This window comes from Littorina saxatilis, linkage group LG2, assembly GCF_037325665.1.
Source record: "Littorina saxatilis isolate snail1 linkage group LG2, US_GU_Lsax_2.0, whole genome shotgun sequence".
Taxonomy (NCBI): Eukaryota; Metazoa; Mollusca; class Gastropoda; order Littorinimorpha; family Littorinidae; genus Littorina; species Littorina saxatilis.
This window is the reverse complement of record NC_090246.1, coordinates 64,313,970-64,376,407: the sequence shown is the minus strand read 5'-3', so window position 1 is coordinate 64,376,407 and position 62,438 is coordinate 64,313,970. Positions and strand designations below refer to the sequence as shown.

General features: G+C 40.2%; 2 protein-coding genes and 2 long non-coding RNA genes across 5 annotated transcripts; 2 read left to right on the top strand and 2 right to left on the bottom strand.

Moving 5' to 3' along the window:
- The first annotated feature begins 1,717 nt into the window (after nt 1-1,717).
- On the top strand, nt 1,718-18,979 carry LOC138959531 (N-acetylglutamate synthase, mitochondrial-like). Its single transcript, XM_070331052.1, has 15 exons — nt 1,718-1,911; nt 2,975-3,367; nt 3,585-3,714; nt 5,423-5,539; nt 6,126-6,236; nt 6,915-7,036; nt 7,272-7,488; nt 8,491-8,571; nt 9,330-9,429; nt 10,398-10,491; nt 12,072-12,149; nt 14,591-14,675; nt 14,913-15,007; nt 16,318-16,371; nt 17,296-18,979. Exons 2-15 carry the CDS (start codon nt 3,129-3,131, stop codon nt 17,414-17,416), a joined length of 1,644 nt encoding a protein of 547 aa, XP_070187153.1. The 5' UTR covers nt 1,718-1,911; nt 2,975-3,128; the 3' UTR covers nt 17,417-18,979.
- Nucleotides 18,980-24,364: 5,385 nt separating this feature from the next.
- LOC138959530 (uncharacterized) lies at nt 24,365-41,207 on the bottom strand. 2 transcript variants are annotated; one of them, XM_070331051.1, is made up of 4 exons: nt 41,133-41,207; nt 30,428-30,485; nt 29,044-29,960; nt 24,365-28,663 (listed from the first exon to the last, which is right to left on the bottom strand). In XM_070331051.1, exons 2-4 carry the CDS (start codon nt 30,448-30,450, stop codon nt 28,482-28,484), a joined length of 1,122 nt encoding a protein of 373 aa, XP_070187152.1. In that variant the 5' UTR covers nt 30,451-30,485; nt 41,133-41,207; the 3' UTR covers nt 24,365-28,481. The 2 variants fall into 2 exon arrangements, with proteins under 2 accessions (XP_070187152.1, XP_070187151.1); XM_070331050.1 differs by lacking the exon at nt 41,133-41,207 and adding an exon at nt 32,000-32,192.
- A 524-nt stretch (nt 41,208-41,731) lies between these two features.
- On the top strand, nt 41,732-44,898 carry LOC138959529 (uncharacterized). Its single transcript, XR_011453736.1, has 2 exons — nt 41,732-41,997; nt 43,161-44,898. It is a non-coding gene; the product is annotated as an uncharacterized lncRNA (long non-coding RNA).
- A 5,027-nt stretch (nt 44,899-49,925) lies between these two features.
- On the bottom strand, nt 49,926-61,098 carry LOC138959528 (uncharacterized). Its single transcript, XR_011453735.1, has 6 exons — nt 61,021-61,098; nt 60,484-60,588; nt 57,033-57,099; nt 56,678-56,744; nt 55,413-55,580; nt 49,926-50,244 (listed from the first exon to the last, which is right to left on the bottom strand). It is a non-coding gene; the product is annotated as an uncharacterized lncRNA (long non-coding RNA).
- Between the last annotated feature and the right edge of the window lie 1,340 nt (nt 61,099-62,438).

Sequence of the window (62,438 nt, the reverse complement as noted above, 5' to 3'; positions counted from 1 at the left end):
GTTAGTATTTTCAATAATAATAAAATTAAAAAAAGCAAAATTAAGCAGCATACAGACACACGCATCATTATTCTACAACTTTGCTTTTTTTTAATTAACATGATTATAAGGTTTAAACAAGGTGGTATTGAGATTGTAGCTCTCAAAAAACAAAGACCGGACAGAGCGAAAGCAGGGTGTGCCAGCGAAAGAATGGGCACACCGCGATGGCCGGCGCGCGGGTCTCGGTTGCTGCACGTGTTGCGGCGCTCGGTGGCTCTATTATGGGGGCGAGGACGCCCCCATTCTATACGGATAGTTTAGAGGTTGACCATGGGCAGCGCCATTTTGTTGTGAAATACGTCATCAGTTTGTGGGAGGGGTGGGGCAACATTGTTCATCTGTAGAAAGTTGTGAAATCCGTCACCCTATGGGAGGGGTGACGTCAAAATTGGTCATCACAGAGTTTGTGTAACACAGGAAGTTGTGAAATACGTCACCCTATGGGAGGGGTGACGTCAAAATTGTTCAACAAAAACATGATATGTCGCATTGTGCAGGGTCAACTGCAACAAACTCAAACCGAGCCATTCATACCTAGCTGTATTTGAGTGACTTATATACCCGACATTTTTATTTCTTATTTTTAGCACAGGTGTAGGAAAAATCATGAACCAAAATGTTATTTATTTTCTAATTTAACATTTTTTTTACAAATATGACCATGGTCTTTTAAACATACAGTGACATTAAACATTGTTATGTTAAAAAAAAGAAAAAAGAAAAAAAGCTTTTGTGCACAAATCAGAAAATACATTGTACATTTTACCTACAGGCCAAACAGTGTCTGTTGGCGGCAAAGGGCCCAGCAAGTTGCTATTTTTAGATCGATTAAAAGTTGTCAAGAACAGGCGCTTACATTTGGATGTGTCCACTGATAGTAGGTTTGGTTGTGATCAATCAGAATGATGTAGGAATAAAAATGTATGACAGTTTGGTATGATGACATGTAATTCAAATATGCTGAAATGTAATATTATACATGATATAATATTATTATGGCTGTTGCCATGACCATGAACCCCAAGAAAGGTTTAATGTTATGTAAAATCAAAATACCAAACTCAAGCACCTACTAATCTGGTCTACGGTGCGGCTTGGACCTAATAAATATGGATGGACACGCAACTCGCTCAGCCAGCCAGCGCTGCGAGACTTACAGCTGCCAACTTCGCCGCGGCGCGCTCATTGGCTTAGTATTGAACTTGCGTCAAGGCCGATGCGCGTAGATTCCCAGAATGTTTACTTTCGGTTAGATTCTTCGACAGCATTCGCAGAGGTGACTGCCGTATTGTGTACCGCAGTCAGAAGTAATTTATTACTTTTGGGAGTTTAGTAACGTGATATCAGTTTTCAATTGTTCGTTCACTTATATTGCTTTCAGATTTAACACACAAGAAACAGTAGCACGGTTTTCGTTGCGAAAATGTGCATTGGCAGTGCTACGCGATCGAATTGTGTATTATGTACACGCGGTGTTCTTCTGGAAAAGACGTCAGTCGTTCAGCCCGCGAGCGGTGGGATGGGGGGGGGGTTCACATGGTTTGTTTGTTTCAGAACCACACCCATATACACACATTTCACATGTAAACCATTTGTCCGCCCCCTGTCGATATTTATCGACTAAGCTCCTTGTTCTATATATATATATATATATCTCTCTCTCTCTGTGGCTCCGCCCCATGTCAGCAACTAGACAGTCAACGGGGAACAACTCCTGTAGGCTTGAGCCTTAATCGTGAGAATTGCCCCCCCTCGCTGATCGGTGTTGAACAGAGTGGTTACAAGCAGCAGCTGCATGCTACTTGCGTGCACATTTAATCGTACTTCTGTGTATGGAAGATTCAGAGTTTAGAGCGCTGGAATTCAGCAGTAAGTACATACATTGTCCTAGATAACTCACAGGAAAGGATGGTAAAACACAGCCTTATGCTATGGCATGGCCACAAGTGAGATCTCTTCGCACTGTTTTGTGCGTATGGGTTTTTTTTTTTTTTTTTTCCCCTTATCACGATCACTGACTTGACATAGATTCGCGAACCTCAGCGTGCAGCTGTTTACCAGACAAACAAGAGTGCAGATTAGAAGAAGAAGAAAAATTCAGATTTCAGTTAAAAATCGTAGCTTTGACATCATTTTAGTCACATCATATTTCGTCATTCAGCTTCTAGTTCTACAGCAAGTGGTTTGTTTTGTGGGCAAGGTATGTTACGGTATTGTCAAGCAGTATACTTATTTTCTCCACCTCTTTCTGTTTGTTTGGTTGGTTGGCACACAAACACACATACTCTCTCTCTCTCTCTCTGGAACGCTCTTCCGAATGCCTTACGGGAAGCTACCAGCACAGATTCTTTCAAAAACAAATATATATCCCATTTAATGAATATAGTATATTCTTGATTGTTAATGTTATGTCCTTTGGGACACAGTCACTCACTTTTGATTTATTGTTTTGTTCACGAAATTATGATGTTCTGCATAATATCCATTGTCTTGCAGAGTTGATGTACTATTGCATAGTATTCTGACTCTAATTGACTTGCAAATTTTTGCTTTGCACCTAGTCATTAACATTTATAAACTACAATGTTTCATATAATGCGCTTATGTACATAAACTTATACTGTTTCACTAATTATGTATGTATGTAGTAGTAGTTATTATAGTAGATTTAGTCCCTCTTTAGGGCGAGGGCCAGATGCAAAAAAGTATACCAATGCTTATTCTGTAATTACCCTCGTAAAATAAAGAATTATCATTGTCATTGTCATTGTCATTGTCTCTCTGACACACACACACACACACACATATATAGTTCTTTAATTTTGTTGTATGATGACATTCATTACGAACATTGATGGTAATACATGTAGTACTCTAAATTCTTGTGTAAATTTGTTCATCTGTTTTTCAGTTGTGTTTTTTTCTTCTTCAGTGTTGCACAGAAATGCTGAGTTATGACACACAGCAGCTGTCATTTTAGCATCAGATACAACACTCCATGACATTATCCTTTATAACTACTGCCGCACTTACTACTTAGTAAATAAACTGGCTATGCGTACAGTTTACAGTGGCAATCAGCAGATATGTACTCCAAGAGACTTTTTGCTACAGCAGCAGCAGCTAACATCAGTAACAGGCTTCCTTCGGTACCAGCCAGGCTGTTGGTAAAATATACAACAGGGAGTAATGTACTCATGACCAACAGCCGCGTGGATGCTCCACTACTTGGGATTTTAAGAAATTCCAGAAACTTTTCAGCTGTGACATCACAAAACAGTCAGTGGAACCAGGGCAAGAGAAATCTCTTCAGCAGATCAAGGGGGTATGCATTCTTGGCTTTGTGTCTCACTCATGTACTACTTTGAGGATAAAAGTTGCTTGTAAATTTCAATGCTTGTTATTCTCTTAGGTGCAAAGAGATTGGTTGCGATCAAAATAACTCACCTACTCTGATTGTTACAAATGTGTGAATTTAGAGCGCTTACATTCTTTTGTTTCTCAGATCCTGATCTTTAATGTGTATCTATACTGTTTGGCAGGGATTCCAGATGCTCTGCAGCAGCAATTCACGTGAAAGATTCGTGCACTCCATTCCGTCTCCTGCACAAGAGTCACATGCCATGTAAAATGAGAGACTCCATACCTGATCTGCAACGTTTCTTGAGTGAAGTATGCTTTTAGAAGTTTCACAGTGGAATCCCCCAATTTAAGGCTTCCTATGTTTAAGACCTTGCTTGTTCGGATTTTCTTTTCATATCCTCTTAAAATTGACCTCCATTTAAACTTAAAGATTCTTATTTTTTTACTTTTGGAGGTCAAAAAAGAAGGAATCCCCTGTATGCCAGTTGCTATAGCTTTATTTGGGAGGTGCATGTTAGCGACACATTTCAAGAGTCAACGTAGAGCAAACTCTGCCATGTGTCCGAACACCCCCTATGTGCACAAATACAACTAATGGACACAGACTGCCGTTGCTATGGAAACAGCCGCCATATTGGATTTCTTGAAAACGGTTTTACAGCAACATCATACATCAGACATGTATGCATAATATTTGGCACAAGAATACACATGACTTAATGTATCTGCAATCATATAGAACGAGTCAACTTTGAGCAAACTCTGCCATGTGTCCAAACACCCCTATGTGCACTGAATACAAATAAATGGAACAATTTTAAATACTAATGGACACAGACTGCCGTTGCTATGGAAACAGCCGCCATAGTCAACTTTGAGAAAACTCTGCCATGTGTCCGAACACCCCTATGTGCACGAATAAACGTGCACACATACACATAATAAAGATCCTAGAAGCTCACTGCAAAAGTCTCGGGGCTTGGAATACAGGCAGTTATGATGGAGAACAAAAATGGTCGCGTGATTCTGTCGCTGCATGCTCTACCCAGGGATAGCAGGCCAAAAGTCCTTGAGGGAATTGCCCAAGGACAATAAGACATACCAAATACAGTATGGCACTACTACACAATTTGTTTTCTTTTTTTTCCTGCAGGCATGCATGCATTGATGTTTCTAAGCCGCGAGACTTTCGCTTTGAGCTTGTGTTCTTCATCGTGCGCATGTGTGCACAAGGGAGTGTTCGGACACAGAGAAGAGTCTGCACAAAGTTCTCTCTGGGGAAAAGATCCCTCGCCGAACATTGGGGTCGAACCCACACCTAGAGCGACAAACTAGTTTCAAGCCAGTGCTGGTATGGACTGAGCTATCTCCCCGCCCCTGACTATATACAGGAGTACATGGTACCTGTACTGTAAGGTCACCCTTGTTACCAGAGAAAAGCGTTCGCACATTGCAGGTGGCCTGTCATAACAGGTAAATTTGTATACAGAAGCTGTTCAAAGGGACAGCAGAAGCTCGATGTCCTTTCATGGGTGATGTCCAGCTGTTATCAGTGGGGCCTCACATCTTCTTCTTCTTCTTCTGCGTTCGTGGGCTGAAACTCCCACGTACACTCGTGTTTTTTGCGCGAGTGGAATTTTACGTGTATGACCTTTTTTTACCCCGCCATTTAGGCAGCCATACGCCGTTTTCGGAGGAAGCATGCTGGGTATTTTCGTGTTTTTATAACCCACCGAACTCTGACATGGATTACAGGATCTTTTTCATGCACACTTAGTCTTGTGCTTGCGTGTACACACGGGGGTGTTCGGACACCGAGGAGAGTCTGCACACAAAGTTGACTCTGAGAAACAAATCTCTCGCCGAACGTGGGGACGAACGCCTCACATCATGGTCACCACTGTGCATCAAGAATAAAGACAATATTATTTTGAATCTGTAATTTCTTTTTTGGCTCTGATATTCATTTGCTCGGACAGCTTGTGCAATGTTACAGTGAAATTCTTCTTTAAAATAGATTGGGACAGATCCCAAAGAAGCTCGGTACTGGTTGAAACAGTTCTTGAACGTCAACCAGAAGAAGCCATTTGCTGTGGTGGAAGTGGATCCACAGATTTTTGAACAGTCTGAACAGGTAAGACAGAAAACAGTTAGCTTCTTCCTTAACTTATACAGTGATTAACCCCCCCCCCCCCCCCCTTTCCCCCTCCCCTCTCCTTTTTAAGACCCTTCCCACCCCAACCCAAATTTCAAAGTTCTCTCCTTTTCAGATTTTTGGTTCAAACCTCTTTTAAGATCCCTTGTTTTATAACTATAAGAGCTGCTTTTTTTGTGTCTCAAAATAAAGGTTCCACTGTATGGAACAAATTTAATGTTGTCTCTGTATTTGGCCTAGAATAGTACAAATTAGTTAACATGTATGTCAGGAAAGATGACCTAACATGCTGAATACATTTCAGAGGAATACATGAGATACTGTGTGTGAGTTAGGGCATGTGAGTGCATGCACGAATGCGTGTGCATGTCTGTGTGTGAATGCGTACCACATGACAGTGTGTTACTACAGTGTGTGTTTGTGTGTATAACTGTGCACATGCGTCTGCGCATAGATTAGAATTCAGATCTATAAGTAGTTTACGTCAAGCTACAATAAAGACCAAAATGTTCATATTGCTCACTGCATAATGTGTTTACTTAACTCTGCATCACACTGTGTGCAGTTGGAACATCTGGCTTCCTCAGTCTCATTCTTGCAGAGGAATGCTCTTCGCCCAGTGCTAGTCATCGGTGAAACACCAAACCATCCATTGAACCCACAGAGATCTCTGCAGGTATCACAAGTGACTTTGTATTGTTTCTTTATCTGCTTGTTGCGTTTTCTACATTTGACTTTTTCAGCTTTAATTTGTGCATTATAAGACTTTTTCGAGGAATAACACTGTGAGGATTTTAAAGCAGTGGACGTGGCAGAGTAAGCGCCCCAGACTGTGAAACGTAATAGGCATGCCCAGCTGACCAGCTTTTACCCGCCAAAGCGACTCAACTGTGTGTGCACTTGATATGACGCCCTTTGTTTTTGAAAATGTGCACAGTGTTTTACTCAAGCCTCTCTCTTCGGTCTCTGACGCATACTTTTTCCCGATATAGTGTTGACATGCATAAATATATGACCAGACCGTTACGACACGTCTGACCACGCTTAATTCAAGACGGAAAAGGAAGTTGGGAGATTTACCTCCCTTGACTTATCCTCGATGAGATTTCTACAGAAAAGTGACCAAATGATCATTTCCGACTGTCTTACTAGTTACAGCATGTCTTACGGAGGTGTCAGCCGAACCAGGTCATAACCAAATTTAAGTAAAGACTTAAATTGTTATATATAGGCAGTCTGACAGAACAATTTTTGACATCTGGACCTAAGCATATTTTTAATCCAGGTCTAACTGACCTATTAATGTCCTTGGGTGTGCACAGCAGTGTTGTTGATTTGTGGCTGTGTACTTCAGGAGCTGAAAGCTGCTTCCACTGCAAGAAGTTGTATGCTGAGCGACGCATTACATGAACAAGGCTTGGAGTCATGCATTCTTTTCCCTGGAAGCCAAGTCATTGACGTTGACTCTGACAGCAAGTAAGAAGTGCATATATGGTTTGAGTGGGTGTAGGCGCATGTGCTTTATGCAATGTGCTTGTGTATGCGTGTGTGTGTGTCTGTGATGTGTGTTAATTATGTTTTGAAGCTCTTTTGAAAATTCACATTATGCAGGTTGATATATAATTTCTAATGTCACTGATTTGTTGGTCCTGATCTGATTCTATTTGTGTGTATATTCATGATTATAACTTATCAAAACGTTCTCTTCAAGGTGCAATGCCAAAGTCAAGCAGGTGAATCCTGACCTGATTCAGTGGTGCATGATGCGACAAGCAGTCCCCATCATTCCCTCCTTCGGTGAGACCTCACTAGGGCAGACTGTGCCCCTTACCTTGTGGGATGTCACCTCAATGGTTACCAAGCAACTGCAGCCACTCAAGGTCATTAGGGTCAACTGCCACGGAGGCTTCAAAGATGATAAGAAACAGGTGTGACGATTGGAAGATATGCATTTGCTAATGGAATCAATGTTTTTATGAGTATATGACTGAACAAATTTGGTAAAATTCTAGTAGAAGAATGAACACTTATTAATCACCCCTTCTTGCAAGAGCTCACAGCATGGACAACAACACACACACACACACACACACACACACACACACACACACACACACACACACACACACACACACACACACACACACACAAACACACACACACACACACTTAGAAACATGCATGGTTAACAGTACTTCTTTGGCCTTGCACAGGTGGCAGACATTTTTTGTTGAATACTGAGTCAGAGGCTAAGATGCTTGTTAGAGCTTTTTTCCTTTTGATGTGTGTGAGGATGTTTGAAAAGAGCATCGTAGTATATTTTTATAGACCCACATACTGTATCTCATTGCCTGTTTTTGAGTCACTTGAGAAAAAGTGACTCTATGTAATCGGTCAGTGTTAGTCTGTCCGGCCGGCCGGCCGTCCGGCCGGCCGTCCGTAGACACCACCTTAACGTTGGACTTTTCTCGGAAACTATCAAAGCGATCGGGCTCATATTTTGTTTAGTCGTGACCTCCAATGACCTCTACACTTTAACGATGGTTTCGTTGACCTTTGACCTTTTTCAAGGTCACAGGTCAGCGTCAAAGGAAAAATTAGACATTTTATATCTTTGACAAAGTTCATCGGATGTGATTGAAACTTTGTAGGATTATTCTTTACATCAAAGTATTTACATCTGTAGCCTTTTACGAACGTTATCAGAAAAACAAGGGAGATAACTAGCCTTTTCTGTTCGGCAACACACAACTTAACGTTGGGCTTTTCTCGGAAACTATAAAAGTGACCGGGCTCAAATTTTATGTGAACGTGACTCATTGTGTTGTGAATAGCAATTTCTTCCTGTCCATCTGATGCCTCATATAATATTCAGAACTGCGAAAGTGACTCGATCGAGCGTTTGCTCTTCTTGTTTTCCATGCTTTCAGGTCATTGCAAACATCAGCCTCCCTTTTGATAGCCAAGCTGCCCAAGATAAAGCATGGTGCACAAACGCTGTTCTTACAACGGTAAGTTAATTATACCCATGCTAGCAGCTGGGCAGCATGTCATGACTACAAAGCTTTTGGCTTGATGGATGAGACTTGGCCAAAAGTATCATGTCAGTGCACTGTTGTGTTTTAAACATCAGGAGCCCCTTAGGTATCAGACTGACAATGAACAGAAGTCTTGAATATTGTGGGGGTCTCATTTCAGAGCTAGGGACTTTATTTAACGGTTACAGTGGAAGTTTATTTGAAAATGTCGTCATCAGAGCAGCCTCATGCTACAGCTATGTACCACTCAGGGTTGGTGTTTGGCGTTGGCTATTTCAATTAGGCCAACCTTGGTGGAAATAGACAGGTTTTTGTTATTGAAAGGTGAATTATATAGGAATAAAACCTTATCCGGGATCCTTTAGGGGTGGTTGTAATGGAGAGGTGGTCACAGGGTAGTTTTGACTATTTTATCGATTTGATAAACCAAGGGAAGTAAGCACTCTAAATGCATACTACATGTGTAATAGAGTAAATTGTGCGAATTATTCGGAACCAGTCTCCTGGCAATGGTTCTGAATAACTCTCACTTTATTACACATGACATGTCGTATGCATTTATATTGCTTTCTTTCTTTCTTTATTTGGTGTTTAACGTCGTTTTCAACCACGAAGGTTATATCGCGACGGGATTTATATTGCTTACATCCTTTTGTTTATCAGATCTCTAAAAATAGCACTCTGCCGCATTTGCTTAAGATTTCCTACTATTTTAATCTGTTGTGCAACAGATCAGTGAAGTGAGCAGTCTGCTGTGCCAGGTCCCTGAGAGCACCTCTGTGGTCATTACTGCTGCCGACACCGTTCTGCAGGAACTTTTCACCCATCATGGTAACGTGACATAGTGCAGTACAGTGGAACTCCCCTACCTGTATTAAGACTCCTTAATTTAAGACTCCCTCCCTTAAAAGACCTTTTCTTCTTAGACTTTCTGTTTGTTTGTTTGTTCGCTCATGGGCTGAAACTCCCACGGCTTTTACGTGTATGACCGTTTTTTACCCCGCCATTTAGGCAGCCATACGCCGCTTTCGGAGGAAGCATGCTGGGTATTTTCGTGTTTCTATAACCCACCGAACTCTGACATGGATTACAGGATCTTTTTCGTGCGTACTTGGTCTTGTGCTTGCGTGTACACACGGGGGTGTTCGGACACCGAGGAGAGTCTGCACACAAAGTTGACTCTGAGAAATAAATCTCTCGCCGAACGTGGGGACGAACTCACGCTGACAGCGGCCAACTGGATACAAATCCAGCGCGCTACCGACTGAGCTACATCCCCCGCCAGACTTTCTGTTGATAACCTGTGTAAATTTACCCCGTGTTAAGACCCCTTCCTTTTTAAGACCTGAATTTCTCAGATTTGTTGAGGTCTTAAAAGGGGGGTTCCACTGTAGTACTCTCCTTTTAAGACCTCAACAAATCTGAGAAATTCAGGTCTTAAAAAGGAAGGGGTCTTAACACGGGGTAAATTTACACAGGTTATCAACAGAAAGTCTGGCGGGGGATGTAGCTCAGTCGGTAGCGCGCTGGATTTGTATGTTCAGCTTGTGTTTCAGTATTTCCATTTGAGACGTTTTAAAGAATACTGAAGACGTTTGTGGACAATTGTTTAAAGAACAGCTTTAGAAAATTCTTTGGAAATTTGAACCTCGATAATGCATTTATCAGTTTCACTGGAGAGTACCCATCCATTGGTATTAGCAATTGCTTGTGATGTATTTGAAATTACTGTTTGTTCATGTATTTGGTTGTTCAAGGTTGCGAGCTAAACATTTAACTGTTGGTGTTTTTTTTTGCAGGTTCTGGGACATTTTTGAAAATCACAGAGCCAATACTGAAGCACCAGAGCTTTGAAGAGGTGGATGTTGATCGGTTGAAGACACTTCTTTCGAAGTACGTATGTGAACAGAAAATTCATCAACCCAATCGATTTCCTGAATTTTTGTGAATAAAACTGGGAGTTAGCAATACTGAAATCGCATTCCTTTAATTTTATTTGATAGCAATTCAAATTGATTTGTGCTCCATCTATTAATTTGATTGTATGCAGCATTGTTATCTGTAATTTTCTGAATAAAATTGTTTAAACTAAATTGATTTGGGTAAGTGTTAGTACTGTTACAGTCAATCAGTAACGTTAGTTGTTTGACGTATCATCATGTTGTTCAATACACTGAATTATGAGATTACTCTCTTGTGGGGCATTTGACATTACAGGGATCGCGTTTACCGGTAATTTCCGGTATTTTACCGGTTAAGATTCGCCAATACCGGAAAAAAAAGTGGATGTCGGTCAGACGTACCGATTGTTATTTGGTTTGACCGGTAAAAAAAAAAGTAGTAATTACAAAAATCGTTTGTCAGTACGAGGGGGAGAGAGAGAGACAGAGAGAGAGAGACAGACAGAGAGAGAGAGAGAGAGAGAGAGAGAGAGAGAGAGAGAGAGAGAGAGAGAGACTCAGACTCTGAACTTTATTACTAAAGGAGAGAGAGAGAGAGAGAGAGAGAGAGAGAGAGAGAGAGAGAGAGAGAGAGATTAGGATGGCTTGTTGTGACAGCGCTACAATGTTGCGATTATGTCTCCATTGATGACACTTGATGTCAAGGTGTCAAACATGACGTCAAAAATAACAAGGAGGCGAGCTCCGAAATGTCTTTCAGTACGATTGTGCCAGATCTAAAGTATTTGCTAGCAGATTATTTGAGCAATGTAGGTGATCAGGGAGCGGAGAAATCTTTCTTGTCACCGAGAAAAAGATCTACAGACATCAGACATCATACTTTTCGCGCCATTTCTTTCGGTTCCCGGTCCATCGTAAAATCGAGAAACTGAAAGACAATAAGGGACGGCGTCTAACTATAGCCGACATAGCATCATACCGGGAAATCACGTACTCACACCAGCTTAGATCTTTGTCTACATACAGTTGATTATTGTGAGGCGAAAGTGAAACTGTAACAGTAAGTAACTAGTGAGTAAGTCTTCCAGTTGCGTGATTACTATTTGCTTTCCTATTTTATTTCGGAAGTCTCTCTCTCTCTCTCTCTCTCTCTCTCTCTCTCTCTCTCTCTCTCTCTCTCTCTCTCTCTCTCTCTCTCTCTCTCTCTCTCTCTCTCTCTCTCTCTCTCTCTCTCTCTCTCACAGCGGCTGCTGATGTGTCACTGTCAAGTTTTGCGACAGTTGCTTTGAGGGGGGGGGGGGGGGGGGAAACGTCCGCATATCACTAACATTGATTTAATGTATTGTAAGTCATTGTTTGTCTTTTACTGGTTGCCTTGGCAAGCTTACCGATTTTCGTGAGAGCCTTGTAGCCAGCTCATGACGTCATACCGGTTTGAAAAATACCTAGCGCGATCACTGCATTAGCCGTCAATAGCTTTCAAGAAATACCAGCTGTTTTGTACAGTTTTCTTTGCAATTTTTATTTGACTGATGACAGATTTTGAGTCTTTTGTTTTGTTTTTTCACCAAGGTCATTCAAGAAATCGTTATCAGACACTTACTTTGATGATGTCAGGCATCAGATACATACAATTTATTTGTCTGAACGGTAAGCGTGCTGTGTTTTTGTTTTTTTAAAGTTTTTCTTTTTGTTTGCTGTTGTTGTGTGTGTGGTTGTACGTTTCCTTCTCCTTTTCTTTGGTATTTTCTGTGTGTTGTCATATATTGCCCATTTCTTCTTGTGTTACATTTATTATTCTCAATGCTTCTTAAGGGCAGGTGGGCCAGTGCAAAATTGACCAAATCGTTCAAAACACTGTTTTGGGTATTTTAGCAGATTATGTTTCCATAACATACCTATCATCCATGTGTGTCGGTGTTTTTGTCAAAAGTGTCCTATTTATCTGTCAATAAAGACAAAATGTGAACATGTGTGGCATTGATTGTCTTCTGTAGTCGATATTCCCCCGCCAAAAAATGTCTCATTTCAAAGGCTAGTTACGGCTTTGTCCTCAGCAAAACAGTGCATTCACGACATACGAAACTGCGCAGCAGCTCTTGACCTATAACATGACATCAGTGTTTTGATGAATGTTCCATTCACTCAGCCACTTGTCCGTTGCAAAGGCAGCAATCGTAATCGAACGGAAATGTCCTTATTTGGAAGGTACTCGACATCCATTGGTTCGTTTCATAAACCGAAATCGGGAACCAGTTTACTTTGTGAGTGCGCATGCTCAGCTTATGAATTTTGCACACGGAAACTACCGAAGAGACTCTCGGCCATGACGGGAACACCCGAAGTTCACTCGGTTTTACAACATCCTGGTTACACATCAAACGATCGGTGACAACCGAAAGCGAATTTTTCCTTGAGAAACAACCTTTGATACGATAACAATGGCTCGAAATAAGAAAGAGGACAATGTCTTTATTAGTTCGGTTAGCAACAACAAGTAGTTCCGCTGGTACTAGGCCAAAGTTTGGATTCTGTCGGTGTTTCCGATACAGAGGAAAGCTTTGATCTCCACGCAGATCCACAGGTCGCCATTTCCGAACACGCCATGCAGCACACTTTTTACGTCTCGGCACTGGCTTGCTTTGCGCTGAATTTGAGTCAGTTTCTATGCAGTATCTCCTCGACAAGCAAGTTGAGCATTTGCTACGCAAAAAAACAAAAACAGTAGAAAGTATCCAACATCAGTCATATTATCGGTAATGTTTGCTGGGCCTGCCATTTCCCGAACGAAACTGGATCAGCAACTGTTTGTATCAATCTGCACTTTCGTAAATTCCGTCACTGTCTTGACGAACTGTGTCATTTCACATCTATGGTCATTTTCTTCACCGCGATACACAGTTCATTGCGAAGAGCTTCCTCAGTAAATCGTTCAGATTCCACGTACGATTTGTTGTCAAAAAACAACTCAAACGAAAGTTTCAAACTCATCATCCTCCATCTTGCTTGTCGAAGCACCCAAGTACTGTATCGATGTAAAAACAAAAGCAGAAAACTTCGAGGAAACCAACAAATCGACGAGATAACGGAAGGAAATAAGTCTCGTTCTGGCTCAAGTAAGTTACAGTTAAGAATACCGTTATTCTCGCATGCAAATACAAACGAGAATCGGGTCATTGATACACGTTTAGCGCTGGGGCAGTATCCCCATGCTGGTTGACAGAGGGAAAGAAGGGATGGACGCATAAATTCTCTGCTGGCGTGCTAAAGGCTAAGTAGTTTGCAATTCAAATAAACTAAGCTGTTCATTCATAACACAGTTTTGTCCTTGTGTGTCTGTTTCAATAGTGTTTCTGTGGTGTTCAATCTTCAATGTCGTTTTTCTCAGTTCAGCCATTTTGCCTACGGTTACGTCTTGGGTTACGCGATTTCTCGGGCTGTAATTTAGCTAGAGCAATATTTTTTTTTGTAGTTTGTGCAGAAAATAACATTCTGGGGGATTACGAAGGGATTTTGCTGAAATTTTATTATAGTCATATCCAGATTATTTCAAAAAATAATTTCGCAAGCGTTACCCTAAAGTTTGACAGTTGTAACAAAGAAGTGTTCCTAACTCCAAATATAAATATAATAAACAAGATCTGCTTCGTAATCCCCTAGAGCATACCCAGAAGGATACAATAAAACAATAATTAGAAGTGTGACAATCACATCTGATGAAAATCCGTGTATCTCCTGTACTCCACTTTTGTCTGTATTTTGACTGTTTTTGTCGCGTAAAACAAAAACCAGCAACCGAAAATACAAAAAGTGACTATTCTTTGTCATCATTTGTTCATTTCTTTCATAAAATAACATTCAGACACAATAAAACATTCAAAATTAAAAAAAAGGAAGTGCACTGGCCCACCTCCCCTTAAATAGATTAATCAAGTGTCAGCTAACCCTTAATAAATTATGCCCTCTTTCTCAGTCTTTATTTATTTACTGCAAGTGAATAAGTACAGAATTGATAATCTATTCATTTATATGCTTATTTATCTGTTCAATTCTTGTATGTTATTTTAATGTATATTCTTTTTCTTTTTCAGTTTCACAGCAGCAGCAGTGATACTTTGCACAGCAGACTGTGATGTGCCTTACCTTTGTAAATTTGCAGTTTCGGCTCAGGCCCAGGTACATGTAACGTAAAGATTTAAGTATGTATCTCAAATAATGTAGAACTGATGGGAAGGGGCCGGTTTCAGGCAGTAAAAGCAACATGCAGCACTGGCAAACACACACACACACACACACACATGCACGCACACACGCACGCACGCACGCACGCACACACAATCACTCACACACAATCACACACACAGAAACACACGTGCAAACAAATAAATAAACAAATTGTTCAATATTGTGCAGGGTGAAGGAGTAGGTGACATTCTGTGGGAAGCCATTCGCCGTGACTACAAGCAGTTGTTCTGGAGGTCCAGGGAAAATAACCCCATCAATCCTTGGTAAGAAGCTGGGATCAGCAGACCTGTTTACCAGTACGATTTGGGCGTATTTTGTACGCCAAATTATTATCGGTACGCAAATACGCGACACACGCACAAAATACGCCTAAGAAAAAGTCTAGAATACGTTTTCCGGTGTTGGTGTGCTGATTACGGAATGGTACAACTGATACCGGTTTCGGTCGAAGGGAGATAACCATGACAGCGAGTCTTTAGCTGTGGAAACCTTGTTCAGTTGTTGGCACGTGCGATCGTCTGGACAATCGTGGCAAAATGAAGCGGAAAAATGTGCCCGTTTCGGATGACTGTACCAAGTCTAAACAGCAGAAGCAGCAGATTTTCTGGGAGAAATATAAGAAAGAGCCAGAAATTGTGGAGTCTACTATGGGAAAAAGTCATGCACACTGCAAGTATTGTAAATCAGATTTCTCCGTTGCCCATGCTGGGAAATATGACATCGAACGACACTGCAGTTCCAAAACTCACCTGGACAAGATTGCTGCAAAGAAATCCGCTGAAAGCTGCCAAGGAATTATGAAGTTCATTCCCGCAAAGCAAATCCTGCCAGAAGAAAAGGCTTTAGTCCGCGCTGAAGCAATGTCAATCACAGATGTTATTTCACGAACTTCATCTTTTCATTATCAATCTGTTTGGAAGATAGTGGTTATAATGCTATAAGCTGACAGGTAAATAAAATTGTTTTATCCCTGTTGTATTGGAAGGAGTTAAATTCTGAAGGTGTTCACAAGACATGCTATTCTTACACAAACACGTTTGCACCCACGCGTACATTTTCCCTAGCCCATATTGCTTTGCTTGCAAAGTACACCAACTTTTTGAAAAATACACTCAACTTTTTTGGAAAGTACTCTTGCCTCGGGTTTAGGGTAAACAGGTCTGGATCAGGTAAAATGACTTGCAGCAATCCTTGGTAAGAAGCTGGGATCAGGTAAAATGACTTGCAGCAATCAGATTTGTGTTTTTTCTCTGCTTTGTTTTTGCTGTATTGGAATTGCATGAGGAATAAGATTACTTCACCACATTGTTTTTTTCAAAAAAACTGAGAATATCAGTAATCATCATTCTTATGGAAAAAATACTGTATATATACATTCTCTGTTTTCTTTCACAGATGCATTCTTTAGAATGCACCATGCCGTGACCAGTATTAGACATTTCTGATTTTTTTCTGTGCCGTTTCTTTGTCCGTCCTACGTGGTCGGTTTCCTAAATTGTTAATGCAACCTACTGTTAATTTGTATGAAAGATTTAATGCTATTTCAACTGGAATCAGCAATCTGTGCTTTCAGGTACTTCAAGAAAAGTGAAGGGAGCTGGAGCAATGGAAAATGGACTGTTTTCTGGTAAGTAAATAAAATGTCCTTCATTTCTACATTATTAGGTGTTGCTTTTCTGTTAAAAGATATATTCTGTATACGTGTGTGTGTGTGTGTGTGTGTGTGTGTGTCAGGGATCGCGTTTACCGGTAATTTCCGGTATTTTACCGGTTAAGATTCGCCAATACCGGAAAAAAAAGTGGATGTCGGTCAGACGTACCGATTGTTATTTGGTTTGACCGGTAAAAAAAAAAGTAGTAATTACAAAAATCGTTTGTCAGTACGAGAGAGAGAGAGAGAGAGAGAGAGAGACAGAGAGAGAGACAGAGACACAGAGACAGAGACAGAGACAGAGAGAGATTTGGATGGCTTGTTGTGACAGCGCTACAATGTTGCGATTATGTCTCCATTGATGACACTTGATGTCAAGGTGTCAAACATGACGTCAAAAATCTTTGGCAAGCTTACCGATTTTCGTGAGAGCCTTGTAGCCAGCTCATGACGTCATACCGGTTTGACAAATACCTAGCGCGATCACTGTGTGTGTGTGGTGTGTGTGTGTGTGTGTGTGTGTGACGGAGTGATTGAGTTTGTGTTACTGTTTGTCGATTTCTTACGTGAGCCTTGAAGGCTTCGCCTCTTGTTCTGTTAAATGATATATTCTGTATACGTGTGTGTCTGTGTGTGTTTATGTTTGTGTGTATGTGTGTGTGCGTGTGCCGATGTCTGCATGTTCAGAGGTGAGAAAAAATGTGATCAATAAAATTAAAAATTAGTTTTTTTGTGTGTTTGTTGTAAGGGCTGGTGATTTTGTATGAGGAGAATGTAGGTGGACATAGGGGATAAGACAAGTGTGCGTGTTGACTTCATGAATAAATTGTTACATCCTTGATGATCACCCTGCCATTATATATTTTTTTTAAATAACTTGCAAGAGAAAATCTGTTGCAGGTATGGAATTCCAGAGCCAGTCCTGTCAACAGCGCTTATCAACAAAGCAATCTCAGCGCCAGAATCCTTCTGCCTTCCAGAAGCCAGTACCAGGCAGCCTGAAACAGCCTCGTCAGTTTGATAGCAGTGTTTTTTCCAGCATCTTTCATCTGCAACAGATTTGTTCAGCACTACACTGTTTTTCAACTTCAATGACTGATAGAGATCACATGTCTTTTTCTTTGTTCTTTAAATGTCTGAGGGAACTGAAATGTTTTTCTTTGTTCTCTCTGAATATTTGTAATTGTATCGGGAGTCCTGCTCAATCATTGCAAAGTGTAGCGTTTTTCAGGCATTACACCCATTTTGTCCATAATTATTGCTGCACACAATAGGTCTTGTTTTGTGTCAACATATGCAAATCACACACGGTTAGCTTGAGCCCTGCCTTATCTTTATCAGTAATTGCTGGATTGTATTTTGGAACGTACATTTCATCACTGTTATTTCTGTGTGTTTTTTTGTTTGTTGTTACAACTAGCTAGAAAATAATTTTTTTGCTGGTGTTTTTTGGTGTGTAATGTTTTTGAAATAAGCTCAGCTTTGAAAAAAAAACTTCAATGGTTTATCTTGTTTGTTATTATGTATCTCGTTTACAGGATATTGGTTCCGCATTACTCATGATCCACATGTCCACATATGCAATTACCCCCCGCGGGTTAGGGGGAAGAATTTTCCTGATGCTCCCCAGCATGTCGTAAGAGGTGACTAACGGATTCTGTTTCTCCTTTTACCCTTGGTGTTTCTTGTATAGAATATAGTCAATGTTTGTAAAGATTTTAGTCAAGCAGTATGTAAGAAATGTTAAGTCCTTCTGGAAACTTGCATTCTCCCAGTAAGGTCATATATTGTACTACGTTGCAAGCCCCTGGAGCAATTTTTTGATTAGTGCTTTTGTGAACAAGAAACAATTAACAAGTGGCTCTATCCCATCTCCCCCCTTTCCCCGTCGCGATATAACCTTCGTGGTTGAAAACGACGTTAAACACCAAATAAAGAAAGAACATATGCAATTTAGAGTGCTTACGTTCCTTTGTTTCTCAAATCTTAAAGTAGTGCTCTGCCTCATTTGTTAAGTTTTTTTTTTTAAGAAAATTATTTCCCAGATCAAGCTCAGCGTTTGATACATCCATAGACCTATATTAGATATAGGTCCCTGATACATCTGAGCAAATGTTGTTGACAGAAGTACATTTATTAACAGCTATTGTGTTTTCAGCGTAGCAACAGGGTCCGATATTTAGACGAGACAAGTATAATGCCGATGAGTCGAAGACAAGTCGCATTATACTTGTTCGAGTCTAAATATCGGACCCTATTGCTACGCTGAAAATACAATAGCGATTATATAGCTGTTCTGACCTTGATTTGTTGTTCCAAACTTACAAAATGACAGTTTTTGCGTCGATGCGTTGATCTCAGGTTTTGATAGCAGACGCCGTTTCTTTTGCGCAGGCGCCACACTGACTTGGGGAAAAAAACTCGATTTGACAACACAGCTGTTAAACAGCTTTTTATTAGTTCATTCGTATACAACAAAAAGAAGTTTGCAATTTTTTAATTTTGAACAAGACACAACATCAACGGAAAACTAGAAACAACTGAAGAACCAGGATGCAACAAGGGGAGGTAAAGAGAACATCTAATCCGTACAAAGCGAGCAGACGGCAGCGACGTTTCCAGTTTGGGTGAATGGTATTTATACTGGTCTCGTCATTAAGCGAATTTTCAACCTCAGTTATAAACGACTACATGCATATTAGTGCCATGGGTTGTACATCAATACTTCAGAGGGGAAGTGGGATATTTAGTGTGGAGTTACGAGATAAGAAAAGCCGAATGCGAAAGTTTGTGTCAGCCCTCGGCAACTGAGCTCACTGTGACACACAGGCACACAAAAACGTTTTACTCCCCTGTTTGTACTACATCTTTCGACTTTGGGCATTTTGTGGTGTTTTGGGACAGAAAATAATTGGTTTAGTCCTGTTTCATCGGGAAGTTAGCAGAAAAAAAGGGTATGCTATCGACATTTGTAAAGCTGAAAAACATTCCCGAGAAGAATTTCAAGTTGTCAGTGTATGTACAGCCTATGCTGTTGTCGATTAAAACACCGTGTGGTACAGATGGGTAAACCGGAACCTTGCGTCTTTGTTATTGCCAATATGCTTTTGGATATTGGCAAAAATGGCCGACTTCCGTAGCATTATGCTTTGATGATCGGAAGAGACCATCCAATCACAGCACCCGAATTCCCCCACGTGTCCTTCAGAATAGCTATATATAGAGATCCTTTTTGAAGTGAAACTTGCAGATAAATACATCTTCTTTTAATCACGTATGTGTAATTTTCAATATAAGTGTAATTAATGGTTTAATTATGAACTGTACGATTTCAAAGCTGGACAGACTGATAAACATAGTCTGTGAATGTATTAATGGTTATCTCCCTTTCGCAATGCAAACTATTGGATTAGTTGGAAACCTTCTCGGTTGGACATTCGTTTGTGTTTTTGGCTGTACTGAGGGAATAGTTGGAAATGTCTGAAATTTAACCTGTTGTGCTGTAAAGCCTTGCCCTAGTTTATCATCATAGCAAATATTTGGTGCATCTAAATTATTTAGTTTCTGAGATGTTAATTGTCAATGAAGTTTCTCAAGACATACAACGTACTGCACCCGCAAATCATGAATGAACAAGCATGCACACACACACACACGGCGAGACAAAATTGACCACTTTCTAGGCACACTTACGTGAGCCAAATAGCTTCTGTGGGTGAGATGATATTTCAAGTGATTTTTAGACTTGATTTGTAATATAACTAATTGAGATATACAGTGGAGTCCGGGTACAACGAATCTCAAGGGAGATAAATTTTAGTTCGTTATATCAGTAATTCGCTGTAGAGTTTTCAACCCTAAATGGCCTCAAGACAAGTTTTCCCACTCACCTTCAAATGATCGTCCCATCGATCTTTCCTTGGGAAGTGTTTCCTCTCTCAGATATGACAGGGGAACCACCTCTCATAGCTAAAACTGGGTCATTGACCCCTGGGAAGAAGGTCAGTGTCTATGATAAACAAGGCATCACAATGGACCTGCCTTTGATCTCGCGGCACACACAGAGCACACATATTTCCACTCTGTATTCTTCCTTTGATCTGCGGCTTATTTTCATTCTTCGACCGTTTGTTACCGGTATACTTTTACTTGTGTTTGTGTATTTTTGTCTTTGGAGACAATTATTGACATCAGTTCGTTGTAGCCTTGTGACTTTTAGAGACAAAATGGCTCTGGGGCGATGAAAACGTGTTTGTTAAAAGAGGGGTTCGTTATGCAAATGAGTTCAAAAGGTTCGATGTAGCCGGAAAGTAACAAGTAAGAAATAGAAGGCTGTCTGCCGGGAAATCAATGGCAGTTGTTAAAAGCGGGATTTCTTTATAACCGTGTTCGTTATAGCTGGACTCCACTGTATGCTTGCATTTAAGTTGACAGGATCGAAGCAGATGAAAAGAACATGAATTAAGATTGAATTGTGTGCATGCATTATATATGTGAGAATGCTAATTGTTTTGCACTGTCAACCTGCTTTCCTGGTTTTACAGCTTCCGCATTAGAAATCCTTTATATATTTTATGGTTTTATTTGATGGGCATTTTATAATGGTGTAAGCATTATAACTGCACAATTGTTCCCATGTGTTCACGTGTAGAGGTAGTCAAATAAGAAAAAGTGGAAGAAGACAAATCTGTTTTATATTTGTCTTTCATGCACAATTTTTGATTGAAATGTACATGTGCTGCATTTTTTTTTCTAATTTACCTAGCCGCCAGGTAAATTGTGCAATGGGCTTTTAAGAAAATTGACCTTTTTTCTGTCATTCCATTTTATATTTTGATATTTTATGTGTGTATATATGTGACCCTCCACCACGAAATGAGTCGCATGTCACCTTGCGCGGTTCTGCGCTTGGCATAATATTATAAGTCCAGGGAGTGTCTGGTAACAGTGTGAGGGACCTTAGTCACAGGCTTATAACTCAAACAGTTTTCGTTCTTTTCTAAAACGGTTTTCACCACTGGATAGAACATAAAAAAACTCTTTTTTAACCCCCTGCGGGTTAGGGGGAAGAATTTACCCGATGCTCCCCAGCATGTCGTAAGAGGCGACTAACGGATTCTGTTTCTCCTTTTACCCTTGTTAAGTGTTTCTTGTATAGAATATAGTCAATGTTTGTAAAGATTTTAGTCAAGCAGTATGTAAGAAATGTTAAGTCCTTTGTACTGGAAACTTGCATTCTCCCAGTAAGGTCATATATTGTACTACGTTGCAAGCCCCTGGAGCAATTTTTTGATTAGTGCTTTTGTGAACAAGAAACAATTAACAAGTGGCTCTATCCCATCCCCCCCCCCTTTCCCCGTCGTGATATAACCTTCGTGGTTGAAAACGACGTTAAACACCAAATAAAGAAAGAACTCTTTTTTAGGAAAATGTAAAAATATGAAAATCATGCAAAGGTGACATGCGACTCATTCCGTGGTGGAGGTCACATAATTATGTGCTTTAGGCTTGCTTGAGAAGTGAATGGAGCTTTGAAATATTGGTCTCCTATTAATTATAGTGTCACACAGCCTTTCTGTGAAACAGGTATGTTGTCTTTTATGTGTAATAATTGCTTCTGTTCCTTAATTGTTGTTCGGGGGAAGAACGGGGGATATATTTTTCAGATTTGTTGTTATTGGTCATCTTAACCTTTTTTTCGCTTTTGTTTTTTTAACATTTTCATGTCTTCTCCCGGTGTTTTTTTTTAAATCATTTGCTGTTTGTCCACTAACCAAATTATATCTTTTATCAGTGTTGTTGCCAGCCTAAGAAGACAATAGGTCATTTGGACCTCCTTAAATAAAAACAATAGGTCCAAATGTCCTGGCTTTAAAAAAACAATAGGTCCAAATTGTACCGCCATACCTTTGATACATGCAATGCAAAATAACTTACAGTCCGGAGTTAAATCTATCTTTTTACGCAAAAATGACAATAAAGCCATTGATGAACTTTCCGCTGTTTGCACCGTTTTCGGTAAATAGGTACACCGGCTGGATCGGGTATTTCCGTAAACGCAGCCTCGAGTGTCAATGACGACAAACACGGACTCGGCACCAAGTGCATTTTCACTCGTAGCGAACATGAGCATTTCGATCGGGGTTTGTTTTCCGACTTTACAACTCCCATTCCATTCATTGCAGACCTTGTCCGCCTTGTACGAATATGTATCGGTCAGTTGACCACCAAAACGTAAAAACTATCGGTCCATCGACCGGATAAGGCTAGGTCCAATGCGTCAAATCAGAAAGGAATGCGTCAGAGACCGAAGACCGAGGCCTGGCAACAACACTGTTTTATACTAATTTGTTCATTCTAAACTCGGCACCTTCAAGTTACAGAAGATGGTCAAAACTAAGTGTTTGCGTGAGCCATTTTCTACCCCTACAATTGTATCTTTTACAACTTTGAATCCAAGCTCCCGGATCTCAAGAACAAAAATATATTATAAAAACAAAACGATCATGCATCCTTCAATTTTGACTGGTCACAATTCAAGTGATCACATAATTGATTATGCATCTGTCGTTATAAGATGTTTGATGGGTTGATGACAGACCAGCTTTATGTCTTATTCCGATCATAATTTATGGTCGTCTGTTTCAATGCTTTCATCTTGATCGACCGAGGAAATGTGTTCATAAGCAGGTTGGTCTAGTACTCTAATGTACACTAGGCTTTGTACCTTCTTGTTCGCTGTCAAAATTGTCATGGCATTTGCTTGCAAGTTACCCCGTTATGCAAAATGATGCTACCAGTAAGTGACCTTATGGTGCAATGGATTTCTAGTCTAATACTTGTGATTTATACCCCAGGGCAGACTGACGGTATTTCATTGAATAAAATAATATGCAAAAGTTTTTGTGTGTGTCTCTTTCATCCTTCCTTGTCTCATTTGGTCAATGGTGAAACCTAAGACCCCACAATGTGAGATTTCCTTTTGCCAGCCAGCACCCGCCTCTTAATTAATATTGCAGGGTCTCCCACAACATACCCCTTTTAGTTTTAAGACTTTTCATAGATTCTCATTTGTAATTTTACCTTATTCTAATTAAGACTCCATCAAAGACCTGATTTTCTCAAATGTTCGGGTCTTAAAAAGGAAGTACTAGAACATAAGTCTCTCTCTCTTTCACTCTCGATCTCTCTGTAACATCCATCCATCCATCCACTAGAACATATTCTCTCTCTCTTTCACTCTCGATCTCTCTGTAACATCCATCCATCCACTAGAACATAAGTCTCTCTCTCTTTCACTCTCGATCTCTCTGTAACATCCATCCATCCATCCACTAGAACATATTCTCTCTCTCTTTCACTCTCGATCTCTCTGTAACATCCATCCATCCACTAGAACATAAGTCTCTCTTTCACTCTCGATCTCTCTGTAACATCCATCCATCCACTAGAACATAAGTCTCTGTCTCTTTCACTCGATCTCTGTAACATCCATCCATCCATCCACTAGAACATAAGTCTCTCTCTCTTTCACTCTCGATCTCTCTGTAACATCCATCCATCCATCCACTAGAACATAAGTCTCTCTCTCTTTCACTCTCGATCTCTCTGTAACATCCATCCATCCATCCACTAGAACATAAGTCTCTCTCTCTTTCACTCTCGATCTCTCTGTAACATCCATCCATCCATCCACTAGAACATAAGTCTCTCTCTCTTTCACTCTCGATCTCTCTGTAACATCCATCCACTAGAACATAAGTCTCTCTCTCTTTCACTCTCGATCTCTCTGTAACATCCATCCATCCATCCACTAGAACATAAGTCTCTCTCTCTTTCACTCTCGATCTCTCTGTAACATCCATCCATCCATCCACTACAACATAAGTCTCTCTCTCTTTCACTCTCGATCTCTCTGTAACATCCATCCATCCATCTCTCCCTCTTTTTGTGACAATTAATCAGCATGTAAAAATAATCCAGTTTATTCCCTCCTGTACAACACAAAATGTATATTAAAACATAAAAATAGACTTAAACAGACAAATTGTTACTTTTAAAATAAACATTTGTACAAAAGTACATGACACCCAAAGATCAGATACTTGTTCTTTGTTAAATTGGAATTCTTGTGTGTAATGAGGTGGAATGGGGTATTAAGCATGCTGTGTTTAATTATGGTCAATCTGGGTGGAGTTATATATTGTAGAAGCTAGACCACAGCAACAGTAAATATTATTTCTATAATGTGAAAAAACCATTTTATACAGTTATCCATATATACATTTTATACAGTTATCCACATATACATTTGCCCCAATAAACTTATCTATTATACAGGTATACTGAACAAATTCAGATCTTTCAAACTGTCCATTGATAATGCATTCAACATGATCACAACTTCTTCAAATCTTTAAAGTTCTTTGAAAAACGTTCAAAGAGGTTATAGTGTGTCTAGTAGTTGACCAGCCTGATTGATTCATCCCTCACAAATCTATTGCATTTAGGTTGGTACAACTGCAAATTACCACACTTAACTGCTCAAAATAATATTCTGACAGGTGTCTTAAAAAAAGGGGGGGAAAAAAGAGAAACACTTGCTTGCAGCTGCGTTCTTTCTTTCTTTCTTTATTTGGTGTTTAACGTTGTTTTCAACCACGAAGGTTATATCGCGACGGGGAAAGGGGGGAGATGGGATAGAGCCACTTGTCAATTGTTTCTTGTTCACAAAAGCACTAATCAACAAGAAGAGCAAACGCTCGATCGAGTCACTTTCGCAGTTCTGAATATTATATGAGGCATCAGATGGACAGGAAGAAATTGCTATTCACAACACAATGAGTCACGTTCACATAAAATTTGAGCCCGGTCACTTTTATAGTTTCCGAGAAAAGCCCAACGTTAAGTTGTGTGTTGCCGAACAGAAAAGGCTAGTTATCTCCCTTGTTTTTCTGATAACGTTCGTAAAAGGCTACAGATGTAAATACTTTGATGTAAAGAATAATCCTACAAAGTTTCAATCACATCCGATGAACTTTGTCAAAGATATAAAATGTCTAATTTTTCCTTTGACGCTGACCTGTGACCTTGAAAAAGGTCAAAGGTCAACGAAACCATCGTGAAAGTGTAGAGGTCATTGGAGGTCACGACTAAACAAAATATGAGCCCGATCGCTTTGATAGTTTCCGAGAAAAGTCCAACGTTAAGGTGGTGTCTACGGACGGCCGGCCGGACGGCCGGCCGGACAGACTAACACTGACCGATTACATAGAGTCACTTTTTCTCAAGTGACTCAAAAATTTGCTCCAGGGGCTTGCAACGTAGTACAATGTATTACCTTACTGGGAGAATGCAAGTTTCCAGTACAAAGGACTTAACATTTCTTACATACTGCTTGACTAAAATCTTTACAAAAATTGACTATATTCTATACAAGAAACACTTAACAAGGGTAAAAAGAGAAACAGAATCCGTTAGTCACCGGGTAAATTCTTCCCCCTAACCCGCGGGGGGTTTGCAGCTGCGTTATGTTGCATGTTAAAAATATGCTGAGAAACGGTGATCGTTCTTTAAACTTTGATAAGTTGAAGTAGAAACTTAATAACGATAAGTTTGGATTGTCAGCTCGTTCCAGTGCATATATTATTGTGCTAAACAAAATTGATTGTGAAAGGGAATTCCCACAACAGAAGAAAAATGAATGAAATAATCATCAAACATGCCCTAATCAAAACAAACATGACAATTTTTCTTGTGCACATTAAGGCAACCGTTAAATATCTTGCAAAGCAAATAAAAAATAAGTAAATTACCACACTCATGCTATGAACAAACGCAAACACATTGGTGATGGTATTGTCGCTGAGTGATTTCACTCACAAGTGGAAAGACAGCCATTGTTTGTGTGTTAAGGGCGGGTGTGATAAAACAGGGTACATGTGTCCATCTATCTAGTCAGCCCATGCCCTTACATTAATTTTGGTGCAAATTGATGAAAATTTCTTTGTTGAAATATGTATAAAAAAATTGATGTGTTAAATGTATATTATTTGACTGATGATATACATCAAGATGGTGCCTTTCAATAATGCAGTCGCTGAGTGAAATCACTCGGCGACAATACCATCACGAATGCGTTTGTTCATTATAGCATGAGTGTGGAAGGCGGTATAATTCCTGGTGGAGTAGACAGAGGAGGCAATTCGTGAACAAACCCTTAAATGTAGTAATTTCTGACACAAACCAGGGAGTAACATAAATTAATTTATGGGAGACCATAAAAGTAAATTAAAGAAATAAAAAATAATAAAAAAAATAAAAATCACTCATCATATGGATTCACATGACTGATCTTACAAAAATGCTGCGTGAACACTAACTGATGGCCACTCCATGCCTGTCCTAGCTATCAATTATCACATGAAGTCCAAAAGACAGACATCATGTTGAGCACGCTGATTTGTGTTCTGTCAAAAGTAGCACACACAGATCTTTTCACCAAGGTTTGGTACTATTATAATTAACACTGCATGTCATTTTAAAGGCACAGTAAGCCTCCCGTAAACCATCACAGAGCTCCCCGAGCGTCTACATATAGTACAAGCATACTTCCACTTGAACGCTCACCGAACGGTAACATCCTGGCTGCTTTCTGTCGAGCGTGAGAAATTTTCAAAGAATTTATTTTCGTGGACTTGTTCCTCTACAACAATGGCGCCTCGTTTTGGTGCTGGACGGCTGTTATGAATATTCAATACCGGAAATCACGCCCGGACAGTAAGCCTCCCGTAAACCATCACAGATACTGTCAGGCTTTTACACACAGTACAAACACCCTTCCATTTGAACGCTCACCAAACGGGAACATCCTAGGTGCCCTACGTAAAGAGCGAGCAATTTTTAAAGAATTAATTTTGCAGATTGTCTCGAACACTTTTTGGGCCCATCCTGAACTCAGGTCAAAAATGAGTTACTTCCCTTCGGGTCTCATTCTATCGATGTAAACTGATCGATGATTATCAGAATGTTTTTGGACCGTGGTGCGTTTTTGCGCTAGACCTAACTTTTAAAATCTAAATAATAAATTGACAGCTTGTTACACAAACATTCTTACAAAAGAATTCTTTTTTCATCAAGACAAGATCAGTACAATTCGAAGTTGTGAAAGTTTGAAAAAAGAAAAGCCCGGAAGCAGGGTCACGCAAGGGTCGTAGCAGACGACGGTTTATGCATATATATCGCCGTTCCTCTCAACAGTCAAAAGCCATCGCTAGAGTTCTTGTGAACCACAGCCGTTTGTTTCGTGCATAAAAACGTGCTATTGTAGATAAGCTCACATCGAGTCGCATTCAAATGACTAACTGACGACTACATTGTGAAAAAGGGAAACTGGATCACACAGGTTCACGATGGCTCAGGGGTAAGATAAACCACGCAAAAATAAATTCTTTGAAAATTGTTCGCTCTTTACGGAGGGCACCTAGGATGTTCTCAATCGCTGAGTGTTTAAATGAAAGGGTGTTTGTACTGTGTGTAAAAGCCTGACCGTTTCTGTGATGGTTTACGGGAGGCTTACTGTGCCTTTAAACAGACATCCAATACCCAAAAATAAAAATAAAAATTGAACAAAATAACACAAACAATATTTGCAATCATTAGGCTTTCACGCACACAGAAATCATCTCACAGAAAAGAATGCTACAAATTAATTGTTGGCAGCAATTAGTGTCTCCCGCACACAAAATAAATAATCTTGTGGCCACAGTTTAATAGTCCAGAAAAAAATCCCACAAAATCCAATACATTAGTGATGCATATTACAATCTGGAGTAGCAGTGTACATGCTTTCAGATGTCAGGTCAGTAACACACCGTTACTCAAATGAAAATGTCACTTCATTATCAATCAAAGTCCAACTCATAGGCACTCTACAATACTGTATACATTAATCCCTTTAACAACTACACAGCACAAAACCCCCTTACATTTGCACAAAATGCAAATCTGCAATATATTTACACAAAATAATGTTCACATGAAGAACATGAAACGCTGAGGAATGTTGTTCAACGGCAAGTCTAGACTTAGTGCTCATGAGGAGTAGGAACGTTCAACAGTTTCCTGGCAATGCGATCAAGTCCAACGTAACTGAGAACACTGATATCACGTTCACTGATGAAAGGATGCAGAAGACCGGCAGTAAGACCGACTATGCATCCGGTGTACAAGATGAACTGCAGTCGTGTAAACAGCTCATTCACCCCCACTGCACAAAAAAAAAACATCAAGCGTTTAGCCAGTGTTCTTGCTAAAATTTGTAAATCAGATATGCGCCACCCATGTCAGAAGGTTAATATCTCTGGATTAGCAAATGAGTGTGAGTATAATATCAAACTTTGTTCCCAAATGGACACTGTTTGTGAACAATTTACAGCCCTATGACAGGGTCATGGACCAGAATTTACCATATTGTGCTCTATACAGACCACACACACACACACACGCATGCATGCACACACACACACAGATGCACACACACACACACAAGCAAGCACTGGCACATACAAACACACCCAACACACACACATCAACAGAGCTCGGGTCCCACTGTGGGACCGACCTATGTTCAGCTGTTAACAAACTGACCTTGCTTGATGTTGAGATGAACAGTGCCCGACTCCAAGCCATCCTTGAAGTAGAAGTAATGACCTGCAGCAAAGAGGATCGCTCCCAGGCACACAGAGACGAAACCAGGGCGAGTCGAATCAGCCACAAACACCACGTTCTCAAGAACTTGAGACCACATCATGAAAACCGCCACAGTCAGGGTGTCGTACATGGACAGCAGCATGAACATCAGGTACAGCAGAGTTACCGACAGGACTCCGGCAACAACCACCATCAGCGAAGCCACGAGCAGGTCCGATGCCAGTATCTCAGCCACGAGAACCATAGAGATAGTTCCCACGGCAACGACAATCATTATTATGTTCTGGCTGCGAGGGGTGAAGGTGACGCTACTGTCGTAGAGATGCTTGGTCACCAAGTTCCGCACCAGGAAACACAGCGCACCCAGGACGCAAAGCAGGGAGTTGACACCCCCAAAGATGCTGAACGAGGCCGTAAGCATGAGAGCACCCAGGCAGAAGCACACCACGGAGCAAGCTTTCTGCGACTCCGTCGGAATTCGTGCTGCTACAAAAAGCAGCAGCATGCACAGCACAGGCTCCATGACAGCGTAGCAGGCCACACCTGCTGAGTCTTCAGTCCACAGCAGGTAATTGTTGAGGTACATGCCACCCACATAGGACAGCACACCGACGATGGCTGCCTCACGGTTAGTGGGAGAAGCCGAAAAGTCTAGGCCACCGACTCTGAAAATGCTCAAAGCAGCGACCACCTGTACGCAGGCCAAGATGATTGTGAGGATAGCGGGCGTGAGCTCTGGGTGAGCGCCCATCACCATCATGGACATTTCTTTCTGGGCCAGGGAGTGGAGGAATCGCACCACAATGGCCACGCCCACCACCCCCATCCCCCACAGAGAGGGGTTCTCCTTTTCCCTGCAAATCACAGAAAACCAGGTTGAATCATAACCATGTCAGACTAAGAAATATGTATTAAGCTTCACTGACACTGACTGACTGAGAAACACACACAAACACTAGCTGACACTGAAGACATAAGACACAAGATAATTTATTGTCCATATATATATATATATAAATATACAATTAAACAATGGATGGAAAAGTGTGGTTCAACCAAACAACATATGACAACAACCCTTAAAATAAAAACAAACGAAGTAAGATTGTTTAACACCCCGACCCGCTATGAAACGGTAATAATATCGGCTCAATTTGCACAAAATTAATCAAGGGTGACACAATCTGTTACATTGATTTTGAGAAAAAGAATACCATGTTTGACTTTGAGACTGCATGACTCTAACAGCTATTACTCTCTCTCACTCTCACTCACACATATATACTCACACACACAAAGAACACAAGCATTTAGGACTTACGTCTCACTCACTGCTGTCATCATTTTCTTCAGTCTTTCAGGGAGAGAAAGGTCTTTATCTGAAAAACAAGAAAATAATTAGTTCAATGTAAAATTGACATGATGTCATATACTTATTGGATTCATAAAGGAAAGCAGATTACACTGAAAACTCTCCTTTTAGTTTGGATATTACATGTTAGAAGCAATTACACATTAACATGCTTCCATTTGAAACTTCGAGGTCGTCATCGTGGATTGACGCCCGACCAAAGCTATCATTGAAGCCCGACGGAGGGAGGGCGTCAATCCACGATGAAGACCTCGAAGTTTCAAATGGAAGCATGTTAATGTTATTGTAATTCAATCTAACAACGATATCTTTCCTGCTTTCATGCGGTTGTAAACAGACAGAATTAATTCTGTTCTGTTCACACACTACTTTCAGTCCACCTACCCGCAAGGGTCAAGTCCCAAGAAATATGTCTCTGTATTCCTATCTTATCACTCTGCTCCTGTTTTTATATTTAGTCAAGTTTTGACTAAATATTTTAACATCGAGGGGGAATCGAAACGAGGGTCGTGGTGTATGTGTGTGTGTCTGTCTGTCTGTGCGTGTGTGTGTGTAGAGCGATTCAGACCAAACTACTGGACCGATCTTTATGAAATTTGACATGAGATTTCCTGGGAATGATATCCCCGGACGTTTTTTTCGTTTTTTTTCGATAAATACTTTTGATGACGTCATATCCGGCTTTTTGTAAAAGTTGAGGCGGCACTGTCACACCCTCATTTTTCAATCAAATTGATTGAAACTTTGGCCCAGCAATCTTCGACGAAGGCCAGACTTCGGTATTGCATTTCAGCTTGGTGGCTTAAAAATTAATTAATGACTTTGGTCATTAAAAATCTGAAAATTGTAAAAACAATCATTTGTTTTTAAAACGATCCAAATTTACGTTCATCTTATTCTTCATCATTTTCTGATTCCAAAAACATATAAATATGTTTTATTCGGATTAAAAACAAGCTCTAAAAATTAAAAATATAAAAATTATTATTAAAATAAAATTTCCAAAATCGATTTAAAAACAATTTTATCGTAATCCTTGTGGGTTCCTGATTCCAAAAACATATAGATGTGATATGTTTGGATTAAAAACACACTCAGAAAGTTAAAAAGAATAGAGATAAAGAAAAGCGTGCTATCCTTCTCGATCAGTGCAACTACTACCCCGCTCTTCTTGTCAGTTTCACTGCCTTTGCATCGAGCGGTGGACTGACGATGCTACGAGTATACGCTCTTGCTGTAAAAATGCAGTGAGTTCAGTTTCATTCTGTTAGTTCGACAGCTTGACTAAATGTTGTAATTTCGCCTTACGCGACTTGTTGTAACTCTTTTTGTGTCTCCCGAGTCCTAATAACCTTGGTCAGGTTTAGCATACACATACACCACTCTGATTGTTTTAATTGCAGACATCCAACACTAATAATGTGGCTATACGATACCAGCATAGCTACCAAATATAAGTAGAAGACAAATAAGAAAGAAAGAAAAATGAGAATGAATGAACACACAAAACATTATCTTTACCCATCAGTTGCTGCGAGGCTCCCAGTTTTGCACAGCTAGTCGCTCAATTTTTTTTTTACACACAATAATCAACTCGACAAACGCAGAATGCAACAGAAATGTGGCTGAGACGTCTTCGCAAGTTATGCCAATCCCTGTTGCTGCATTCAATACAAACATCTGTTGCTTGCACAGCATGTGTGGCAAAATGTCCCAACACCTGCCCCATTAAATCAAACACCCACAATTTACACACAGAAATCAATACATCCAATATAGACATATCAAAATTAGCCTGTTGATTAAAACGGTTCTTCTTTTGCTCGCATTGATTGTTCTTATGCCCAAGGCGATGAGGATGTAAGGTAACCAAGAAAGATGTGGTAACTTACCGTTACTGTTACAGCCCAGCATGTGAGATTGAAAATAAACTACCTATTAATTTGTCATGATCGCCTATTCTGCTCAACATTACAATCACTTCACATTTGTATGAGCGAAATACATGCACTCAAATGAGATGAGACAGTTGCCTTGCAGACCAACAGCCACCTCAAATCAAGTTTTCTTTTTCTGGGGGGGGGATACAGTATTACGAGTAATGATTTATAGATTTTAATTCATGTCAGTCTTTCCCCTTTCTTACCCTTTTATCTGACCTCACAGGGAGTGTAATATTTCACTACTGTACAACATAAGTTCAAGTAGTGTCTTCATTCTGTGGTAAGGTCGGGTGGAAAGTGGGATTTATATAGCAGTATACATAAACCAGTAGGGTAACGTTACATAACCAGGGTTTCATTTACTAGTGCGCCCTGCGGCGCATTAAATCTGAAAATATCCCATCACTATTCCCTTCAGTGCGTCAAAGGGCGCATTGAGATTACGTACCACTGCGCCACCAAATGAACACTTTACATCTAATTATACACACACTCAGTGACTCACATACAGAGATAACACGATATAGCGGCTAATTCTCAGAATGGCATCATATTGCACCATTTTGCATCTTAGGTCAAAAACGCGTACAGGCCTCTGGCCTTCGACTATGTCCTATGGGAATTTGGTTGAGGGGGACATTGCTTTTTTCTCCCAGGCTAAACCCTGCATAACATGACTGTGGCTGACACAAAGCCAGACAGAAGACAGGGGGAGAGAGAGAGAGAGTCAGACAAACACATTTAGTCTGAATAACAACCAACATACAGCTTGCTAAAGGTCTAAACAGGTAGTAAACGTCACATGTTAAAGTTATTGATCATGGTTGTTGATTGAAGAACACATTCTCAACTGGGAAATGTAAACAAACAAATGAGCAGGGGAGGTAAGCCATGTACCTGTGTACAAGTTATGCATTATATGTGTTTTCACCAACAAAGCCCACTGAACTGGCTGAAAAAGGGGCACACTGAACAAAGGATAAAGGGGGGGGGGGGGGGGGGGGGGGGGGGGGGGGGCGGCGCTCTAAAATTACACCGGTGACACAGGTCAAAATCTGAGAAAGGTTCGACTTACTTTACCGGACTTCATACTCATAGTTATAAAACTTGTAAAAAGGAAATCTAAAATAGGTCTGCTCGACATCAAATATTGTGAGACAGGCTTTTCTCAGCGAAACAAAAGAACGAGTCTGTCTTACTTGATAATCTTACGAGTCTTTACTTCACAAGACTCTAAAACAATTCTTAAACAAATATTAACAGTTATTAACGCTCAATTTTCAGCGCCAAATCATGAAAGAAACTAGTAACTGATAAACACGTCTCTCGGATAGATCTAAAATAGTGTCATCAACTCAGTGACGCGCAAATCAGACGTCGCGTCCTGAGACAAAACCGAAGGCAAAATGTACAAACGCAAACATCATACATCAAATAAAGCATAAAAATAAAGCATAAGGAATGAATAAAGCATTCAATTACTTACAGTTTCTCCTCAATGAGCACAGTCTTGATTAGAAAAGAGGAATTTAGTCTCGGAACACCAAACCACACGTACGTCTTTGTCTCGGAAACCACAAAGCTAAAGCTAACATAAAGTTTGCGTTTGCGAATTTATAAAGCACAAAGATCACCTATTTTAACGACAGATCCCAGTGGCGATAAACCAATCTGGAGGCTACCCGGTCTAAGCCAACGGGAGGTAGTGCTTTCTACCCAATGAGAAGGCTCGTTATCCATGCACTAGGCCTTGTGTTTGTTAAACACCGAATAAAGACTTAATACACAATGATTACACAACTGATAAATAAGAATCCAAATACCAGTTAAAAGGGGAAAGCTACAGGATCCAACGTACCACCTAAGTCTGGGACAGAATAGGTTAGAAATAAGTACATGTACTCTGTTTAAAGTCTAAGACAATAAACACACTTCTCCGACCGGTTTACAACAATAAATTACAGTGAACTAAACCAACCAGATATGATGAAGTCACTCATTAGGCACTGGTCAGGGTAGAGGTTACTCTGCTGATTCTTCTCACCATTTCAAGTTAGGGGTTGCTTAGCACAAAGGGCAATATTTGAGGGTAAACCCAATGTAACTAACACACACACACACACACACACACACACACACACACACACACACACACACACACACACACACACACAGGGAATAGCAATAGACAGGGGAGGCAACTGGGTCAGGCAGGAGATAAACAACACAAAGAGACTGGGTACGCCATTTGGATACGCCTTTAAAAAAAAATAGTATCATATTTTTTTACTTCTTTTTTTATGGACATTTCATGGCTGTGCCCCAGGGTGTCATGCATACAGCAACTGTGCATAATATGCTTGCCTAGCTTTTCTCTCTTATAAAATTAATGCAAATACCCTCAAACAATATTTTCAAGATGCTATCAATGTATGAATTTAAATGATTTCCAGCTGTTAAAGTAAGAATTCAAATGAATTCCATCTGATAAGTCTGAATCAAATTGAAATCCACATGAGGATACAAATATTTGTGTTCATATAGACACCCCAAGATCATATGAGCTCTCAGTGCCAAAAAGATAAAAATGTTGCATAGATTTAGGTCTTAAAGGAATATTACTGATATCAGTTATAGCATGCTGATTGCTCCGTTCACCAAATCACTCCCAATCCCCAAATGCTTTTCATTCTTTCAAGGATGACATCATTGGCTATTCGTTGATGGAATGTTATAGAATTAGAGTTCCTGTCATTTTTTGCAATTTAAAAAAGCCTCTATTTTTCACAATTCTATGCCCATGTTTCAGCATTTTTACGGAAGTCTAGTGGGGTACAAGATTGAGTGTGATCTCTTATCTACCAGGAATTACACACCCGGGTGCATTCCCTGTATACTGGTATACATAACACATAAAAGAAGTGCACGTACCGACAAGAAATGCTTGGGTGGAATATTAGACGCAGCCCGTCTGCATAAATGTATACACCGAGAGGCATAAATTCCGCAAACGGAACTTTAAAAAATCAAAAAAAATCAACTCAGTGGTGAATGTTTTCAATGTTTGAATATTTTATTTATTGGCCATTTTAGTGTTTATAAACCTTCGCTTAATTGATTTTGAATAGAACATCATGAAATGACAATTTTTCAAAAAAAGTGACTGAGTCCAAGCGCAATGATTTCGGAAAACGTTCACTGTTCATCACGTTCAATGCTTTGGCCAGCTTTAAGCATCCCAATCGCTTGCTGTCTCTCTCCTTCATCAAGTCGTGGCATGATTGTGATATCTGAATCTGATACAGCCAAACAGCCAGTTGCATTTTATAGGGCCATACACTATCTTTTTATATTTAGTCAAGTTTTGACTAAATATTTTAACATCGAGGGGGAATCGAAACGAGGGTATGGTGTATGTGCGTGCGTGTGTGTGTGTGTGTGTGTGTAGAGCGATTCAGACTAAACTACTGGACCGATCTTTATGAAATTTGACATGAGAGTTCCTGGGTATGAAATCCCCGAACGTTTTTTTCCTTTTTTTGATAAATGTCTTTGATGACGTCATATCCGGCTTTTCGTGAAAGTTGAGGCGGCACTGTCACGCCCTCATTTTTCAACCAAATTGGTTGAAATTTTGGTCAAGTAATCTTCGACGAAGCCCGGGGTTCGGTATTGCATTTCAGCTTGGAGGCTTAAAAATTAATTAATGACTTTGGTCATTAAAAATCGGAAAATTGTAAAAAAAAATAAACATTTATAAAACGATTCAAATTTACGTTTATCTTATTCTCCATCATTTGCTGATTCCAAAAACATATAAATATGTTATATTCGGATTAAAAACAAGCTCTGAAAATTAAATATATAAAAATTATTATCAAAATTAAATTGTCGAAATCAATTTAAAAACACTTTCATCTTATTCCTTGTCGGTTCCTGATTCCAAAAACATATAAATATGATATGTTTGGATTAAAACACGCTCAGAAAGTTAAAACAAAGAGAGGTACAGAAAAGCGTGCTATCCTTCTTAGCGCAACTACTACCCCGCTCTTCTTGTCAATTTCACTGCCTATGCCGTGAGCGGTGGACTACGAGTATACGGTCTTGCTGCGTTGCATTGCGTTCAGTTTCATTCTGTGAGTTCGACAGCTACTTGACTAAATATTGTATTTTCGCCTTACGCGACTTGTTTACGTTATTGTCTCTCGTTCAGCCCATTGTCTTTATTAGCACAGTGAGCTGTGGCTGGATCAGCAATACTGCAAAGCGCACGCTGACAGCGTGAAACATTTGCTCCAACACTCAAGATGTCAACTACAAATTACAGGTTCAATCTGATTTTCGTTTGAGAGCAAAATCGTTCAATGCACTATTTGCAGAATTTATGCCTTTCAGTATATATATATATACTAGAGGAATACCCGGCTTCGCCGGGGTGAATCGCGAGACAGAGACAGACAGCGTGGCGGTTCATCACAATCACCTCTGCAGGCGAAGTCCTGTCAAACGGGATTGAGAATTTTAGAGCTTATTTCTTAGCCCTATATTATCTGTTGTGGCTTCTCAAATGCCAGAACATACAGACAGACAAAAGCCGCTAGACCCCATCACAAACAGAACTCTACAATCCACAGGTTTTTGCCCACACACACACACACAAACACACACACAGAGAAGCCGTATATATATATATGTATATCTATATCTATAAATATATAGAGATAGGTGAGAGTGTATTTTTCGCGTGGCTATAAATTGATTCGACCTTTTCACTTTGACAGTAAGAACAACTTACGGGTGCAAGGGAAGCGTTCTGGACAGCGCAGTGACATTCTAAAAATAGTAACTCTCAGAAACGGGAATTTGGGGTGAACGGCGCGACAGAGACAGACAGCGTGGCGGTTCACCACAATCACCTTTGAAAGGCGAAGTCCTGTCAAACGGGATTGAGAATTTTAGAGCTTATTTCTTAGCCCTATATTATCTGCTGTGGCTTCTCACATGCCAGAACATACAGACAGACAAAAGCCGCTAGACCCCATCACAAACAGAACTCTATAATACATAGGTTTTTGCCCACACACACACACAAACACACACACACACAGAGAAGCCGTATATATATATGCATATCTGTATCTATAAATATATAGAGATAGGTGAGAGTGTATTTTTCGCGTGGCTATAAATTGATTCGACCTTTTCACTTTGACAGTAAGAACAACTTACGGGTGCAAGGGAAGCGTTGTGGACAGCGCAGTGGACAGCGCAGTGACATTCTAAAAATAGTAATAGTAACTTAGAACTGAACGGGAAAGCCACACGAAGGAAGGGAGATAAACGCCAAACACTGGAGAAGATAAGGAAGAGTTACTTATAATGGTGAAATGAACACAAAAACGAAAATGAGTTCAGCGCTGCGCGCTGAGAGCACGTGTTGAAATATCTGATCGATGATATTGTGTCCGGGGTGTAGCTGAATACGGTGTCCAAATTTGAAAAAGATCCACCGAGAACTTTGGCGTTGTGATGTGGTGTAGCGGCTATGGTGTGTCGGTATGGGGGCCCGGGTAGCTGAGGTGGAACCAAAATAGCTGAGGTGGAACCAAAATCGGTTCCGCGCTGCGCGCTGAGAGCACGTGTTGAAATATCGACCAGGTTGTGTCCTGTACCGGGTCAACCTGAATATGCCCACCAAATTTGAAGCAGATCCATCGAGAACTTTGGCCGTGCATCGCGCACAGACAGATACACAGACAGATACACAGACACACAGACACTAGTCGTATATATATATATATGCATGGCAAAGCCAACACAACATTAAACATGATCCGTATCCCTAGCGGATATTGATAATATTGGGTTATTCCACGGATAAACAAAAATACATCGGAAAAACAAGGAATGACGTGGAATGACCAGGGGTGGGACTCCCTTGTGATGAAAAAAGAGGAAAGTATCCCTTTATTCTAGGGGGGTTCGGGGGCATGCTCCCCCGATTTTTGTTAAATAGTACATTAAAATCTGTGCAATCTGGTGCATTTTGAGACTAAAATTCAACTCGTATGGATCAGGTAAAAAAGACATTCTCCTCATCCCCCCCCCCACTCCCCCAAAAAAAACACATAAAAAACACTTTCACACAACAATGGTAATATTGCAATGGTGCATATTTACGTAATGAACCAGGTATCCATAATCCAATACTGGCAATAGTATGATCCAAGTGACGCCCCAATGCATTGAAGCTCAACATGACTATTAGTTATCAGGAGTTTTCAGACAGCACAATTTAACTCTAAAGCCTCCAGTGTTCTGTTCCATCTTCACTTTTCTGCATATCATTCAGTCAACAAGTTATAGATACTGTGATGAAATTGGACACGGAAAAATAGATTACTCCAGCGGAATTCGTAAGTTGTGTCCGTGGAAATCCGCGGATTCGCGGAAAAGTCCCACCCCTGATGACTGAATTTGACATAATCCGCCGAAGCATCGGTTTTTTTCCGAAGCAAGAGTTCTTCCGCGGAAAAACTGAAATGAAAAATGCTCCAGTAAAACAGAACTGTTGTTTTTACTGAGCAAAAAGTTGAAATTTTTTTTACGTGGAGTATTTTACTTGCTCATTGCAAAATTGAAGCAGGTACGTTCCCCCTCTACAGATCAATAGATCGACTCGTTCAAAATTATACCCCGAGCGCCAACAGATTTTACTTTGCTGCCAAAAGTAATCACAGTTTGAAGTCGCAATAATGGCAGTTGATCAAGCAGTTGTATGCTGCCCAAATGACTCAACAAAGAGACCCATAAAAAGGGTCATCATTGACAGACAGTATTGAAAATAGTTCAAAAATTGCGTGCTTGCCGGCTCAGCCGCCTTAATAAAGTTAATTGCACTAGTCAAGGCGATCGAATGACCACGCTCCATATATAGCTCTTCTGTGTTGGAGCATTGGTTTTTCTGTGAACAAAATTTGACAAATTATTCCGAAGAAAATGTTGAAAGCAAAAAAAGCCGCGGGAAAGCTCCAAACAATATTCCTTGGTTAAAACTATTTTGCTTCAGTAAAATACGATGATGCTGCGGTGGATGTTGACAAAACTTGAATAATATGTCATCCTTCGCTAAGGATACCAATATGTATGAACTGCATGCATGCACTCCACACTGACATCCCATCACATTTCAATGTTCAAATTCCGCAAAAGAATTTACACACACATGACATGCACACACAACACTTTCGGATATATGATGATTTCCAGCCCTTCTGATCGAATTACACACTGGCTATACGCACCCCGAATGTATACTAGACTTGACCACTGTATACACTCCAACATTATAACTTCCGGTCGCGTAGCGAACTTTGCCATTCGACGCCAGTTTGCGATAGGAACCCATAGCATTTGATTATAAGAGTATAAAAAACAAAACAAACTGATGCTGCACGGCCGTTGCTATAACATTGATTACATTCTCAGAGTATGCATAAAAGACTTGAAAACCGCATCAACACTCGGAGTTTCATACGACGCGGACATCTTGCGAAGGAACGCAGTGCACTTTCGATTCATAGTATCAAAGTACGCTTGGGACCAACAAAAACAAACACACACAAAACTGATGCTACACAGCAGTTTATTGTCGGAGTTTGGATTACATTTGGAGTGTGTTTCAACCTAGAAATGGTTGTATACCCTGTGAGCGTACATTATTGCCAGCCCAGTATACACTCTGAAGAAGAGATAGCGGAAGTCAATATTCAGATTGATTTTTCATTGGCTACTTCCTAACGACTTGTAAGGGGGTATTTCGGTAATCTTGAACATTAGCGTGTTAAATTCATAGCTCAGAATCCAGTGACATTCTTTACTTATTTTTGATACAAGTCCATGTAAGCAAGCCAAAGAACATTTGTTGTGAAATTAATTGACAGATTGAGCTCCAAACTTTAGCATAATTAATTAATTTGGTTGTTCAATCGACAAAAATGCACTGAAAATGGCGTACGTTGTCAACCATGGGACATCATTTACACGAAAGAGTTGTCTCCCTTGTCCGCTCATAAGGATATTTCCTTCTTTGACCCATGTAAACGAAATGCATTCGTACAGTTCATAGGAGTTCATTCCGTAACTTCAAAGGGATCTAAAATGACTTGTTATGATTACAAGTGCAGGTTCTACAAATTTGGAGACTTATAAATGCCTCTGAATTATGAGCTATGAATTTAACACGCTAAAATTAAGTTCAAGATTACCGGTATGTTATTGGCTTAGAGTTTTAACAGAGCTTTTCATTGCCGGAGTGTATAGAGACCAATCGGAGTGTGTATATATAATTATAGCTTTTGCCATCGAATTATCCTGGATCCATGTTAACTTCAAAGTTGTACTAACGCTTTATTTGTTCAGTGCAGTGTAACCGGATCCATATTCAATACACAGGTAACAAACAAATGCCCAGTCAGACCAGAGACTATCATCATGGTAAATGTTGGACTCAGTAACTGCGTACATTACAAACTTACGAAGTGTTCCGGCCTGCACAACAACAGCAAGAGGGTGCAAAAAAGCCGTCACAACAACGACTAACAAAGAGCTACACATATTGCATCGCTTGGGGTAGAAAGCCATGGAAGTAGTCACAACAGACAGTTAATGACGATCTGTTTGAATCGAATTCTAATTCATAATCATACCTTCGTAAATTCTGCCTCACTGCATGACACACTCGATCTCTCCCCCACGAAGAATCATCTAGCTGGCAACGTTGAGAGTAGTCTCCCTTGATGGGCAGATCACATGTGTTTGCAAATTAATGTCGTCTGCACTCCTGGCAGTTGACTCCGCCAAACTGAGCCGCCACAGAGTCAGTTGTGTGTGTGTGTGTGTGTGTGTGTGAGAATTGAATTGAATTGAATTGAAATTTATTTTACGAGGGTGACAGAATAAGCAATGTACATGTATACATGTATGGAACGCCAAAAGGCCCACAGTATCGAGACTGAGTCTCGATACTGGGAGTATCGAGACTTAAAGTCTCGATACTCCGAGTATCGAGACTCGTTCATTTCATTGGTCTTCCCTCGATACTGCGAGTATCGAGTATGGAAATGAACCAATCCGTGGTATCGAGTATGGTTGCCATGCCGCCCTAGTTCAGTATCGAGTGTCTACAAAACGATTGGTTAAATTCTGATCTCGAGTGTGAACAGCACCCTGGTGCGCCAAAAGGCCCACAGTATCGAGACTGAGTATCGATACTCAAAGTCTCGATACTCAAAGTCTCGATACTCCGAGTATCGAGACTCGTTCATTTCATTGGTCTTCCCTCGATACTGCGAGTATCGAGACTTTGAGTATCGATACTCTGTAATTTCATTGGTCGGACTCGAATTTCAAGAGTATCGCTACTGCGCATCTCGATACTGGTTGCTATGCCAATCGATCTGATCAAGAACGTAACAAGACAAGCGATTGGTTCAGTACTTGAACTCCAAAAGGAACTGGTAAATTAAAAAGTGAAACCAATTTTTCTGCTTTTATTGCCTTCAGTGGAATAAGGTTAGTTCATGCTTTGCCGGCAAGGTTATTTCTTTTATTTCCTGTGTGTGTTTGCGTGCGCGACAGATCATCGAGTATTTTCTATGGCATCAGTATTACAAAAATGAAATTGACGTTCATCGGCGCTTCAGTTTCTTTCATCGGCATGGCCCCTGATGTCATGTTTGAAGAGATCGAACCTGAACTTGATTATTGTATTGAGTGAAAATGCAACCAGAAGTATTCAACTGGTAGGTAAAATACGATGTTCCATAATGACTAACATAAGCTTACCCTTCTCTTCTCCCAATGCCACCCAGCCAGGTCAAGTTGTTGCATTGTTGATCTGTTCGGTATTTTAAAGCCAAGTTGTATCCCAACACTCACTAGATCTACCTCTTCTGTATTTTGGGGGGTATCTATTCATCGTGCTCCTTCGGGTACTATATAGGAGATATTTCTTTAGCCTATAAGTCTCATGCTTTTGGTATTAGATCTAATCAGCATTTTCAAAATCTTCAAGCCACAAACAATTGTCCTCCTGTTGATACACTTGTTTAGATTTTTTCATTTTAAATTCCGATCTGGATTGCTTGCTTTCGAAGATGACAACTGTTGGACGTCAGCCAGGCTTCTGACAAAATTAACTCTAGACTCACGTACTGCTTCCCTGACAATTTCAAGGGGCACAATGATTTGAGGTAGAAAAGATCGAATGTCAAGTTCATATATGTCAAGCGGATTTGGAATAAATTCGACCCAAAAAATTCGATTTATTCGAACACGCTGCGCTAGATTACGTCCCTTGAATGAAAAAAAAGAAGATTTTGCGACGAAGCGCTTACCTAAGTCAAAATACATTTGTTCACCACAAATTAGATAAATGAGTGGAATACATGGTCCAAAGTTCGATTGGCAGTACTTTGGCGGGTAAGGGGATAGTCAGTATGGAGTTTATGCGACAATGTTCAACTAAAATGTATAAATTTGTTTTTGTAGCCCCACTCCAACAAAGAAGCAAAATAGTGTTTGCAAATCTGTGTGTGTGTGTGTGTGTGTGTGTGTGTGTGTGTGTGTGTGTGTGTGTGTGTGCACGCGTGTTTGTGAGTGTCTTAGGGTTGTTGTGGTTAGCTTAGCTTCTTTGGTTGATCGATCGGTACTTTGTGCTCCGATTTATTCTTCAGGAAAATGAGTTTTCAACTGTCCAGCACACCAGTGATATCTGGAAGGATGCGAGCGACATTGTTAAAAAAAGGTCAGTCGTAACTCATACAGTTGGGCCCTTCTGAGTTGTTTCACCAATCCATGTGAAGTAATCTTTATTTTCCAAATCAAAGAACATGTACATGAATTTACAACGATAAGTCCATTATTGTACGCCAGCTAATCATAAATGGGTATTTGAAATACGACTCACATATTTGTTAGATTCAGCTGTATATTTTCAAAACTCTATGAACAACAATAAAAGACAGATGAAGTCTGGCAGGAATGTCAAAAGTTGAAAACTAATGTTCAACAGTGCCTCAACTGTAACCATGCGTGCGCCTGTGCACGGACCAGACATAATCATGTTCTGTACTAGTGCCAGTCATGCAACACTGCAGCAAGACTGGTTCTGTGCAGAATTAAAGTCGTAATCCCACCCCTCCTGTTTAATACTTGCTTCTTGGTATTTTACTTTTTATTGTACACTTATTATTTTGGGCGGTTGTAAGCTTTGAACGTTTACGTTTTATGATGGATTGAATTTGATGAATAAACATTTGGTGCTGGTAGGTCTGTTTGGTTGTTAATCGCGTGCTTGTGTTCGAAATGTTGTGTCCAATGCAGCGCTATGAGACCACAGTCTGGTGGGGAACAGGGCTAGAGAACATTTTTAGGATCACTTTTACAAGGCTGCTAACAGAATAATACTGAGTGTCTCTTGCATGACACCCAAAAAACAAAACAAAAAAGCATACCAACTAACATGTATAGCAGACTGGCACAAATCATCAGATGACCTTTTTGGGGGCGTTGGTTCAGGTAATAAAAGAATTATTTATTTAAGTAAGTGAATTAAATGTATTTAACGCATTGCCATAGAAACTGATTTTACAAACACAATGCAGACACACACAGAGACAACCAGGCAAACAAATATTAGGTTTATTCCATGACATTTTTGTTAAAGACTACACATACAAATTATACATTTGCCCACCATCTCACTAAACAGATACATGTAAAAATAGGTACACATTAAAAAAATAATACTAAGTCGTGTGAATCATGATAGTTCAATGATAATAAATGTGAATATTTGCCCAGATTTGCTCAAGAGGTGTGCAACCTGACCATGGAGAGTGCAGCCATGGAGAACTGATGGCAGAACAGCTGAAACCTTCGCTGAAGTATACCAATCCTGCCCTACATGTTCCTTATGCTGCCTTGCTGAACACATTGATTTTTGGGTAAACACACACAAAAATTGAGAGTCCATGAGTGATAATCTGCAGTCTGAAATGATTCGCTTTGCTTTTTTATCAGACGCGTATCATTGTGATGGTTTAATATATATAATATATATAAGATATATTTCAGCGAACAAAACATAAACTGAAACAGTAAGTTCAGACTTGATCCAAACACACATTTTCCTCAACAATAGTCCAATGCAAATATGTTGTGGATGTGTCCTTAAATCATTTATAGAATCAAAGAGACACAGGAATTGCTTGCTCGAATGGTTGAAACTGTAAATTTAGACAAATAAAGAGTCTGATCAAAAATACTGTGTGGAAATGTTTAGGTAATTCTGTTATGGTCATATATGTAACACTAATCAGTTGATCAATTTGCAGACGATTTGTCTTCAGTCAATGGTAAGTAGCAAAGGGCTTTATGTTGCCTGAATGGCGGGGTAAAAATAGTCATACAGGTAAAAACCCACTCGTGCTAAAAACATGAGAGAACGTGGGAGTCTAAGCCCAAGAACGAAGAAGAAGAAGAAGAAAAAGAGTGTCTGGGGGTTGATTATAAGTTGGGGTTGATTCTTGCAGCAGGTTCTTTAGCTGCAATATCCCCCATATAATCAAGAGGGTATAAATAAGATATTCTATGGATATGGAAATGGATATGTAAAACCTATGGAAACCATTGGTACAAAACGAACACAGTTAAAAATTATATGAGACTGTATAATTATGTCTACTGGCAGGAACAGCAGCTTGTCCCTGGGAATTTTAATTTTTCTCTACTGAGACTGTTCCCAAGATATATTCTTGCCTTATTGGCTTTGAGAGCTAGCAGGTTGTAGATAGCACCCTCAAATTAATTCTCCGAGTGATTGTTTGAAGTTGCGCCCCCGGCCCCTTGAAAGTGGAACAAATCAAAAAGCTGTATTTATACACAGCTTGGTGGCCCTGAGATTAGACAAATTAGGAAATCACATTCTCAAATTTTGATTGCCCACATTTTTTGTGAGTAAGAGGAAAGGGTAAAGGGTCAACCACTAAATCAATGACAATGTCTGTATAACCCTCAGTACTATAAAGGTAAAAGGTCAACCACCAAATATATGTCTTTAGCCCTCAGAACAAATGAAGCCCAGGCATAGTATTGATCTATGACTTCGAAACACAAACCATCTGCAGTGTGATCAAATAACCATTTCATCTTCTTCTTCTTCGTTCATGGACAGAAACTCCCATGTTCACTCATGCTTTTGCACAAGTGGGTTTTTACATGTACGACCGTTTTGACCCCACCATTCAGGCAGCCATTTGCCGCTTTTGGGGGAGGCATGCTGGTTATTTTCATGTTTCTATAACCCACCAAACTCTAATATATGGATTACAGGATTTTTTCCATGCGCACTTGTTCTTGTGCTTGTTGTTTTGGATGGACACACACAGGGGAATAAGGCACAAGCAGGTCTGCACATAAGTTGACCTGGGAGATAAAAACAAAAATCTCCAGCCTCCACCCACCAGGAGCGGGAGCTTGGATTCGTAACTGTGACCTTCCGTATAGGACTAGGAGGCCGATGGCTTATCCACTAGGCCACTGCGCTCGTCAATTAACCATTTAATATAAATCATTTAAATCAATGTAAATACAACACTGAGACTTTGACAGACACCTACTTCTGACCAAATGTACAGAGTTTTGACCAATCCAATAATGGATCAAGCATGCTCTTCCTGTGCGTAACTTGGTTCAAAAAGAACATGTATCCACAAACATTTATGTTTCACTATTTCTGAGAATGTTTGTGTTTGAATGGAGTGTCCAATTACTGTTGGAATGTTTCTAAGGTTCATATTTGTATTCTCTCCCTGCATTCTGCTGCCCTATTCGCTTTGGACAAGTTATCCCCTGTGTATCATTGCTCCTTCAGTTTATTATCTCCTAATTTGTACCTTCAAACTTCACAAGATCAATAAAGCTGTACTCTCTCTGTAAGACTATCCTGTGACAGATTCTTTTATATAAAAAAACAAGTCGCGTAAGGCGAAAATACAACACTTAGTCAAGTAGCTGTCGAACTCACAGAATGAAACTGAACGCAATGCAATGTTTCAGCAAGACCGTAGCATCGTCAGTCCACCGCTCATGGCGAAGGCAGTGAAATTGACAAGAAGAGCGGGGTAGTAGTTGCGCTGAGAAGGATAGCACGCTTTTCTGTACCTCTCTTCGTTTTAACTTTCTGAGCGTGTTTTGAATCCAAACATATCATATCTATATGTTTTTGGAATCAGGAACCGACAAGGAATAAGATGAAAGTGTTTTTAAATTGATTTCGAAAAACAATTTTTGATAATAATTTTTATATATTTAATTTTCAGAGCTTGTTTTTAATCCAAATATAACATATGTATATGTTTTTGGAATCAGCAAATGATGGAGAATAAGATGAACGTAAATTTGGATAGTTTTATAAAATAATTTTTTTTTTTTACAATTTTCAGATTTTTAATGACCAAAGTCATTTATTAAATTTTAAGCCACCAAGCTGAAATGCAATACCGAAGTCCGGGCTTCGTCGAAGATTACTTGACCAAAATTTCAACCAATTTGGTTAAAAAAATGAGGGCGTGACAGTGCCGCCTCAACTTTCACGAAAAGCCGGATATGACGTCATCAAAGACATTTATCAAAAAAATGAAAAAAACGTATGGGGATATCATACCCAGGAACTCTCATGTCAAATTTCATAAAGATCGGTCCAGTAGTTTGGTCTGAATCGCTCTACACGCACGCACACACACCACGACCCTCGTCTCGATTCACCCCTCAATGTTAAAACATTTAGTCATAACTTGACTAAATGTAAAAAGGACCACTATCACTACAAGGCATTTTCAGTGTCTTAACCAGCCACGCCTAAGTGAGCAAATTCTTTCCAATAAGGGGAGACAACACCCACACGCATCTTTTTGATCACTGCAATACATTATCTAATAGATTTACATATACACTCTTCAAAAAAAGTTAAGGATCACTTTTTGACAAGCACACCACACAAAACAGACAAGACCGAATTCTTTCTTTTTTTAAAAATTATATAATTGAACAATCAAGGAGTAATGACAAACAAAGCAAAGATCGAACGCGGCCGCCACAATTTAGCTAGAGTGGTACAACAATGTGAATCAGTGTGCCCTCCATTGTGTGCCAGGCATTCAACACATCGTTGGCGCATGGAGTGGATCAGGTTGCATATGAATGCTCTGGGAACTCCATTCCACTCCTGCTGGAGCCATTGCAGCAGTTGACCCAGATTGGCAGGAGGAGGGTGATGTTGCTGTACCCGACGAAAAAGTTCGTTCCACATGTGCTCTATGGGGTTCAGGTCCGGGCTGTTGGCTGGCCACAGCATCCTGTTGACCCTGGCCTGCTAGATGAAGGTGTTTACTGCTGCAGAGCGATGGGGAGGTGCGTTGTCATCCTGAAGAATCGCAAGAGGGCCGATCGCTTGGAGGACTGGAACGACTAGGGGTTGCAGGATCTCATTCTGGTAGCGGACACCGGTCAAGTTGCCCACTACATGGTACAGAGGTGTCCTTAGACGTGTGCTGATCCCTCCCCAGACCATCACAGAGCCTCCGCCAAAACGCTGTCGTTCCAGAACAGCGCCTTCTGAAAAGCGCTCTCCGCGACGCCTCCACACTCGGATGCGACCATCAGCAGGTTCCAAGCAAAAGCGGGACTCATCTGTACACAACACCTGAGCCCACTGCTGACGTTGCCACCTCACATGTTGAGTGCACAAGGCTCAGCGAGCTGGTCTATGATTAGCAGTCAGGGTTGTTCCTCGGACTGGACTCCTTGCACCCAAGCCAAAGTTGTGTAAGCGGTTTCGGATCGTCTGACCACTAACAACAGGTTTTTTTTTCTTGTTTTTTTTTCCGTTTATGGGCTGAAACTCCCACGGCTTTTACGTGCATGACCGTTTTTACCCCGCCATTTAGGCAGCCATACGCCGCTTTCAGAGGAAGCATGCTTGGTATTTTTGTGTTTCTATAACCCACCGAACTCTGACATGGATTACAGGATCTTTTTCGTGCGCACTTGGTCTTGTGCTTGCGTGTACACACGGGGGTGTTCGGACACCGAGGAGAGTCTGCATACAAAGTTGACTCTGAGAAATGAATCTCTCGCCGAACGTGGGGACGAACACATGCTGACAGCGGCCAACTGGATACAAATCCAGCGCGCTACCGACAGAGCTACATCCCCGCCCCACTAACAACAGTGTTGGTGGTAGCTTGTAGGCGTTGCCTAATGTTGTTTGCCGTAGCCATTCTTTGTTGCATGGCCTGCCTCTGAATGAAGCGATCCTCTCTTTGTGTGGTGTCTCGATCTGGGCCGACCAGAACGTTGTCGCTCCTGCACTCTTCCAGTTGCGTGGAATCTCTGTTTTAGTCTGATGATGACAGAGGGAGCCACTGCAAGCCTCTGAGCCACTTGCCTGGCAGCAACACCGTCTTGTAGCCATCCTATTGCCCTTCCTCTATCCAAATCGCTCAGTTTTCTTCGTGGGGGCATGTTGCTACTGTGCATAATTGTGTCAGCGTGTCAACCTTTAAACACAAGCTGGTGAGCGATGTTCATAGCCAGGACCCTGTTGTAGCACGTGCATCACAACCTTTTGCCCTGGCATGCGTTCCTCAAATTTCATGGAGCTATACAAAACACCCTTTTTCTTCCAAAATGCAGCTTTTGAGAAGTCCCACAAAGGGAAATAACTCTGCCTGCCAAACAAAATTGTAAGTCAAGACTCATTGTTCATTTGTTAATTCAAACACATTAATCTTTTAATTATTATGTCGATGTTTAATTTTTTGACAATGTTTTATAATTAGATCAGTTTTTTCAACCGATCCTTAACTTTTTTTGAAGAGTGTACATGCATTGAGGAAAGTGACAGATTATTCTCTTATTAAAATTCCGTTGTAACTTGTATGCACTACAAAAATGACCTTTGTAATTCCTAGCTGTTATTTCACAAACACATTTCATGGTATTCTGCACAGTGCTTGTGTATCCGCCCTCATGATTATAATGCTTAGGATTGGTGTCATATGATTGCTCTAATTCCAAAAAGTAAATGAGAAGATATTTAACTAAATTTGTCCACAACTCTTCGCAGTAACACGTAAATGAGAAGATATTTAACTAAATTTGTCCACAACTCTTCGCAGTAACACGTAAATGAGAAGATATTTAACTAAATTTGTCCACAACTCTTCGCAGTAACACGAACGAAGAGACAGCTGCAGAAGAAATTGTTACATTTACTTGTGAGCAGCGCAGCACATGGACAGAGGAATAAAGGGTTGCTCCAGGAAACCATGATAAATATAAATCCAACAACTTTTTGATTATTTTACAACTGGTTCAATGATGAAGTGGTTAGATCCTGTTGCGACATTCTCAGTTACTTAACCTCCTCCCCCCCCCCCCCCCCCCCATAGTCATAGAGAGATCTCAGCTTAAATCCAAAATTCCAACAAGTAATAATTGTAATAATTATATCCAGCGGGGAAGTGAGTTTACCCAACCGAAGGGTTGGGAATATATCTGGTTGTGTACATTCTCAACTACGCTATAGGCGAGCAGCCATACATCCACAAAATAAAGTGTCTTTCCCTTTCAGCAGCTCATGTACGTGTGCAATGTGCTGGTGTACTCTCACTCCTCTTCTTCTTTCAGGGCACATCTTTTCTGGGTGTTTGAAACTGAGAGGAGGCTGTCATCCAATACCAGCGCCTTGGATTCCTGAAGAACAAAAAGATCACAAAAATCACAAATTTGTTTCAGTAAAATCAGTGAAATCTTATTTTGCAACCAAGGGCAAAGAGTGCTGTCTGCCATTGTCAAAGGAAGACATTACACAAATCGAACATGGTTTTCAGATATAGCACTTGATAACCTACACATTGATACAGTATTTAAATTTCCTGTGAATTTTTTTAATGATCATATGAAACTTGTTTGTAATCATAGGCAATTGTTTCAATACTTTTTTTGATAAATTTAAAGGTTTAAAAGTTAATTCTTATCAGGCGTTTTCGTCTTTACTTATTGTTTTTGTATCTGGCTGAAGTTGGCTTGTGCAATGTTTTGTTCAGTTCTAACACTTCTCTGGATGGGATGTATGCTATTTTTTGTTCTGCCCCGGAGATCTTTAACTGCTTTCTCATTTGTTCAGTTATGGTAATCATCTGCACTTCTTTCCACAGTGACATTATTTTTGTTTTATTTGGATGGAGAGAAAAAAATGTACTGACAAAATTGTCGTCTTTTTTATTTTATCTCTTTTTACATTCGATGCTATGTTAAAAGTGCATTTGATTTCTTTCTGTCTGTGCTTTTTGTCTTGAAATTGCTAATAACTTCTGCATCTTTTGACCAAATTACTTCATACTAACCTTCACCCTGCTTCGTGGGTCGTGGACGACCCAGAGCCTCACAAAATCGTATTTATATCTCTGAAACTATTTGGAGTTTTTAAAGGCCGACATAGTACTATTTAATTAGTTTAATTACATCCAGGGCTTTTCCCATTGTTGCGGGGTTGTATAAATTAAGCTTCCTGCAAAGTTTTAGGTTTGAAGTCCTCACCAATTACGAGAAATAACTATTTATTGCATTGTTTAGCAACAGTTCTCCAAGACTTGGGCTACTTTTAGACCGTTGACCTCACTTCGTGACGTTTCGTAAACCAAAGATGGCATTTGAGACTGTTCTGTTTACATTTGACACTATCAACACCACTTTGCAATACTGAAATAATTTTTTCTGTGTTTGAAAGCTACAGCCAATCGTTATTATATCCCCTTAGATACAGTTTTATAACATTATTGGTACATGTAAACAATATGAATTAATTAATGAACGCTACGAGTATGGCAGCCTTTAATTGAGATTTCATGTAATCTCCAATCACCATGCGACCTTCCCATTGCCCAACTTTTGAAAGACTATCTTTCTAATCTAAACAAACAAATAAACGATGACGCAATTTGAACTACACAGTCCGGATGATGTTGGTCGTGGACGACCCATATGGTAAGGAATTTTAATAATAATAATAATAATACGAGAATTTATAACGCGCACATATCTCACCACAAGGCGACTCAAGGCGCACTCATACACATTCTTTCGCATTAACAACTCATGCACACTCATATAATAATAATAATAATACGAATATTTGTAACGCGCACATGTCTCACCAACAGGCGACCGAAGGCGCACATACACTCATTCACACACACGGAGACTTAAAGTCATTAACACACACACACCATCAACCATTAAATATGTACAGTTATTCAGGGTGGGATGGGGGTGGGCAGTGTAGAATGCATGGATTATTTGGAAAAAAGGAATGTCTTGAGTGCAGATTTGAATGATTCGAGGGACTGTTGTTGACGGAGGGGGAGAGGTAGTGTGTTCCATTGGCTAGGTGCTTGGAAAGAAAATGAGCATTGACCTGCTGTTTTGAGTTTGGTGTGGGGGATGTTGAGCTTAAGGGAGTCGGCAGATGATCTCAGTGCTCGTGAAGGGACATATAGAGAGAGAGAGTCGGAGAGATAGGCAGGGGAGAGACCATGGAGGCATTTGTAGGTGAGAGTGTTGATTTTGTATGTGATACGGGCAGGGACGGGCAACCAGTGGAGCTGATTTAGGAGGGGGGTGATATGGTCTCTTTTTCTTTCGTAAGACAAGACGGGCAGAGCTATTTTGAATGCGTTGGAGACGAGAGATAGAAGAAGAGGGAAGACCAGTCAAGAGAGAGTTACAATAGTCAAGAAGTGAGAGAATGGTGGAAGTGACCAGTTTGGCGGTAGCATCTGTGGTGAGGTACTTGCGGATAGTGGTGATGCGGCAGAGTTGGAAGTAGCAGGTGCGAGAGACAGAAGAGATGTGTTGTTTCATGGAAAGGGTGTTGTCTAGAGTGACTCCGATATTTTTGACAGCAAAAGACAGCGGGACAGAAGAGTCAGAGAGTTGAAGAGAGTACGTTGCTTTGGAGAGTTTGGATGTAGTGCCTATTAGAATGGCTTCAGTTTTGTTGCTATTGAGCTGAAGTTTGTTTTCTGTCATCCAATTCTGCACGTCAGTGATATAGTGTCAGAGATAGAGGAAAGAAGATATTCAGACTGGTCAGGGGAAGAGCTGTTGTAAAGTTGAGAGTCGTCGGCAAAAGAGTGGTGGAGAACGTTGTGTCGGTCAAAGATGTGGTCAAGAGGTTGAGTGTAGAGAGTAAATAGTACAGGCCCAAGGACTGAGCCCTGAGGGACTCCGCACTCAAGCCTGATGGGGTCAGATTTCAGTTTGTCAATCGAAACAGTCTGGTAGCGGTCGGTGAGATAAGAAGAGAACCAAGAAAGAGCTGTGCTATGGATACCAAAGGTGTGCTGAAGGCGTTGAAGGAGGATGTTGTGGTCGACTGTGTCAAAGGCCGCTGATAGATCAAGTAGGGCGACGGCAGAGATTTCAGCTTGGTCAGTGGCAAGGAGGAGATCATTAGTGATTTTGAGAAGGGCAGTTTCGGTGGAGTGGTGAGGACGATAGGCAGATTGAAGCGGAGAGAGAAGATTGTTGCAAAGAAGGTGAGAGGTCGAGTTGTTTCAGGAGTTTGGAGATGAAGGAAAGGTTTGAGACAGGGCGGTAGTTGCTGAGAGTGTTTGGGTCAAGCGATGGTTTCTTCAGTAGAGTAGAGGTTTGACAATAGCAGTCTTAAAGGAGTTGGGGACAGTGCCTGTTGGCAGAGAAGTGTTGATGATTTTGAGAATAGAAGGGAGGGGGTCAGGAAGACAGTCAGAGTAGAGTTGTGTGGAAAGAGGGTCAAGGTCACAGGTTTTCAAGGTCATTTTTTTTAGGACTTTCTCCAGGTCAGTGAGAGTGGGGGCTGAAAGTGTGTGAAGGGAGTGCCTGTAAATGCAGGAGGAGTTTCAGAGTTTTACCTTGTTTATCCCTATTCAGATGGCGTGGGTCGTGTATGACACATACTTTTTACGTTGAATCCTTAGGAAATTATGGGTCGTACACGACCCACATAATCCGGACTGTGTAGTCCAAAGCATGATCTGGTGAAGGTTAACGTACATTAACTTCAGCTATGCAGTCCGCTGATTGACACTTTTATAGGTATACAACCCACACACCCCCTTTCCCAGATCATTGGTGACCTAAAAACAGCAGTTATAGCTAGGTTCAGGACAAACCCTGGACATGAAAGTGCTTTTCATTCACAATTTAGGATGGATAATTTAAATCGGAACACATTTGTTTTACCTTCGGACAGGAAACTTTGTGGAGTGGTCATGAACAAATTTAAATTCATGCACAACTACCAAAAATGCAACCCTAAAATTAAAGAATGCTAATAACTCTACATCTGTTGACCGAATTACTTTATATTTGGAAGACATAAATATCAGCCTATGCATGACCCTTCCACAAAGTGACAATTATATAGATCAAAATGGTCTGACGTTTGTGCAATTTCAAAAAAGGTTACCGAATTCGGCGATCGACTCAACAGAACAAGGTTTGACATTGAGCGGCAGCAATACTTACCTAATCTGAACCCTCCAGACCTTAACCTTTCGGATTATCTGAATTTCCGAGTATACACAAACACCCCTTAGATCATCAGTGACCTGAAGAAAGCAGTTACAACTAGACTCAAGGCATTCCCCAAGCAAGAAAATTGTCGTCTGATTGACAATTTCGGAGGTGTAATTTGGAACACATTTTGGAGAAAAGGTACATGTCGTACCATTTTACCTACAGAGTCAAAGATGTGTAGAATGGTCATAGACGAACTAAAGTGCATGCACAACAACTATAAAAAATATTTGCCAAACTAAAATGACTGGAAAATTGTAACCCCTTTGTTGTGAAGTGACACTTCATCCATGGGAAATGCCCTGATCCTGCCTGTAATTGCTGCAACTAAGTCACTGATTGTCTAATGTTGATTAAGGTATACTATGTTATACGAATTACCCCAAAGGTAACAATTTGGAGGGCAAAAATTGGGCAAGTTCGGCTACCGCTCAATGCCAAACCTCGTACAAATGAGTCAATCCCCGAATTTGGCAGCTTGTTTTTTAAATTGCACAAGAGTCAAACCATTTGATTTATAGAATTTTCACTTTGTGGAACTGTCATGCATACGCTGAAATGTATGTCCCTCAAATATGAAGTGATTCGGTCAACAGATGTAGAAGTTATTAACATTTTTGAGGGTTGCATTTTTTGGGGGTCACCCTGTATAAAGATTTTTGCTGAACTTTAATGACCCCCTTCATTGTAAGGTTACACTTGCGCAATGGCGCGCAAAATTCATCAATGACATGAACTCGTTCCTCTAAGGCAAATGCCCTGATCCTGCTTAATTGTAACGGCTGCATTCAAGTCATTGATTGTCTAGAGTTGGTTAGAGGTTACTAGGTACTAACAATCTGGAGGGCTTAAAACCGGTTAGTATAGCTCAGGCTCAGTTTTCAACCTGGTAATGTTGAGCCAATCCCCAAAATAAGATTTGTTTTCCGAAATCTCACAAAAGTCAGATTCTTTTAGGCTACCATTCTTTTACCTACAAACTGGCAACTTTGTTGAGAGGTCATACATAAGCTGAAGTGAATATACACCAAATATGAACTAATATGTGATCGACAGATGTGGAATTTATTACAATGAGAATTGTTTTTATGGGTTACATTTTTGGGGTTACCCTGTACAAACTTCAGTTTTCTTTTTGAATGTTACGTGAGAGAAAATGTTCTTTCATCAAGTACAGATGAAATTCAGAAAGTAAAAATACTTAACAAATTGCTTTAAATCCAAGAGAAGGTGTGTGAAGGATTGGGGGGTTTGAATCAATAATATTAAAATTAATAAAAAGCACTGACTCGACCACGTACCATATATATTCTTACTGGTTGATGAGCCTTGAATGTGTGCAGACATGTGAAAGGTTTGTGAAGAGCAACAACTCAACTGAACCCCTGGCGCATAGGCTCTTCCTTCCTTTTGTTCAGTGAGACTCTTCCATTTGTGTGGATCAGCAGCTTTACCGGCATGCCAGGCAGCTACAAAAGATGGAGAAAAAAAATACATTAACAAGAAACAATGGAGAAAAATAAAACATTAACAAGAAACAATGGAGAAAAATAAAACATTAACAAGAAACAATCAGCAGTATTATTTTCAAGGTAACATAAATGTTCTCTGAGCCTGTGCCAAAAATAATTTCTCTTTGTAAAAGCAGCAAGTTACTAATAGCACCATACCTTCATAAAGTAAACCCTTCAGAGTGATAGTACAAATAATTTCATCAGTTTTTATCAATTGGAAAGTCTTGAAAATGTTATAAGAATGCCCAAAAATGGCAAAATCAGACACTTTCACAGAGTATGAGAGTTACTTGCCTTTGGAGTTTGCTTGCACTTGCAAGAGATCTAAAGCGAGTTTCTCTGCACTGATCGTTAGATTTGAATTTAGAAAACAACCAAACTCATCGATTTTATATGGAGATTAATGTGTTCAAGCCTGTAGTTGCTAGTTTAAATGCAGTATGTTTGTATTGTTTCGTCTAGAGATGTACATTTCGTACATTAGAGCGTTCGGAACCTTTCAATCGCTAGCTCATCAACCTGTGAGCTATCGAGGATTCAGGCCCATTGTTGGGTAAGTAATTTTGGTTGTTGGTTAAGTTACCAAAAATGATTCCCCCCTCTGCTTCTTTCTCTCTGTAAATGAGTAGGGCTAGTTATTTTTCGGTAACTTACCCAACAACCAAAATCACTTACTCAACAACGCCCCCCCAAGACATTTATTTATTTATTTATTTATTTATTTACGAGGATTTATATCGCGCACGTATCTCAAGGCGACTCAAGGCGCATGTTACCTATTGACATTTTCAAGACCCTGTTTTCTAAGATATTCTGGTCATAACTTATGTAAGTTTACCCCCATTGTAAGACCTGATTTTTTCAGGGTTTTGAAAATCTTAAAAGGAGGATTTCACTACCTATGACCGCCACCCCCAATCCCCAATGTTCAACGTTAAGCTTTTTGTCCACAGCCGGCCGGCCATTCGTCCGGCCAGACATACCGACTGACAGTGAATCCTAATACTAGTGGATTACTCCTTTTAACTTAAGACATGTTTTATTTTACTCACCTGAGCAATAAGATAATCAATGTGCCCTGAAGGACCTCTATCGCATTGGTACTGGTAGCTCTCTCACCTATGACGTAAGATAAGACAAACTATGAAACAGCAATATTTTGTCTGATTTATTTTACGTATGGCGAAGGCGAGTCGAATGAGCATTTGCTTTTCTTGTTGAAAAATTCTAAGGACACAGATTTTCCTCTCAAATCAATGCAATAGAGAAAACTAGAAAGACAAAGTGTGTTAAGCTTTTTGTCCACAGCCGGCCGGCCATTCGTCCGGCCAGACATACCGACTGACAGTGAATCCTAATACTAGTGGATTACTCCTTTTAACTTAAGACATGTTTTATTTTACTCACCTGAGCAATAAGATAATCAATGTGCCCTGAAGGACCTCTATCGCATTGGTACTGGTAGCTCTCTCACCTATGACGTAAGATAAGACAAACTATGAAACAGCAATATTTTGTCCGATTTATTTTACGTATGGCGAAGGCGAGTCGAATGAGCATTTGCTTTTCTTGTTGAAAAATTCTAAGGACACAGATTTTCCTCTCAAATCAATGCAAGAGAAAACTAGAAAGACAAAGTGTGTTGAGATCTTCACTTTTATTTTTAAAAAGGATACATATATCACTATGCAATTCTAACGTTTTCAAAAATTGATATCACTGAGGGTGCCCAGGTTATGCTATCTGCATGTAGTAATTCTTTCTTTCTTTCTTTGGTGTTTAACGTCGTTTTCAACCGTTCAAGGTTATATCGCGACGGGGAAAGGGGGGAGATGGGATAGAGCCACTTGTTAATTGTTTCTTGTTCACAAAAGCACTAATCAAAAAAATTGCTCCAGGGGCTTGCAACGTAGTACAATATATGACCTTACTGGGAGAATGCAAGTTTCCAGTACAAAGGACTTAACATTTCTTACATACTGCATGTAGTAATGACCTAACACCACAGGTGTAGCAGTTCTCTAGTCTGGTTGGCCCAGTTATATTTTGTTTGTTTGTTTGCTTAACGCCCAGCCGACCACGAAGGGCCATATCAGGGCGGTGCTGCTTTGACATATAACGTGCGCCACACACAAGACAGAAGTCGCAGCACAGGCTTCATGTCTCACCCAGTCACATTATTCTGACACCGAACCAACCAGTCCTAGCACTAACCCCATAATGCCAGACGCCAGGCGGAGCAGCCACTAGATTGCCAATTTTAAAGTCTTAGGTATGACCCGGCCGGGGTTCGAACCCACGACCTCCCGATCACGGGGCGGACGCCTTACCACTAGGCCAACCGTGCCGGTCTCCCAGTTATATGACAGTAAGCGTACATGGTAGAGTGATGCCCTGTCAATGTCATGTAGTCTCAAACTTGAACAGAAATCCCAAACATCATTATCATCATTCCCATAACAGTTATAGTCAACAATAATGTCAGCTCTGAATAAGAGTTAAGACAATGAAAAATAAAACGAAAAAAACCAATTGACCTGTATCCATGAACTTATGAAGAGCAGCTAAGATTCTCCCTAGCTGTAAGCGTTCAAACAAAAGGATGGATTCGTTGTATGTAAAAGCTCGGTGGTCTGAGATCAGATTCTGGCCGTGCACAGGATGCGGATGGTAACATAAATAATTTGTGTAGAGTAAAAACAATCACAACTGGCCATACATTTAAGGCTGGAGTACACTTTGGAAAGTACGTTGGAGTAGCCTCCCTTCCCGGATTTAGAACGTGTTTCGTGTCGTAACAGATTATCCACTTATTAGCCATATCCGTATGCAAAATAATGAAACAAACATTAGGAAATGGCAGACGTTTACAAATATCGACATTCTCTATCGATATATCAGTGCAATAAAAACAAGTCGCGTAAGGCGAAAATACAACATTTAGTCAAGTAGCTGTCGAACTCACAGAATGAAACTGAACGCAATGCAACGCAGCAAGACCGTATACTCGTAGCATCGTCAGTCTACCGCGCACGGCAAAAGCAGTGAAATTGACAGGAAGAGCGGGGTAGTACTTGCGCTGAGAAGGATAGCACGCTTTTCTGTACCTCTCTTTGTTTTAACTTTCTGAGCGTGTTTTTAATCCAAACATATCATATCTATATGTTTTGGGAATCAGGAACCGACAAGGAATAAGATGAAAGTGTTTTTTGAATTGATTTCAAAAAATTAATTTTGATAATAAGTTGTATATATTTAATTTTCAGAGCTTTTTTTTAATCCAAATATAACATGTTTATATGTTTTTGGAATCAGCAAATGATGGAAAATAAGATGAACGTAAATTTGGATCGTTTTAGAAAAAAATAATTTTTTTTACAATTTTCAGATTTTTAATGACCAAAGTCATTAATTAATTTTTAAGCCACCAAGCTGAAATGCAATACCAAAGTCCGGGCTTCGTCGAAGACTACTTGACCAAAATTTCAACCAATTTGGTTGAAAAATGAGAGCGTGACAGTGCCGCCTCAACTTTCACGAAAAGCCGGATATGACGTCATCAAAGACATCTATAAAAAAAAAAATGAGAAAAAACGTATGGGGATATCATACCCAGGAACTCTCATGTCAAATTTCATAAAGATCGGTCCAGTAGTTTGGTCTGAATCGCTCTACACGCACGCACGCACGCACGCACGCACGCACACACACACACACACACATACACATAAACACACACACATACACCACGACCCTCGTTTTGATTCCCCCTCTATGTTAAAACATTTAGTCAAAACTTGACTAAATGTAAAAACCAGGATATCATCATGATGCCTCTTTACAAAAATCAGGTCTAGGAACTCTTCATCTAAAGTCAGTCAGTATTAACCCCCTCAACACAATCCTCATTCAAATAGCCGCTGCCGGTGATAACCCAAAAGCATTAGGTTAAATAGAGAATACTAGTTACTACATGGCTTACTGTGTCGTACCAGATTTACACTCGTTTTTGTAAATATTGAACAGCGAGCGAAAGCGAGATGTTCACTATTTGAAAAAGCAACGAGTGTAAATCTGGTACGACACAGCAAGCCATGTAGTATTCTGTTGATCCTACATACTGTACTTGCATGTATTTGACTGAAAATGGTACGACACAGCAAGCCATGTAGTATTCTGTTGATCCTACATACTGTACTTGCATGTATTTGACTGAAAATGTCTTGCAGTCGAGGCAGCTAAATTGAAGATGCTTGTTTTTGAACCTCGATCTCTTCTAAAGCCTCGTGCAATCTATTACGTCAAAGCAAAGGAAGTCACTCATTGAGGGTAATTAGCGAGCACAATTTTTGTTTCTATTATGACGTTTGTCTCGGTGACTTTGGCATCATAAGCAGTGGAAAAACAGGTCCCTGCCAGACTTGCTTGACGTCACATGACCTCATTTACATGATATAAACATGTGTGATTTGAACAATTATTATCTCACGGGTGTCTCTCTCACGTATACAGTAGGATAAATGGAAATACATGTACAGAATAAAGATTCATTACACACTTGCTGTAGATAAATGAAAAGTGATACAATTTACAAAGAACACAAGATTGAAATGTGAATACAGACTGACAAATTCATCAAATTCAGCTAGTTTCACTCAGAATCACTGCCTTTGTGGAATTACCTTAACACACTGGTACCAATAGTATTGGGAACATATTTTAACTTTTAAGGCATTATTAACATTATCAATCAATTCAGAGTTTAGTGATAGTGATACTGTTATGTTCTTGTTAAACTTAAAGCAATGAATGACCTGCACAATCATGTATAAGTTATAATGATAAAATTGAAAAGTACCTGAAGAAAAATCAGACAGCTGTGCTGTTTTGATGAATGATGAAGCAGCTCTGGTTCATCTGGAGGTGACATCATCATCACAGCAGGATCAAAAGTCCAGGACAACTGTACATAATATAAATAAAAAACCATCTGAATTGCGCTGACCATGATGTATACATGTATCACTATCAATGATTCATTTACATCAATTGAAAAAACAAACATTTTAAAGTAACTTAAAACAACTGAGTCAAATTAGCAGGAAAACATAAAATACTCACACAGATAATCAAACTTTATTTCCTCGATTATAATGATCCTGTGAATTATGAGTCAGTCACACACACACATACTTGTACAGAGTGCAACACATACATCACAATTAATTCACATTCACACGCATAAAGTGACAAGTGTGTGGAACTTTACTAGTTGTACATGCCTTGACCTTGTGACACTGACACCATCGGCAAGGGCCACTGCCAACAGCACACCGTATTCAGTTGCCTTTAGAAGCTATGCATACTTACGTTGTGAAATATGATGAATACTTACCATTCTGGTCACTGACAATTCCAAGCAAAATGTTCCCATGGTGATACTGGTCGTCATTTGCGAACATCCGCAGTTTGCATGTAGATCTAGCTGGCGTCCTCCAAAGACAACAGTTCAGCCAGTACTTTGCCGGGATCTGTGTTGGCTTTTCGTCGGAGGTGAACACGAAGAACTTGCTCATTTCAACGCACTATACATTCACAGCATGGCCGTCAAAAACAAACAGTGGGCTTTCTACTGCCAGCAATGACTTCAGCTCCTCAGTTTCAGTCGAGAAATTAATATATATGTCATCGATGTCGCACGTTTACTTTCACAAAATAATGAGCTTACCAAAGGGAAGTCACTCACGTCGTTGGACTGGCTATTTACACAAGCAGTTGTGCAACATAGACCGTGTTCGTCGAAGCCAGGCTATCTACACAAGTGTGAAGTGAGCAATCAGCGTTCGAGCTCAGCCGATATTCGTGATTTCATGGCGTCATTTTCTGAATTATTTGTGTTGTTCAACTTGAAGCTGAATAAAAAGTGCCGTGTGTGTGTGTGCCGGGTGTGTGTCAGTGTCACGGTGTGTGTGTGCGTGTGTTACATGTCACTATTGCCGGGACGTCAGCCAGGCTTCTGCTAAAATAAACTGTCCAGACGGAATGCTTTCCCGCCAAGTTAAAGAGACGGTACAATCATCTAGAGAGACTAAGAAACGCGGCATGTTAAGACTGATTTTCATAATATATTTAAGCAGATTTGTGCTGACTGACACTGATTTTATCCCACAATTCATCAGTGTTAATTGAATGATCAGTCAATAGCATTCGAAAACGGAGAGTACGTGTTACGTCACTTGGCCGCAAGTGTCAGCATTTTTGTAGGGAGAGGGAGCCAGAGTGTGTGCGTGCACTGTGAAACTTGTAGGTTTTTTGTTCATTTTATAGTATTGTTTACTTTCCAGGCTAAATTTGCAAACAGACTGCACAAATTCAAAAACCTCTCCCCACTTGTGTTAATAGGCTGGATAATGTATGTACCCACATTAATTTATGCTTGAGGACAAAGAAAGCCACTCTCCCTACTTGTGTAAATAGCTTAGCCTTGTTGAAAACAATATATACACAATTACTTCTGTATGTATAGCCTTTGTCACAGGGACTAAAGCCGAAAATGGTATAGATTTTGCATAAATGATAATGCAAATGCAGCAAATAGACCGATGTTTACACAAATAATCAACAGTTTCACACTCTGCAAGACAAAAACTGTAATTGTTTGGGTTTTTTAAACTGGAGGATCGAAAAATCACTGAGGCTTCGCTGCCATCCCGGCCGGCGAACGTGCCGCTATCATCGATCAGTTAAAAGTATCTGTGTCTTAGGTTAATAACTGATTCGAATGCACTCTCATACAAAGTCATTCAAGGGAAA

Excerpts from the sequence above, each read along its gene's own strand:
- LOC138959531 (XM_070331052.1), top strand. The coding sequence starts at position 3,129 with ATGTACTCCAAGAGACTTTTTGCTACAGCAGCAGCAGCTAACATCAGT. Across the intron at positions 15,008-16,317 it reads AATAACCCCATCAATCCTTG|GTACTTCAAGAAAAGTGAAG; the intron begins GTAAGAAGCTGG and ends CTGTGCTTTCAG. Across the intron at positions 16,372-17,295 it reads GGAAAATGGACTGTTTTCTG|GTATGGAATTCCAGAGCCAG; the intron begins GTAAGTAAATAA and ends AATCTGTTGCAG.
- LOC138959530 (XM_070331050.1), bottom strand. Across the intron at positions 29,961-30,427 it reads ATGACAGCAGTGAGTGAGAC|GGAAAAGGAGAACCCCTCTC; the intron begins GTAAGTCCTAAA and ends TGTGATTTGCAG. Across the intron at positions 28,664-29,043 it reads TCATCTCAACATCAAGCAAG|TGGGGGTGAATGAGCTGTTT; the intron begins GTCAGTTTGTTA and ends TTTTTTGTGCAG.